General features: G+C 48.7%; 4 protein-coding genes across 6 annotated transcripts; 2 read left to right on the top strand and 2 right to left on the bottom strand.

The window, feature by feature from the left end:
• The first annotated feature begins 6,789 nt into the window (after positions 1-6,789).
• ARL10 (ADP ribosylation factor like GTPase 10) lies at positions 6,790-16,460 on the top strand. Its single transcript, XM_030327222.1, has 4 exons — positions 6,790-7,033; positions 7,713-7,914; positions 10,681-10,856; positions 12,786-16,460. Exons 1-4 carry the CDS (start codon positions 6,851-6,853, stop codon positions 12,957-12,959), a joined length of 735 nt encoding a protein of 244 aa, XP_030183082.1. The 5' UTR covers positions 6,790-6,850; the 3' UTR covers positions 12,960-16,460.
• A 1,079-nt stretch (positions 16,461-17,539) lies between these two features.
• On the bottom strand, positions 17,540-31,994 carry NOP16 (NOP16 nucleolar protein). Of its 2 annotated transcripts, none has more exons than XM_030327196.1 (6): positions 31,641-31,994; positions 31,444-31,552; positions 28,408-28,477; positions 26,510-26,616; positions 25,803-25,942; positions 17,540-17,568 (listed from the first exon to the last, which is right to left on the bottom strand). In XM_030327196.1, the coding sequence occupies exons 1-6, from the start codon at positions 31,745-31,747 to the stop codon at positions 17,553-17,555; spliced, it is 549 nt and encodes a 182-aa protein (XP_030183056.1). In that variant the 5' UTR covers positions 31,748-31,994; the 3' UTR covers positions 17,540-17,552. The 2 variants fall into 2 exon arrangements, with proteins under 2 accessions (XP_030183056.1, XP_030183051.1); XM_030327191.1 differs by lacking the exon at positions 17,540-17,568 and adding an exon at positions 20,299-24,188.
• Positions 31,989-32,945, top strand: HIGD2A (HIG1 hypoxia inducible domain family member 2A). The gene is made up of 2 exons (XM_030327208.1): positions 31,989-32,185; positions 32,543-32,945. Exons 1-2 carry the CDS (start codon positions 32,032-32,034, stop codon positions 32,707-32,709), a joined length of 321 nt encoding a protein of 106 aa, XP_030183068.1. The 5' UTR covers positions 31,989-32,031; the 3' UTR covers positions 32,710-32,945.
• Positions 32,946-34,660: 1,715 nt separating this feature from the next.
• On the bottom strand, positions 34,661-55,258 carry CLTB (clathrin light chain B). 2 transcript variants are annotated; one of them, XM_030327176.1, is made up of 6 exons: positions 54,897-55,258; positions 49,564-49,610; positions 41,104-41,221; positions 40,752-40,863; positions 38,390-38,443; positions 34,661-35,336 (listed from the first exon to the last, which is right to left on the bottom strand). In XM_030327176.1, the coding sequence occupies exons 1-6, from the start codon at positions 55,081-55,083 to the stop codon at positions 35,165-35,167; spliced, it is 690 nt and encodes a 229-aa protein (XP_030183036.1). In that variant the 5' UTR covers positions 55,084-55,258; the 3' UTR covers positions 34,661-35,164. The 2 variants fall into 2 exon arrangements, with proteins under 2 accessions (XP_030183036.1, XP_030183042.1); XM_030327182.1 differs by lacking the exon at positions 38,390-38,443 and having other exon boundaries at positions 54,897-55,252.
• Positions 55,259-55,530: the final 272 nt, after the last annotated feature.

The raw sequence follows: 55,530 nt of genomic DNA, 5'->3' as shown, positions 1-55,530 counted from the left end.
AAATACTTGAGGCAAATACAGAGTATAACATTTCTCTAGGAACCCCCTACTGTCATAATGTTAATGCATTACTAGAGGGAAAACAACCTTAGTTTGACAATAGCAAGGTCTCCAGTATTTTAAGAGTCCTCTTTAGTGTATCAAAGTCTTTCTGGAGGCCTGCCTCCCTTTTGTCTTTACCTCCCCCAACTCCATAGTATATAACCAGTCACTCTTCACAACCCCAGTGCAGCTCTTTCTGCCCATGGGTGCTGTTCCTGTGCTTTAATAAAATCACTTTTTTGTGCCAAAGATGTCTTCAAGAATTCTCTCTTGGCTGTCAGCTCTGGACCCCCCCACCACTCTAAAACCTTATCAACTCCAGTCCGCCCACTTAACTCACAGAAATCCCTCTTGAATACCTGAAACCAGAAGTTCTAATTTTCTCATCTTTTCACGTTATCTTCATTCTCTCTGTGTCTGTAGGGAACGTGAATGCTGATATCTCTCCAGCTTTACTTCTGCCAAGAGTATGGCTATTTCTCAAATGCAGTATGAAAGCCTCAAACACTTGCCCTGGCTTGGGTCAGTGCTCCCTCCCACTGCAGCCAACCATCTGTGGCCAGGAGCACGCTACATTAGAAAATGTTAGCTTCCCTAGGAATCTCATGACTGGGATGGAAGAGGCATTCCCATAGGAAAAGGGGGAGATGACAGAAAGAATAGATGTCAGCACACAGTAGATGCAATCAGCACCCACTCAACAAAGGGTTGATGAATATTGAAGGGACAGGGATTGTGCTAAGTGCTGGGTGACTCAGTCCTTGCCCTCAGGACACCTACCTTCTAATGTAGGGGACTGGTGATAAACTGATATTCATCCAAATTGCCAATTAAACAAATGGTAAAAGGATATGAACAAACACAGAAGAAAACTGGTGAATAAACATATAGAAAGTTGCTCACCCTCACTCCAATGGGAAAAACACCAATAAACAAAGAAATAGAAGCTCATTTTCATCAGATTTGCAAAAAAAATTTAAGTTTGATAATACCATATGTTGGCAAGGATATGGGGAAATAGAGACTTAATATGTTTTTGGAATGGATTAAAAATTAGGACAACCATTTGGGAGAGCAATTTGGCAGTATTAACTTTGAAGATGCACAAATTGAATGACTCAGGAATTTCGCTCCCAGGAAATACTTCACACATACGTCCCTCACAAATGTGCTCAAGGAGATGCATATAACAATCTTCATTGCATCACTGTTTGTGAGAGCAAAAACGTGTAGTCAGTCCAACCATTTCAACAACAGAAGAATAAAAAAGTAAACCATGGGGGCGCCTGGGTGGCTCAGTCCATTAAGCGGCTGACTTTGGCTCAGGTCATGATCTCAACAGTGTGTGAGTTGGAGCCCCACGTCAGGCTCTTGTGCTGGCAGCTCGGAGCCTGCTTCGGATTCTATGTGTCTCTCTCTCTGCCCCTCCCCCCTTGCCCTCTGTCTCTCTCTCTCAAAAATAAATAAACATTTTTTAAAAAAAGTAAACTGTGATATATTCATGCAAGGGAATACTACACAGCATTAGAAATGAAACTAGATCTCCATGTATGACATGGATTAATCTCAAAAACGTCAAGTTGGATAAAAAAAGATAACAGTATGTTACCTGTAGAGGACACTTTTTAGGCAACAGGCTCGAGCATTAGAAACTTGAACAAGGCAAAAGTGTCCACAGTGACCACCAAGCTGACGCAAAAAGGTTTATCAAGTGACCCACCTGGAAAGAGCCATAGGCTCTGACCAATTACAACCACGCATAGTTCTTAAGATCACCAAAAAAGGGAAAATTCCATAGGTTCCATACTTCCTCACTCTGCCCTATACCTATAGCCCTTTACCACCACCTCCTGGCAGACAGTCTCTCCTTTGCTGTCCTTCCTGCTCTTTTGCAGTGTATTCAATAAACTTTTATCTCTTTTGTTCTGCCTTGGGTGTATTCTTTCACCACCCATGCCTTGACCCCCTATCCAATCAGACCATGCCACATCACCATTTATGTATATTATTAAAATTCAAAAAAGTTTTGATACGTACATAATAAAAGTATAAAAACATAAATGGGAATGATACACATCAACTTCAGGATAATGGTTATACCTGGAGATAGGAATAGCATCCTAGTTATGTTTGAATTTTTTTTTTTTTTAGAGAGAGAGAGCATGCATGAGCGGCGGGGGGGGGGGGGGAGACAGAGAGAGAGAGAGAGAGAGAGAGAGAATGAATCCCAAGCAGGCTCCACATTCAGAACAGAGCCCAATGCAGAGCTCGATACCATGACCCTGGGATCATGACCTGAGCAGAAATCAAGAGTCAGATGTTCAACTGACTGAGTCACCCTGGTGCCCCTGAAAAATCTTTTTAATAAAAAAAGAGAATAAAGCAAAATGCTAACTCTCAAATTTTGGTCAATACATGGGTATCTGAACATGTTTGTTTGTCATATTTAATAATTTTAAAATTTAAAAACATTAAGAGTCAATTAATTAAAATGATGAACAACTCCAGAGCTCATCTATGTCTGTGAAATTGAAACATCCTAAAATCCAACTGAGGACACATATGAAAAACTTCAGAACCAATCCTTTGAGTTTCCCTTCTTTTTCAAAAGAAAAGTTGGATAAAATGAGTGGATCTAGATTCCTGGATCTATACAGGGAGAAACAAGGTATCAAAAGCATGGTTTTCAAGACACACAGACCTGGTTCAAATCATAGCTGCCTTGGTTATTCAATATATGTTCTTGGGTAAACCACTTCCTCCCTCCAAGCTTGTTTCCTCTTTGATGAGATGGAGATAAGCTGGCCAGATGGCATATAGCACAAGGCAGCCCCAGGTCAGGGATACTTGAGAGCCAAAGGGAAGCTGGCAGATCAGAGAAACCAGCCCTGTGGCCATCAGAAGAGGGCTGGGCTTGGGTGTAAACAATGGCAACCCATTACAGAAGAGGCCAGAGCTCTAAGAAGGGAATCAGGCCCTGTTGGGTTTCGGACAGATGTACCCCTTCTTCTTCCCCCCGTTGCCCTGGGGAGACCTTGGCCAGCCCTATCACCATTACTGCAGGTTGAGAAGACACTGGCTGGGTGGCTGGGTAGGCACCTGCTCTACCTCAAGAACTAACTACAGTGTAGTGAACCAGCCTGCACCTTAGCAGCCTCTCTTCCACCACTCCTCTTCCCTCTCCCTGTACCCAAGCACTAAGTTAAAGCGATCAGAGGCGGCAACTTCTAATAAGAGTCTTACCTGGGCCAAGAGAGTTATAGAGAGGTTCTCCAGGGATGCAGTTGTCTGCTCAGGATTATACCAACTAGGGGTGTAGACTATACACCAGAGAGCCTCCTTCCCAACTCACCAGGAATACTTCAAGTTACACTTGGACTATGCCACCTCCCCTAGGCATTTTAGTCTCCAGGCCTCTCCTGGCCCCAAGGAAAGACGAGCTCACAGGGACAGATAAGAGAGGTCTGAGGGGCACACACCCAACAAGAGAAAGGCAACATACAGGACTATCTTATCCAGACACACCAGAGTTAATAGACTAGGCAGGGCAACAACTGAAAATAAGCATTTTAAGTATTATTCTAAAAAAGAAAAGAGAGGACTTTGGAAATATGAAGGGGGAAACAAGAAATCATAAACAACAACCAACTACAGAACCCGATGTGAAAAATGTAGATTAAATAAAGCCCTCAAAGGCTGTGGTGAACAGCAGAGTGGATATACCCAAGGACGAAATAAGCAAGTGTGAAGATCAGGTTCAGAAAATTGCCTTAAAAGCATAACAAAGGTATAACCGAAAGGCAGAAGGTTAAGCCAGTGTTGTCTGAAGCTGGCTACTTCTGAATGATATGGTGTATGATATAATGAGTGGACCCTTTGGTCAAGGGTCCTGCCTTTCACTGTATAGTGGGTCCCCTCATTGTATGCTATGTTGTTTGTGACTACTTCCTGTGGATTGGGCAGGCATACTGTGGTTCCCCAGATAGTGATGAAAAAAAAAAAAAAAGGATGGAAGGAAAGAGGGAAGGAAGGAAGGAAGGAAGGAAGGAAGGAAGGAAGGAAGGAAGGAAGGAAGCTATAAAATGGGTGAACACAAATATACCCTGGACTTTAGGAACAAAAGTGCACAAGAATGCAAATGGCACCAGGATTCCAGCTCTACCTTCTTTCTTTGTTTTTCCTGCTCTACCTCAATCTCTTTGACCTGAAGCTTTCTTCTTTACAGGTGGGGAAAATGGCTGCCTACAGCTGATAAGTTTTACATCTTTATCCACCCAAGACAGATTGATCTCAACACTCTGCTTACCAAATTTAAGAATCTCACGAAAGGATCTTTTTCGTCCAGCTTGATCCAAGTCATTACCCTGGGACTAATTATTTGTGCCAAGAATCATATAAACATGGTAGGTTTCCAGTTAATTCAATCATTAGGGAAACAATTCTCAGGAGATGAAGACAGACAAATGTTTGCATAGCAGTACACTTTACACCAGAACAAAGCCTGATATATAGTAGGTGATCATTAAATGTCAGTTCCCTGCTGCCCTTCTTGCACCATCATCAGAGACATGTAGTACTTATCCTGGTAGAGATGGGGAGCCACTAAGGAATTTTAAGCTAAAGATGACATTGTCGGCTTTTGTTTTGTTAAGACTACTGTGTAGCAATATGGAAGTTGGACTGTGTAAGGAAAGTTGGCAGTGTTTACCTTTAGAATTTAATCTTTAGGGGCGCCTGGGTGGCTGAGTCGGTTAAACGTCCAACTTCAGCTCAGGTCATGATCTCATGTTCGTGGGTTTGAGCCCCATGTTGGGCTCTGTGCTGACAGCTTAGAGCCTGGAGCCTGCTTCAGATTCTGTGTCTCCCTCTCTCTCTCTGCCCCTTGCCGCTCATGCTCTGTCTCCCTCTGTCTCAAAAATAAACATTAAAAAAAATTTTTTTTAAGAATTTAATCTTTAATTGTAGAATATCCAGATGGGGTTATGATTGAAGAGGAATTAACATCACTCAGAGATGGATATATTGACTATTGGGACTTTGTCTTCCCTTTTTTCAGAAGGTAAAGGGTGACTATTTTTATGATGGATATTATATCATGCAAGTGGAAGCACAAAGTTTAAAATGGATATAAGAGTAAAACTGGATGCAAAGGGGTGGACTGTGCTGGTCATGTGCCTGTTTACTTATGGCTCCATCCCTCACCCTTCACCTGCCCTGCTCTGTATCTAACTCCTGACAATCCCATTTCCAAAATTTCCTTGCCAAATAGTCCAGTTAGTTTCAGCTAATGGCAGCCAATGCCAGGTAAAAGGAGATTGAAAAGGATTGGTCAGAGAGGAGGGAAAAGATCAAGAAAAAAATGTGTCATAGAAGCCAAGGGAGGAGCACATGCAATTCATTCAATTCTGCAAATATCTAAGTGTGACCTCTGGGCTTCAGTCAGACTGAGCACATCAGATCCCAAGATGACAAAGGCCTGGTCAACATCCTCAAGTGGAGTGACAGAAAAATTTTCAGGCAGAAACTGTGACAAAACAGGGTGACTGAACTCCAGCTGAGGAAAAAAAACAAAACAAAACAAAAAAAGAAACCTAAAAAAATTTTTTTTTCTGACTGCAAAGTTCTGGTTAAATTCACTGATAATAACTTTTCTCTTTGGGAACTTTGCACTCCTGTTTTACCAAGGAGGTGATCCCTCAAGCAGTGAGCTGGCACCCTGGCCAGGTTTTGAATGGCATCTCTGCTAAGACTCTATTTAACAGTGTTAAATGGTGCAAGGAGGTGGAGCAAAATAAGAGCTAAGATGTTACCAACAGATTTAATAAAGAGGGATTTGTTAGAGACCCAGGTGAGAGAAGTTTCTCTGAGTAGGCGGGGCGTGGAATAGGAAATGCATATTATCCAGAAGTAGGGCTGTAATAGAAAGGAGAGGAGGTAGCCAGTGAGGGAGGACAGTTTCCCAAATAAGAGAGATCTGAGCATACCTGTGAATGACTACAAGAGTCCCGGGTCAACTAGATGGCTTGGGGTTGCTTACAATAAAGACACCTATTCACCGTGCAGCCCCTCATGGAGTTCTTTGAAGTACCTCAGGATGTTTCTCCTGCTACACCTGGAAACCTTGGCAGTCACTGGAAGTCACAAAAGACTAGGTGATTAGGAGATCTAAACACTGCCTTCTGATCCTGCCTCCTTCATTCGCATGCCCGACCCCAAGAGAGCAGAACCGCTGGGGTCTGAGAAGCAGCCAACGGAAGGTAGAGTACCAAGCGTCTGGGATCCAGGCTGCAGTCCCGCCTCTGACACTCCATAACCTGATACCCCGTAGCCTTGTGACTTGTCTTAATTTGTTCCCCGAGGTCTTGAGGGATGCCCAGAAAACACCTTTTGGGTTTGAGTGCAGTCTCTACCAATGCACTACAATGCGACCTGGGGCCTCGGTTTTTCCTTCTAGGAAGCCCTGCTTTACAGAGTAACCGAGAACAGCGGTCAACTGACCACTAGGCATACAGTAAGTGCTCGGGAAATGCCAATATCACCGTCTCCCATTACGCCCAGGTACAGCCTCTCGCTCCACACCGCACCTTGCAGCGGGGGCGGGAGGTCCCCGCGCTCTGGTCGGCTAGCCCACTCCCGCTGCCCCGGCGCGGGCCGCCTGTCGCTGACAGCAGCGGTGCATTGTGGGCCTTGTAGTGCGGGGCTGCGGTTGGGTGGGTGGGCGCGGCCGCGGCAGTCGCAGCGGGGCCATCTTCCGCGGGCCGGCTGGTTCGGCCTGTGCACCCCGCACCCGCGCCCTTCGCCCGGCCCGATGGCTCCGCGGCCGCTGAGCCCCTTGGTGCTGGCGCTGGGCGGCGCCGCGGCCGTGCTGGGCTCAGTACTCTTCATCCTCTGGAAGGCCTACTTCGGGCGCGGACGGGAGCGGCGCTGGGACCGGAACGAGGCCTGGTGGGGCGCGGAGCCTCCTCGCCTCTCTGAGTGGGACGAGTGGGACGTGAGTGCCGGGCCGGGGTCTGTATCTCCGCACGTGCAGCTGAGGGGTGTGACGCGGCCCCGCGAGGCCGGAAGCGCCTGGGTCCGGGACTTGGCGCCACAGCCCGCTAGCCCCTCGCGAAAGGGCGCGCGGCGGGCAGCCAGGCAGTCGTGAGTCCCGGAACCGAGAGATGGGTGGGCATTTCAGGGAGTGTTTGGCACCGCCCTGTGCTGCCGCGGGACCCGGGCTTCCTCGTGGGCGCCAGAGCTCCGTGGGCGCGGCCCCGGAGTGATGTCGGGCCCGCGCCCTGTCCAGCCCGCGCTCGCCGGGCGCCTGCGCAGTACGCACAGCCCGCGGCCTGGGGCATGCTGGGAGAGGCCTCCGCCCCCTTCCCGGCCCCTGGCCTAATTGCGAGTTTTTCCCTGTCCGTGGTACCCACGATCCTGGGTCGCGGGGATTGCCAGTCTGAGGAGGCTGAGACTTCGCGAGAAGGAACTTCACCGAGGTCACTCAGGGAAAGCCAGGAGAATAGGGTTTGGGATTCAGGACTCCAAAGGCAGCGCTGGTCTCACTGCACCAGACCATGCCTGCCTGCCCGTTGACGGGTGGGGAGCGGGATGGACGCTTTGGTGTCTTCGGTCTTCTTTTAGGGAGGGTCCAGAGGGAGGGTGCCGGCCGCAACCTGACCTGTGCTCCACAGCCTGAAGACGAGGAGGACGAAGAGCCGGCGCTGGAGGAGTTGGAGCAGCGTGAGGTGCTGGTGCTGGGGCTGGATGGCTCAGGGAAGAGCACGTTCCTGCGCGTGCTGTCTGGGAAGCCACCGCTGGAAGGCCACATCCCCACCTGGGGCTTCAATTCTGTGCGGCTGCCCACCAAGGACTTCGAGGTGGACCTGCTAGAGAGTGAGCAGACACCCCCCCCGCCACCCCCCCATCTCCCCATCACCTCAGCTGGACCCAAGCGGGGGATCTTTGCCTGGGGGTGGCTCCAGCATGCATATCTAAGCAGGACACGTCCCTGTATGACATTCTTCCCCTGCCTCTCTGGGGCACAAATATAGTCCAAGCTCTGTCTTCTGAAGCGATGGGCCGTTCATGATCAGGCAACTCCAGCTTGGTCACTGCCTGTCCCTCACCCCTACTGAAGCTCACATGCCTAACACTGAGATATCAAAAGCTAAAGTTTCCTGTATGCCAAGCACTTGACAGGCATTATTATGTAATAAAATCCTCCCAACAATTCCAACAAACTGGAAACAGTCATTATCCTTGTTACATGCATGAGGAAAGGGAGGCCCAACAAGTTAAATAATTTATCCTGGCTCACCCAGCTTGCCAGTCTGCTAATGCAGACTCTGACTCTAAGCTCTCGATGTTAAGTACCATGCTACATTGCTTGTTTCTGAAGGATGCTTGCTATTTTCTTCTGCCCTTTGCACTGTTCCCTCAGTCTGGAAAGCCCTTCTTCCCTTGATAAACTGCTACACCTTCAAGACTTAGGTCAAATATGATATCCTGTGAAGCCATCTCTGACTCCCAGGCTAGGTCAAGGGCTCTTCCTTTGAGCTGGCTTTTGCCACATACCAGGCTGTGTCCGTAACTAAGCATCTGGGACACAGATGGGTCTGATCCAGTCTGGCCCCTAGGGCCCAGCCTCCAGCAGATACCTGGGAGAACTTGTTGAGTGAGTGATCAGAGGGGGTCTGGGCAGTGCCTATCCTCAGTGTTAGGCTTCTTGGGATCCCAGGAGAGGGTTGGCTGAGGGGGTATTGAGAGGACAGCAGTACTTAGCCACGTGTGTCTAGCTACAGACTTGGAGGGGAGGGACAAATGGACTTCTTGCCAGCCACAGGACTCAGGCCATAAAGATTGGGTAGGTTTAGTTAAGCGTTATGTAGTGAGATCAGACTCTGAGGGCCTACCTGTTGGCCTGAATGGGCCCAGTTCTTCTGGTCTCAGGCACTTGCTTACTGGCCTGTCCTGGCTATATCTTTCCTCCCTGATTGTGGCAAACATTGATATCCACCTGGAATTTGGTTCTTTAAACAAGATTTTCCCCATCCCTGGAAGAAGGGGTTTGGTGTTTTCATGTTACCCAAGAGTCTGACTGGTTACAATCCAGGTTTGATAGGGTCACTCCTGGATTCAAATTCAGATCTCCCATTCAAGTCCTAGAGTTTTCCCTTCCCACAACACTCACATGGCTGTGGTCTCCAATGCCTGGCCTGGAGCCCAGCCAAGGATGGGCCCTTCGTGGATCTTTGATGACTCTTTCCGTCCCCCCCACTTCGTATACCTCTTTTATTAGCTAGTTCTTTCAGCTTTATTTTCCAATAGATTCTGCATCTGTCCACTTTCCCCCACTTCCACCACTACCTGTTTGATCCAAGCCACCATCATCCCAGTACTATAATAGCCCCTGTGCTGGTCTTTCTGCTTCCACTTCTGTCCCCAATGTCAGCCAGCAGTATCTTTCAGACACCCATGTCACGCTTGCTTAAAACCCTTAAGGGGATCCCCAGCAGCCTCACTGTAGCCTTACAGCCCCTGTGTGTTCAAGCCCTGGCCAACCTTGATGGTTGTGGCTTCTTCCTCCCTCCCTCAGCCATCCTGGCTGCCTTCTGTTTCTCAAACACAGTGTTCTTGCTCTTCCTTCTGCTTGTAATGCTTTTCTCTGCCTCTTCCCTTAGCTAGCTCCTTTTCATTAGTCCAGACTCAGCTCATATGCTGCTTCCTCGGGAAGAGCTTCCCAGATGACCCAAACCAAAGCCACCCTCAGCCATTTTCACTTTTTCTGTTTGATTTCCTTCCCTTCTGAAATGTGCTTATGTGTTACTGCTGTGTCCGTCTTGGTTACAGAGGGAGCTCCTTGAGAGCAGGGCCCTGTCTGCCTTGCTCACCTCTGTATCCCCAGCACCCAGATCAGTGCTTGGCACCTAGTAAGCACTCAGTAAATACTTGTTGAGTGCCTGCTATGTGCCAGGCATTGTGCTGAGGGCTTTGGGGGGGATCCAGATGTAAACAGCTCTAACTCTCAAAGAGCATAGAGTCCACAAGTATCAGAAATAAATTCAGCAACACTAGGATGTGGTGTGACTAATGGGGACTGTGCAGAGGGACAGAGAGGAATAAGAAGGCAACCCAGGGTACTGTGTGGGCAGCCATGTGGTGGTAGGACTGAGTGTGGTGTTTGCAAGGAAAGAAAATGGGGTGACCAGACTGAACAAGAGACACTGAAGGGAGAATGGCTGTGCACAGGCTGGGCAGGGAGTCCTGGCTTCTGACCACACCATTACTGGCCAGGGAGGAAGCTAGGAATGGCAGGAAGCAGCCCAGGAAAAAGAACTAGAGAGTACTATTTAATGAGCACCTTGTATGCTAGCCCTGTGAAAGGTGCATTGCGTGTGGTACCTTGGGTTTTGCCACAACCTATTAGTAGGTAAGTTCAGTGAGGAGGAGAATGCTGCTGCTTGAAGGCAGTGACTTGCCCAGGGAGTCCTAGCTGTCAGAGCCCGAGCTAACCAGGTCTGATTGGCTCCAGAACAGGTTGTCTTTTCCTTGCCCCTGGCTGATGGAGCCTTGGGAAGCCAGAAGAGGGGTGGTCTTGAGGCTGTATGTACAGAGCTGGGGCCTGGGGAGGCTCTGAGCTGGCCCCTGGCCTCTCCTCAGTCGGTGGCAGTCAGAACCTACGCTTCTACTGGAAGGAGTTTGTGAATGAAGTAGACGTACTGGTGTTCCTGGTGGACTCGGCTGACCGGCTGCGGCTGCCTTGGGCCCGGCAGGAACTGCACAAGCTGCTGGACAAGGACCCTGACCTGCCTGTCGTCGTGGTGGCCAACAAGCAGGTGAGAGCCATGGGAGGCTGGCTTAGGCCAGTTGGGCTTGATCCACTGATCCCTGGGCAGGGGCAGGGAGCACAGGAGAGAGATTCAGGCCCAAGTCCATGACCCGGAGCACTTGGCTGAGATTCTGTCCCGTGCTTTTCATCCTGTGCTTTTTCCTCATCCCTGACCCTCGTCCTCTATCTGCCTTCCTCTTTGTCTCCCTGCCACCCACCATCCTGGAGAAATGAGAAAAATAATGATTAAGCATCCACTACATGTCAGTCAGGTATGGTTTTGAAGAGCATTTCATATTATGCTTCTAATTGACCCTACTAGGTATGGGATACTATTCCCATTTTACAAATTGGGAATCTGAAGCTTGAGGTTTTGTAATCTCCCCAAGGCTGTACACCCTGAAAGTAGTGGAACTGGGATGTCTAAATCCAAAACTTGTGCCTTTTCTGCATTGCCATATCCTTGTGACTTCCAGCTCTAGATCTGAGAGGTAAAGCTGGGAAGTAGTAAGTTGAGCCGATTGAAATGACAATATCATGAGTGCGCCTACAGTGTGCCAGGCTAACCACCTGACAATCATGACCTCACTTAAATCCTGCAAAACCTGGGGCGCCTGGGTGGCGCAGTCGGTTAAGCGTCCGACTTCAGCCAGGTCACGATCTCGCGGTCCGTGAGTTCGAGCCCCGCGTCGGGCTCTGTGCTGACAGCTCAGAGCCTGGAGCCTGTTTCGGATTCTGTGTCTCCCTCTCTCTCTCTGCCCCTCGCCCGTTCATGCTCTGTCTCTCTCTGTCCCAAAAATAAATAAACGTTGGAAAAAAAAAAAATTTAAATCCTGCAAAACCCTATGATTGGCCTTGTTATTATCCCTCAATGCCCAGAGTTACAGCTGGTATATGGCAAAGGCAGGACTTGAACTCAGATCTTCCTCAAAGATCCTTCTTAACCACACTATACCTCTTCTGGGCCTTTGGCCAGACCTAAGCTGCCCTTCTCAGTACGTACCAAGTTAAGCTTTGCCACAGTACAGAGTTCTGTCATTTTTCCTGTGGCCTGGCCCATGTCCCTGAGAACTGTGGCACATGTTCCCAACCTGTCTTGAAGAGAAGCTGTACGTCTTTGATCCCAGTTTCCCTTGCCTGTCAGGAAGTACTTGACAATCATTTATAAATATGCCCATATGTCCTGGTTTTCCTGGGATGGTCCCCATTTATGCCTGTTGTTCTGGTATAATTATTAATAGTGCCCACTTTGAGTCTCAGAAGTACCCTGGTTTGGATGATGAATTATATCATCATTCTACTCATAATTTATGGCAATATAGAACCTACAGGAGACAACACCTAAGGTCCTATGAATTCTCCAAGAATTATTTTAATTTGGGGCCAGGGCTGAAATTAAAATGTACCCTCACCAGCCGTGCTCTGCAGTGGCTTCTTTTTTCCTCAGCCAGTGTCTAGGAGTCTGGGGCAGATAAGGCCCTTGTCTGGAAATGATCCTAGTATAAGATCTCTCCACTACTGAGTTTAGGAAACTGAGCTAGGATTCCTGTAAGGGGTATAGCCTTGGTTATCAGCCCAACCTGGGTTTGAAACCTGGCTTTGTCACTGTGTCCTTAGCTAAATACTTTCACCTCCCTGAGTCCATTTCCTCAGCAGTTCAGTGCAGACTGTGAGAATCAAATAAGTCTAAGCGCCCCTTACAATGCCTGGCTTAAAGGAAGTGCCATCTCTTACCACAGTGGCTGGTGATGGTATGAAAAGAGGTTGGTACCGAGGAAAGACGGAAAAGAGTTTAGACAAAGGGGCCCAGAGGCCACTTCTGGGAACTTAGGCCCCAGTGTTCCCCGGGTAGCCAAACAGTTCTTTCCATGGATGACAGCGTGGGTGCTGGGAAACTGTCAGCTCTGTTCCAACTAGCTTCTCCATCTCCTCCCAGGACCTGAGTGAGGCCATGAGCATGGTGGAGCTGCAGCAGGAGCTGGGCCTGCAGGCTGTCGACAGCCAGCGGGAGGTGTTCCTCTTGGCAGCCAGCATCGCCCCTGCAGGACCTGGCTTTGAAGACCCCGGCACCGTGCATATCTGGAGACTGCTCTTGGAGCTTCTCTCCTAGGCTGGCCCCCACCTGCTCACGCACCCAACCCTGGAGACGCCCGTTCTGCCACTCCTGCTTCTCTATTGCCAGCCTGGGCCTGAGGCGGGAGCTGTGTGGCAACTCTTCCCTTCTCTCCTCCCACGCTCCAGAACAGGGCCTGAGCAAGGCCAAGAACCACACAGAGGCCTTCCTGGTGAGGTGGCCGTGAGGCTGAAGTGGGGAGGCAGGTGGGGCAGACAGTGGAAGAGCATAGTGTCTGGCTCACTCCAGGCTGCAAGTGGATCCAATTGTCACCAGTGAAGGCCTGCACCCTCCTTCTCTGATGTGTAAAGCAAGGTGCTCAGTGGGCTCAGTTCTCACCACTGCAGGTTGTGGTGACTGAGAACCAGTATAGTGTCAGAAGTACTCCCAATCTGAACCATTCCCTCCTGGAGACTTCACGCCCCTCTCATGCAGGCAGGTTCTGGGCAGTACACAGTGAGCTGTGGCTCCAAGGCCTACGATGTCCTACAGCCCCAGTTCTGCCCAGCTGGGTCATGGCCTTGTGCTATCTCTGCCTCTCTGGCCCTGGGGCCATCATTTTTAAAGAGAGGTGATTTCCATGAGTTTTTTTTTTTTTTTTTTTTTTTTTTTTTCTGACTTGGAAATACGTTTTCCAGCCATGAAGGTAAGAAGTGCTAGAACGAACCTGGAGATCCTAGCAAGCTTTCTGAAACCTGCTTCTGCAAGCCAAGGCCTGCCTGCCAGACTACAGGATCAAGTGGTATTCACCCCCAATCAAAAAAACTAAAGGCTTTTTCCCCCCTAATCTGGACACACAAGCTGCTGCTCTTGCACTAACTGTGCCAATGCCCATGTTTACAGAAGTCTGGGGGAGGAACCCATGTCCCTGGGGAGACAACTGTCAGCTGGAGCTGGGTGTTGGCCTCAGAACTGCGTTTTAATTATTTATTTATTTATAAAAGGAACAGGCCAAAGTTTTAGGTTCTGTTTCTAGGTGCTGTTATCAGAACCCCAGATGACTGTCATGGAAAACTTGTGTCTTTGAGGACAATAGCTGGAATTGTGAGGCAATGTGATAACCTCCACATGTCAGTGGAGACAAAGCTCTAGCTTCCCCCTATCATTTACAGCTGTATGCAGTATCATACTTCACATTAATCCACATGAACTTAAACTCCACCACCTGGCCTGATAAGTCAAAAGGACACACCTCCTTCTGTGTAGATGGTGACTCTAGGAGAGGAAATTTGAATCATGTAAATCCAGGCAAAAAGAGATGGGAATTAGCAGATCAGCCAATAGGGGGACTTTGGGTACCTCACTCAGCCTTTCTGGACCTGCTGATTCCTCAGCTAAAGCAAAGTTGGACAGAATTTCTGGGTTTTCTCCAGTGCACACTCCAGGATTCTCCTGTTTCTGGTGACCAGCCAGTTTGTCTGTATATTGACACTTCTCTTTAGTGCAGGCAAAAGAAGGAGCCTTTTGTCTGTCAGGGGCTACTGAGTAATCAGTAGCCACAAATGGACTTTTTTTTTTAGAGGTCATATCCAACTCCGTTTGCTTTTTAATTGAGAATACAGATTATGTGCCTTCATTTCATTTGACATTTACTCAGTGTGCTTCAGTTCCATGCTGTGGCCTATGTGAGAAAAGGCACAGGGAGGGAGGGTGGGGAGGGAACCCCCCAAATCCAGAAGTGTGATTATTGGAACAGTGGCCTACCATGCTCTTGGGCAGTAGGTATATCAACAGAATCACTGTTATTTGAAATCCTGATTAATGTTCGCAGAAGAAAGATTTTGTTTGCTTTTACTTAAAATATTTAAGGAATGACTTGGCTTTTAAAGAGTAGCCTTTGAAACTTTGTCAACAAATTTTCATTTTGACATTGAAAGATTATAAAACTACTTCTCTGTTCTTTGAACTCCTGGTTCTCCAGTGCTTGACATTTACCTTTGGAACCAGCAGTGTTGTAGGGGATCCTTTTCTAATTAAGATCTGCCTTTGGTCTAATGAGTATCATTATGTAATACAATTTTCAAAGTCTCCAGTGAGGGCAGTGAACTTGAATAAAGAGTTTAACTAACTATATCTACTTGAGCAACTTTTGAAGACCACTCCCAGAACAGACAGGTCCGAGTGGTACACCAGAAGAGACACCACCGGGGGGCGCTGAAGGTCCAGAGTACCACCCCTCTGATACTTGTGCAGAATATAGATGTTCTCTTGGCCTGTGAGTGTGCCTCATCACATTTGTGGCTGACAGCTGTGCTCTGGTAGGGTCGTTGGCCTATCCTCCAGGCAAAGTGCCAACAGTGCTTATCTGCTCTGGTTTCTGCCAGGATTAGACCAGATGAAGTAGAGGAGTGGGGCTCTCTTACGAACAGCTACATGCCTGGCCTGTGGTGCTCTTACTCATTTGCTCCCGAATGTGACTTTCTGATTCACAAGCCCAGATCACCTGCTCCTGGGACCCAGCCATTATCTGGAGTTCATCTCAAAGTTTTCTGAGCTAGCCTGGGTGACACTGCCCCCACCCCACTCTACCCCACTGCCCCAACACTACAGCTCCCAACCTACCTGAGCATGGGTTAGGGGTCAAATGTCAGCAGCTCTCCTAACAAAGGCAGCTGGAAGGTAGGAAGGCTCTGGGTCTGAGAGAACAGATGGGCACTCCACATCAAAGGGAAGCCTCTGCTTCTTCTTGCCTGTTGAACCTATGCCTCATCATTCACCCTGGCCCTAAGGGCTTCTGTTCTTAAGAATTACTTAATGCAATGTGGCTTCTGGTTTTCCATTCTCTGACCTGCTGCCAACCCTCAGGAGAGGCCAACTTGGCTGAAAGCTTGGTCATGTGGATGGCCTGAGCAAAATTAGGTTCCTGAGACTACTGAGACCACCACCTTGGACTGGCTGCCTATCCCAAGAAGCCTCCTCTGGTACCTCTTGGTGCCCAGATGTGGGTTGTAAGCTTGCGCTGACACACTGGCATCCAGCTGTAAGGACGGGGTGGGATGGTGAAATCAGTCCATCACAGCCCTCCCAGTCCTACAGAGAGGTGCTGATGAGAATCTGAGGACTCTTCCCCGTCTGCCTGAATGAAACACTAGATTCTCCAAAAAATGTTTCCACTTGACTTTAGAAAACATTTGTTCTTATGCTAGTTTAGTAGCAATTGCCAGCACTTTGAACTAGCTGCTGAAACTCACCGATGGTATTCATCCTCGAGCACCTGCCCACACCTCAGACCTGGGAATAGTCTTAGTCTGCCTGTCTTGTTTGTTGACTCACACATCCCCGAAGTCCTTTCTAGTAAAGAACCTCCACCTTTTCCTCTGCTGCCTCTGCGAGGTGGGCCCATGAGGTACATGGGGAGAATTGCCATCAAAGATCTGGAAGAGGCCTTGCTGTCCCAGCCCAAGCCCTATGAACCCAGACCTGCAGGGTTGCCAAGGACAATCTGCATTAAAGAGCACCGGCAGCAGTTTGAGCCACACAATAAATGCCAAAAACTCAGTTGTGGTTTCATTTGAATTCTGATTTTGAGGAGTACATGCTGGGTGCTTACAGCTCCAGTGAGGGGCAGCTATGGAGGGTGGTCCCAGAATACTACCTGTGACACAATCACTGGTCAACAGCAAGTCCCAGTCCTCTGACCCTTCAACCCACAGCTCAGTATCTTTTGGGAGGTATCCAAGCCTGGTTGACATTCCTTGGGAGTTCTAGCTGATGGGCTGGAGCCAGGGTGTGGAAACAGGAGCAAAGGATGTCTAACTGCCTCCATTCCAGAGATCAGAATGGAGCATTCCCCTAGCACCTGCCTTGGGCTGGGCTCTGGATTCCCAGGTAAGGTGTCCACACTCCAGCCCAGTCTGGAGGCAGAAGTCAAGCAGATTAAAAGGCATTTATGACTGATCTTTATTGCTACAGAAAGTCTGGGGCGTAGGGACAATAGGACACTTACACAGCCTGGGGGTGGGGCACAGTGGTAGGAAAGGCTTCCTAAAATTGGCACCTGAATTGGGTAAAGAAACAAGGGGACAGCCATCAAAGGTCTGAATATGGAATGCTGTGGAGGGCATTATGAAGCCAAACAACAAAAGTCGTCATGAGCTCTGCTGCAGACTAGATTCCAAAGGCTGTGTGAACACTGCTTACAAATGGCCAGTCACTGCTGGGATCTAAACTGGCTGGGTCCTCTAGGAGGGGTTTCTGGGAACCTCTTCAGTTTCCAGGCTGCCTTCAAATGGAAGGATAGCAAGTGAAAGCCCAGGCTTAGCTGTCGGACAGAATTGACTTCAAACTTCACACCACTCAAGCCTGTTTCCTTACCTGTAAAAGGATAAAGCCACACACCGTACAGGGTTTTACATGAAGTGATTTATATAAAAATACCAAGTCCTTTTTAAGAGCAGTAAGAACCAGATTTTAGGGGCACTTCTAGGAGAAACATTAGGAATAAGAGGGTTTTAAAATTATAATAGCTGAAGACAGGGGCACCTGGGTGGCTCAGTTCGTTGAGCATCTGACTTCGGCTCAGGTCATGATCTTGTAGTTCGTGAGTTTGAGCCTCACATCAGGCTTGCTGCTTTCTGCGCATAGCCCGCTTCAGATCTTCTGTCCCCTGTTGAAGAACAAGAAGCCCGAGGCACCATGAGAATGTCCTGAAGGAAAGGGACGGAGCAGCAAGGAACTGAAAGCCACTGGGACTGCACGTTCTCTCCAGAAGGACATCATACCGGCACCAGGCCAGGGAGAAGAATGTTTTATCTGGCGCCAGACGTACTCATGACCCAGTATGGAATACACTGCAGGTGCACGGCCTGTCAAGATGCCAAATACTATGTTGTACGTGCTTGCTGTCATCACACAAATTGCAAAAATAAGAGGCTTGAGCCAGGGGACTGGTCCTTCGGGCTCCTGGAGAGTCTTAGCCCCCTGCTTCATAATTCTCTCGTCACTGCACCTTTAGGCCCCGTCTCTCTACAGCTGGCGCCCAAACAGGGACCTGAGGGAGGAAGTGTGCAGCACTGCTGAAGAAGTGCCAAGGGAACCAAAGGGAAATTTGGAGCCAGGAAGCTCATCCTTTGGGATTTCTGCAGGTAAGTATGGGGAATGCCACCTCATCTAGTTAGGACTCATATATTCAGCTCTTGCAGACTTTATTAAAGAGCTCAGTGGTAAAAGTGAAACGTTCCACATTTGAAGATTTGTCTTATTTAGTAAAGAAACATTGTTATTGGTTTACGCTCTCTGGCAAAAAAATGCTTTGAACCAGAAACAATGGAATTTGGCTTTACATGCTTTGCCCCTCATTCATCAACAAGGGGAAGCCATGCCTTTCTCCATATGGTCTTTGTGTAATTTAACTTCCCTGACTTTACAATCCTTGCAGTCAGAATTGGGAGGAGGGGGCACTGGTCCTCACAACCTTTCACTGGCTGAATGTGATCATGAGCTTGTAGATAACGAGGAACCCGAGCCCCAACCTCCACCACTGGAGGAATGGAAACCTACGTAATCATGGGTTAATGGCCCAGAGATAGTGGCAGCTCCAGCCTCTGCACCCCTGCATCCCGCAATACCCCATGGTCCTGAGCCAGTCAATCCTTTTAAGGAAACTAACTGTTCCACTTATTCAAAAAACCCATTTTTTGATACATCCGCTCAGAGCATCACAGTTCCTGTTTCCCCCATGATGCAGATGCTTCAACAAGCTAAGCCTGGGGGGGAGGGGGCAACCGAATTAATGGCTAGTATGCCTGCAATTTATCCTGTCAACATTAGCCAAATTCCTCCTAATCAGCAATATCCTCAGGGAGGGCAACAATTTGATCATGTTCCTTTAAGTTTTAAGGTAATTAAGGATTTGAAACAGGCTTGTATGCAGTATGTGTTAATTCCCCTTGTATGTTGGGATTGGTGTCTGGTTTAGCAAATTCAGAGCGACTCATTCCGTGGGACTGGGAGGTCCTAGGTCGCACTGTCCTAAGTGCTTCTAAATTTTTGCAATTTAGAACTTGGTGGGATAAAGACACAGATACAGGCCTGGTGTGATGCCGCCGTGAATCATCCTGTGCCCATTACCATAGAACAACTTACCGGGCTGGACAAGGGTTTGGCCTACAGGTTCGGCTTCAGTACAATGATCATGCAGTGTCACAGGTCAGATTGTGCTGCCTTAATGTCTGGGAGAAAAGAGCTACCCCAGGACGGGCTACACCCTCTTGTGTTCAAGTTAAAGAGTTCTAATGAGCCCTATGTAGATTTCGTGGCTCGACTAAAGGTTGTTATTACAAAAACTGTTTCTCAGGCAGGTTTACGTGATCTCCTCTTACAGCTGCTGGCTTTTGATAATGCTAGTAAGGAATGCCAACAAGCTTTATGCCCAGTGAAGGCTCAAGGAGGTGTTAATTTAACCGATTATTTAAAGGCCTGTCAAGGGGCGCCTGGGTGGCGCAGTCGGTTAAGCGTCCGACTTCAGCCAGGTCACGATCTCGCGGTCCGGGAGTTCGAGCCCCGCGTCGGGCTCTGGGCTGATGGCTCAGAGCCTGGAGCCTGTTTCCGATTCTGTGTCTCCCTCTCTCTCTGCCCCTCCCCCGTTCATGCTCTGTCTCTCTCTGTCCCCCCAAAAATAAATAAACGTTGATAAAGGCCTGTCAAGATATTGGCCCAGAGATCTATAAAATGGGGTTACTGGCAGTGGCTATTCAAGGCACTGGAACTTACAAACAGTCCAAGTGTTTTCGCTGTGGCAAATTGGGACATTATACGAGGGATTGTCATAAAAAAAATAAATAAATAAAAGGGATTGTCGACAGCTGAGTCGTAACAATTCCCGTGATCCACCTTGGCCACCAAAACGAAATACTAATGCTCCCCCCAACCAAGCAATAAAGGCTATTACTATGCACATCGATGTAGATCTAAATTCCTTAAGAATGGAGCTCCCCTGCCACCTCAGTCGGTCAGGGAAACGGGATAACAGGCCCTCCCCAGGGCCCGAATGTAAACAACATGGGGAATCAGATTCCATGTTGTTATCCTGTGAGCAGCGGCACTCATCAAGCAAATCTGTCCATGACCTCCTCCACGCCACACGAGGGGGCGCTGCATTAGATATTCCTGCTCCAGATTCTCTGGATCTCAAGACTTCCATGGGAATTTATATGCTTAAAATGGGATTTATGGGAAACCTGGGTGGCGCAGTCGGTTAAGCGTCCGACTTCAGCCAGGTCACGATCTCGCAGTCCGTGAGTTTGAGCCCCGCGTCAGGCTCTGGGCTGATGGCTCGGAGCCTGGAGCCTGTTTCCGATTCTGTGTCTCCCTCTCTCTCTGCCCCTCCCCCGTTCATGCTCTGTCTCTCTCTGTCCCAAAAAAATAAATAAAAACGTTGAAAAAAAAATGGGATTTATGACCCTTTTCCTTCAGGGTCCGTTAGCCTTACTGGCTGAAGTAGTCTTATGTCCAAGGGAGTTCATGTCCACTTAGGAATTATAGATGCTGATTTTAAGGATGAAATTTTAGTAATGATTAGTACTTCTGTTCTTTATTGTGTCTTGGCAGGAGATCACATTGCTCAACTATTGTTGTTGCCTTACATTGCTTTGAATTCCAAGCCGATAGAACGACAGGGAGGGTTTCGATCTACCGGCAAACGGGGTACTTCGGCAAACATTTCTAAAGGACACAAGGCCTGAGCTGACCTTACAAATGAACAGAAAATAGTTTAGTGGCCTGGTAGATTCAGGAGCTGATGTCACCATCATTGCTTCTAAGTTCTGGCCTGAGAATTGGCCACTTTGACTTGTATCCGCAGTCTTCACGGGTGTAGGAAAAGCTACTGACTGATATCCAACAGAGCATTGAAATTTTTCTGTGTAAAGGGCCTGAAGGCCAGGCTGCTACTATCCAGCCTTATATTACTGATAGAGCCATTAATCTGTGGGGAAGAGACCTATTAAGTCAATGAAGAGCATATGTTAATATTCCTTATGTTTCTCCTGCTGCAACCAATATTATGTCCAAAAATGAGTTAAAATCCATTAGAAGGGCTTGGACGACAAGAAAATGGGTGTACGGAGCCAATTACTGCCAAAATGCAGCCTCCTTATATGGGACGGGGATATCCTGCACAGAATTCAAATTTAGTGTAAGGGCCACTATTTCTAAACAACGTTATGCCTTGCCATTAAAATGGTTAACAACTGTCCCAGTGTGGGTGGATCAGTGGCCCCTTCCGAAAGAGAAATTAGAGGCTTTAGAGCAATTAGTGCAAGAACAATTGGATGCAGGTCATATAGATATGTCCACCAGTCTATGGAATTCTCCTGTGTTTGTGATAAAGAAAAAATCTGGGAAATGGAGAATGTTGACTGACTTAAGGAAGGTAAACGAGTATGGGACCTTTGCAACTGGGTTCCCATCCCCTACTATGATTAGTCAGAACTGGTCATTAATTATAGATTTGAAAAATTGTTTTTTCACAATTCTACTACAGCCAAATGATAGAGAAAAATTTGCTTTTTCTGTACCTTCATACAATCATATGGCTCTTATGCAATGCTATCAATGGAAAGTGCTTCCAAAAGGTATGCTTAATAGCCCTACTATGTGTCAGCATTTTGTTAATCAGTTGCTTTCACAATTGCGTATTCAGTTCCCACAAGCATTGATTAACCATTACATGAATGATATTCGAACGCCTACACAAGTAGAAGATCTTTATCTTTATTATTAGGCCCAAATACAGCCTAATAATAGGAGAGGAAAAGGTGCAAAACCAAGATCCCTTCCTTTATCTTGGTGTAAAAATTCACAAGGTAACCATCATTCCCCAAAAAGTACAGATTCACCGAGATCATTTGAAAACTTTAAATGATTTCCAGAAGTTACTAGGTGATATAAATTGGTTGTGACCTGGGGAATCCGACTTATACCTTATCTTTTCCAAACATTAGCCGTGATCCCAACCTTAACAGCCCTACCCAAAAAGCTGAATTAGCAGCCGTTATAGAATTGTTGCATCTTGTACCTGCTTCCCTCAATGTTGTGACAGATTCACTATATGTATGGTTCATAGTCCTAAATATTGAAACTGTACATATTGTTTCACAAAATGAATTACATTATCTGTTTTTGCATTTACAAGAATTAATACAGATGGCATAGGCAACATCCTTTATATATCACTCATACTTGCAGTCATTCTAACCTTCCTGGCCCATTAGCCTTAGGAAATTCCACTGCTGATGACTTATTACAAGGCACTTTACAGATGACACAACAGGAGCATATGCTTCACCATACTAATGCTCGAGGACTCGCCCACAGACACACTATAACACATGCTGAGTCAAAAGACATCGTTAGTGCCTGTCCTTCTTGCAAGCCCCTCACTGTGGCTCCATATACTTCTCGAGTGAATCCTCATAGACTATGGGCAAATGAACTTTGGCAATCTGATGTTACCCATATTCCTGCTTTTGGTAAGCTCTCTTATGTACATGTTACTGCGGATACCTTCTCCGGATATATCTGGGCCACAGCACGTACAGGAAAAAAGGCTATACGTTAAAAGTGATAATGGCCCTGCATACATATCTCATAAGGTAGCCCGCTGCTTTGCAGCACAACAAATTACTCATCTTACTGGCATTCCCTGTAACCCTCAAGATCAAGGGATCATAGAACACACTCATCGGGTACGTAAAAACATGTTAATTAAACAAAAAGGGGGAGAAGAAGGACTTAGACTATGCCACGGGAACAATTACATCGTGCCTTATATACTTTAAATTTCTTGGACATAGAAGTACCCCATACATGTCCTGCTGCTAAGGTACACTGGCACAAGCAAAAGGTCACCCCTGTTCATCAGCCGGTATATTGGAAAGATGAGAAGGGACACTGGGAAAAGGGAGAGGTTGTTGTGTGGGGCAAAGGGTATGCTTATGTCTCTATGGATCAAGGCTACCAGTGGTTACCCAGTAGCCGGTTGAAACCCAGGAATAAGCCAATCCAAGTGACCTTGGTTAGACATAATCCCACCAGTCAAAGAGTTTCACAGAATGTCCATCGGGAAACTGATAATTTGTGCCTAATGCGCCATGCCCTCTCCTCAGGCGCACTAGGACCACTCAGCCTCCTACCTGGGGACAAGTTAAGAGGTTGACACACGATGCTGAAAAATACTGATGCAGACTCGCAGCCCGCAAACTCCTGCTCACCTTTTCCTTGTGATGCTTGCGGTTATCACTACCACAGTAAACGCTGATAACTATACTTACTGGGCTTGTATCCCTCATCCACCTCTCAATCAGGGCATAAATTGGTATGACTCCCCCGTGCCGGTATATACAAATGACACGGAATGGACACCTGGGCCATTTGACAGCAGAGGACCACATAGGCCAAATGAAGAAGGTCCTGTTATGGATAATTACACTATAGGGATCGAGTGTCCTCCTTATGTTTTGGTTACGGGCAACACTGCCTCAAGAGTAAGCCTCAAGTATGACTATCTATTATTAAAAATGGGACCCAACACAAACATTTTCTTACTATCAGCCCATTCTCTGATTGACTCCAATCTTACAATTAATGACACTCCTCCAATGCTTCTATCTTATGCTACTCGCACATTGTCAGAATGACAGATGCGTGACTTGGGACGTATATAGAAGGGAAATAGGGTGAGTTCTTTTAAATGCTTCCTATGGAAGCGTCATTCATTAAAGCCCTATGGGCTCAGCTTGCCTTAAAAATTCGTTACAAAACCTACGATGGTGTGTTCATAATCAAACTATCAGCACCACTGCTAATGGCTCAATCATTTGGCATGGTGGGGGAATTTCCACACCCAGTCATTTACAATGACTGTTACAGAAGCATATAGGGAAATTAACTCCTGTCCGTCACCCTTTACATACCTGGAAGGGCACATATTATAAAAACAGCTCCAGCAATATTTCTACTTTATCCTTCACAGTCAATAGTACCCAGTACATACAGGCTTGTGTCTGTTTGCCATACATACTACTGAAAGGACGGATAGTTTGGAATGATTCTGAGACCCTTATAACTTGTGTTAACTGCTCATTACACACCTGTCTTAACAATTCTATACCCTTTAATATGTCACCCAAAAGCCTGTATTTACTTAGAGCGTGCACTGGCCTGTGGCTGCTGATTCACATGTCTCAACCATGGCAGTATTCTCCAGAAATGTGTCTGATGGACCATCTGCAAGCAGAAATATGTGAGACTTTCAAAACAAATCTGGACATGTTATCCAGTTCTAAGATCTTAGAAAGTATATCAGAGGGATTGGGGAAATTAAACCCTAAAGAGCGTATTAGTATTTTTAATTTCTCTACTGCTATTCTGTTTGTATTAATATGCAGCGTATTTATCCTTGCATGTGCAGTCTGGTACCGGGGACAACGAGCCTGTCAATGTACCGACGGACACCTCAGGTTATACAATGTCCTCCTACAGTCCGTTGTATACAAACAAAAAGGGGGAGATGTTGGAGAACAAGAAGCTGGAGGCACCGTGAGAATGTCCTGAAGGAAAGGGACGGAGCAGCAGGAACTGAAAGCCGCCGGGACTGCACGTCCTCTCCAGAAGGGACATCATACCGGCACCAGGCCAGGGAGAAGAATGTTTTGTCTGGCGCCAGACGTACTCATGACCCAGTATGGAATACACTGCAGGTGCACGGCCTGTCAAGATGCCAAATACTATGTTGTACGTGCTTGCTGTCATCAGACAAATTGCAAAAATAAAAGAGGCTTGAGCCAGGGGACTGGTGCTTCGGGCTCCTGGAGAGTCTTAGCCCCCTGCTTCGTAATTCTCTCATCGCTGCACCTCTAGGCCCCGTCTCTCTACAGTGCCCCCTCCCTCTGTCCCTCCCCCACTTGCACTCTCTCAAAAATAAATAAAACATTAAAAAAATTATAACAGCTCAAGATAAAGTACCAAGACCAGAAAATGCCCAGTGCCCACCCCACAACATGCCTGTGATCCTGTTCTGAGTCATCACCTCATATGACCAAATTAGGCCTGCCCCAGAGACTGGCCACACAGTGTGTAGCCCAGTGCTTGGCACACAGTAGAGTGGTATTCAGCAGTCCCCCAGTCTCAGAAAGCAGATTTGGGGGCCCTGGGTTCCTTTCAGGGCAAGCAATCTGAAGATGCAGTGAAGACCAGTCACAAGGAGGCAGCAGTGCAGCTACCTGCCCTCTGGCCATCAAACCACAGGGTAGGGCCATGGACAACCAGTCTGCCAACCTCCAGCCTCGGAGTGGGGCTAGTGTTGGCAAGACAGACCCCTTCTGAGCAGTCCAGGGTTGCTGGCAGGCTTCTGTGGAAGGGTTAATGCTGTGCAGAAAACCAAGGCAGAGCAATGGAACTGAACAAGTGAGAAGAGGAGGAAGGCCACACCTAAGAGGGCGTGGCAATGTGGCACACAAAGGGCTGGACGGCCTCTGCCCTGGTTGAGTTGGTTTTCACAGGGGCAGTCCCAGGGCTTGGCTGGGAGGGGAAACACATAACCGTCAGAGAAATAAAATAGCCTTATTTTATTATGTACATATTATATGTAAACAAACCACCCACTCTGAAAACATTAGGTTCTGGCTTTTCCCGGGGCCCTAAGAAACCTCATGGAGACTGTTCCTTCCCCAGAGAGGGGAGCGTGTATGTGCGTGTGTGTGTGTGCGTGTGTGACCTTTTGATTCCATGGGGTTTGGCCAGCCTCATCTAGCCACATGCCCCTTCTTGCCTTAAACCCTGGCTTCCAGTTTCTTTGGTCCAGGAGGAGGCCTCAGCCTGGGGCAGGCATAAGCCACTCACTCAACTTCCATCTTATTCTTCTGCAAAGAATCAATGAAGGCTTGCCACTCCACTGGGTAAAAACGCTTATAGACGTTGATCTTATTCCGAATCTGTTTCGGGGTATCTTGATAGTAATTCTTCTCATCCCGGGCCATAGCCTAAGAAAGGAGAAGGGCCACTTGAGGAGGGCTGGACAGGCACAGTTCAACCCCTAGTTCTGCCTGAGTTGGGCAAGCCACCTCATATCCCCGAGGATCAGGTTCCTCACCTCAAAAACCATGGTATATGTGGGGAAATGGGTGCAAATGCCCTCGGGGACCAGGCAGGAGCTAGGGCCAGAGGAATAGCTAATGCTCCATCCACAGCCATTGATCCCACTTGGGCACCAGAGTCCAGTGCAGCCAGATTTTTCAATTTTTAAGAGAAGTCAAAAACGTGAATTTTTATTTGAAACCTCCCATAATTAAAATAGCAACTAGTTCAAGTTCTTTAAAAATACCATGCAAACAAAACAGCATATCTGTGAGTGGGATATGAATCACAGGCCAGTCAGTCTATCCCAGCTATAAGCATCTGTCAATGAGATCAATTTCCTAAAGTCTCTCTTTCCTTTCTTTGTTTCAACTCAGTCTCAGGCAAGAGTCAAGAAGATCAGACCCCAAATTGTCCAGGGTACCTTCCCAACAGACTCAAGTGGTTCTTCCCGTGGGACCCAAACCACTCACCTTATAGTCCTCGCCATGATTCTCCACCATGTAACGTACATAGTCAATGAGGTCTCGGGACAGCGTATTTCCTTTCTTTTCTGGGAGGCTGGCTTCTGCCTCCAGGTCTGGGGTGAGAGAAACCAAGAAACAGGAAAAGAGGTTTTGCCTCCTGTACTTTTTGGTTGCCCAGTCACTCTTTCACCTAATCCCAAACCATGGCCATCAGATGGCTTTGCCTCTTCATCCCCAATTCGGTACTCTTCAGCCCCTTGGATCTCAGGCTGTGCCTATGACACAACCGTCTATCAGTTTTACAACTACCTAAAAGGCAAGTCTTATCTCTTTGGGTCTAAGCTTGGTAAGAGACAGGAACCAAACTAATAATCTCTACTTAGTACCAGGTCGTGGGGACAGAAATGAAGATACATTGCCTACCAGAGGTTGGGACTCCCTTCCATCTCTAAAATTTCCTGAGAATTTCTTTTCTTTAAGTGTTACAACAATAATGTGAAATGGAAAGGTGTGAATGAGAACTAACGCCGCAGGAACCAGGGCCTGAGGCTGGGTCTCACTGGAACCTCACTGCTCTATGTAAGGTAAAAAGCCAAGCTGTGGAGGCAATTGTGGCTTCGCTTTTAAAACAGCTAAGCAGGGGGGCCTGGGTGGCTCATGTCGGTTAGGCATCCGACTTGGGCTCAAGTCATGGCCTCGTGGTTCATGAGTTCAAGCCTGGCATTGGGCTTGCTGCTGTCAGCACAGAACCCACTTCAGATCCTCTGTCCCCCATTCTCTCAGTCCCTCCCCTGCTGATTCCCTCTCCTTTCTTTCAAAATAAATTTAAAAACTTAAAAAAAAAATAAAATAAAATCGTTAGGCAAACACTCCCCATTTCTCAATTTAAAAAGTAGCTCACAGAAAGAAGGTGGTCAAATGTTATCCAAGGGTTAAATGCTAAATTGCTTATGCTCAAGAATATCTTTGACTTGGTTGCCAGGGGCAAGGTCAGGGTGGGGAGACAGGAACAAGGGGATTAGTTGTTTAATGGGTAGAGTTTCAGTTTTGAAGATGAAAAAGTTCTGGAGATCTGCTACATGACAACATAAACATACTTAACATTACTGAGCTATTTAATGAAAAATGATTAAGATAGTAAACTTTATGTAGTATGTTTTTTACCATAATTTAAAAAAATTTTTTAGAGAATGAGAAGTAAAACTTTTTAAGATTAACTCTGACTACAATAAGTACGCCTGGTTTTATTTATGCAATCCTGTGTACTAATTCTTATGAGAATCACTGATGAACTAATAATAGGAACTCAAGAATTCTCTATGTAATGTCTGGCCATTTAAAACCCTTTTACCTTAAAGGTGCCTCGTTAGCACAGTAGGTAGCGCGTCAGTCTCATAAAACCCTTTTACCTTCAGGAGAACTGTTAAAAATCTTGGACAGGTAAGAAGAAGGATGGGTGGAGAATTTCAGAGTATACCTGCTTCCCTGCAGATTTTACTCTGCTCTATTTTAATATTCAGCCTCTATAGCCTTAATATACATAAAATTGACTTGTCAATGAAAAGATTAAATGAGATGGTGGAATCTCTATAAAAATCTGTTTGTCCTTAAATTCATGACAAGCTGAACATGTACCTGAGACTTAATGGTTTCTTTTCTATTCTCTTAAGGCACCTGGCTACATCCTCCCTGAACATCTCTGACCTCACTTCACACACTGGAGTTTAGTAAGTAGACTGAAAATGTCCCAGTTAGGGACGCAGTATTAACTTTGTGAACCCTGGACCAGTTCCCTTCTTCCCTCTGAACCTCAGTTTCTCCAACTGTAAAATGAAGACATCTGAGGCTCTTTTTAGCCCTGACTGTGCAGGATAGTGACCTAGAGGAATGTGACCAGCACTCACCATTTAGCACATAGGGTTTTCGCACAAGCTCCTTAGGCCTTTCCTCTACATCAATGTCCATGGCCTTCACCTGAAGAGAACAGAAGTTGTGAGACCAGTATACAAAGGAAGGATCCCAGATGAGGGAAAATTCTAGAGGTTCCTGCCCTCCTCACACAACTGCACTACCCACAAAAATCCCTACACAAGTTCAGGCAGGAAGAAATGACAGAGAGAACCATTGCCCCAGAGGCTTTATGGTTCCCAAAAGGGATTCAAGCAAGCAATTAATCTTTCTGTGCCTATCTATAAAATCAGCATAATATCCTTTGCCTACCTCACCTCATCTGTGCTAATCAAGTGAAACAATGCATATGAAAGCTCTTCATAATTTACACTGAGGAGCAGATGACTTCTTTTTTTTTTTTTTTAGATGACTTCTTTTCTATGAAGACGAGCAACCTGACAGTGCTTAGCAATAGCCTCACATTTATTTGATCAAGAAACAGTAGTGCCATTTTACTCTGGCATGAAGGAATAAAAAGAAACCTGTCTAAAAGCAATGGGACAAAGAACCATAAAATACCTCGGAATAAACCTAACCAAAGACGTAAAAGACCTATATGCTGAAAACTAAAGAAAGCTTATGAAGGAAATTGAAGAAGACACAAAGAAATGGAAAAACATTCCATGCTCATGGATTGGAGGAATAAATATTGTTAAAATGTCAATACTACCCAAAGCAATCTACACATTCAATGCAATCCCAATCAAAATTGCACTGGCATTCTTCTCAAAGCTAGAACAAACAATCCTAAAATTTGTATGGAACCACAAAAGACCCCATACAGCCCAAGTAATATTGAAGAAAAACCAAAGCAGGAGGCATCATAATCCCAGACTTTAGCCTCTACTACAAAGCTGTAATCAAGACAGTATGGTATTGGCACAAAAACAGACACATAGACCAATGGAATAGAATAGAGAACCCAGAATTGGACCCACAAATGTATGGCCAACTAATGTTTGACAAAGCAGGAAAGAGCATCCAATGGAAAAAAGACAGTCTCTTTAGCAAATGGTGCTGGGAGAACTGGACAGCAACATGCAGAAGAATGAAACTAGACCACCTTCGTACACCATACACAAAAATAAACTCAAAATAGACCTAAATGTGAGACAGGAAAGCATCAAAACCCTGGAGGAGAAAGCAGGCCAACAACCTCTTTGACCTCCGCCGCAGCAATTTCTTACTCGACACATTTCCAAAGGCAAGGGAATTAAAAGCAAAAATGAACTATTGGGACCTCATAAGGATAAAGCGCTTCTGCACCGCAAAGGAAACAACCAACATAACTAAAAGACAACCGATGGAATGGGGAAAGATATTTGCAAATGACATCGGACAAAGGGCTAGTATCTATGAAGAACTTACCAAACTCAACACCCAAAAACCAAATAATCCAGTGAAGAAATGGGCAGAAGACATGAATAGACACTTTTCTAAAGAAGACATACAGATGGTCAACAGACACATGAAAAGATGCTCAACGTCACTCAGCATCAGGGAAATACAAATCAAAGCCACAGTGAGATACCACCTCACACCGGTCAGAGTGGCTAAAATGAACAAATCGGGAACTACAGACGCTGGCAAGGATGTGGGAAAACAGGAACCCTCTTGCACTGTTGGTGGGAATGCAAACTGGTGCAGCCGCTCTGGAAACAGTGTGGAGGTTCCTCAAAAAATTAAAAATAGAGCTAACCTATGACCCAGCATTAGCACTGCTAGGAATTTACCCAAGGGACACAGGAGTGCTGATGCATAGGGGCACATGTACCCCAATGTTTATAGCAGCACTTTCAACAATAGCCAAATTATGGAAAAAGCCTAAATGTTCATCAACTGATGAATGGATAAAGAAGATGTGGTTTATATATTCAATGGAATACTAGTTGGCAATGAGAAAGAATGAAATCGTGCCATTTGCAGCAACGTGGATGGAACTGGAAGGTATTATGCTGAGTGAAATAAATCAGTCAGAGAAGGACAGATATCTTATGTTTTCATGCATATGTGGATCTTGAGAAATTGAACAGAAGACCATGGGAGAAGGGAAGGGGAAAAAAAGTAGATACAAACAGAGGAAGGGAGACAAGCCACAAGAGACTATTAAATACAGAGAACAAACTAAGGGAATGGGGAGGTGGGGGATAGGGAAAATGGGTGATGGGCATTGAAGAGGGCACCTGTTGGGATGAGCAATGGGTGTTGTATTTGACCCAATTTGACAATTATATTCACACAAAATTTTTATATTCATAAAAAATTTAAATTCATAAAAATTTATATTCATAAAAAAATAAAAATAAAAGCAATGGGACAGATCCAATCAGCAAGCCCATTCATTAGGTTAACTATTGAGCACTAGTCACATCCTAAGAACCACTGGGGGTTTAATAGTGAACAAAACACAAAATTGTCTCCAAGGAGATTATGCTGGGGTAAAGAAAGAGGCACAGACAATAAACAAATATATAAAATATCAAGTGCTTACAAGTGCTATGAATTAAAGCAGGGAAGAAACTACTGGGTAAAAAAGTGTGCCATTTTTGAAAGGGTGGTCCAGAAAAAGACCTATTTGGGAGAAACTAATAAGGGAGCCTCAGACCAGGATGACTAGGGAAGGTGTAAGGAAGAGGAAGTAAAGATCCCCAAATCTGGGGGAGCCCTTACTAGGAAAGTTAAGGGCAGAAAAAGATAAATTCTGGAAAACACCACTGAGATGACGAGGGACCCAAACAGGTTAATTTCGGAGGGAAAAATGAATGGAGAAGAAAAGGGGGAAGCTCCAACCCTGGTCCAACGTGTGCTGAGGAGTCTGAGCGTAGCGGTAAAGAGACATTCATCCACAGTCAGTGCAGGCTGCCCGAGTTGGCTGTGGGAAGGTCGCAAACCCAGAAAAGCGTGAGCGTGGGAATAGGATGAAGTTCTGAAACCCAGCAAAGTACGGCGGGAAGCAGGGGTCAAGGGCCGAGACTCTGCCATGTGAGTACCTTTCTCTTACGAAGGGGCACAGCCTTGTTGGGGTCCATAGCCAATCCCATCTCGGCCAGGTTCTGCCGCACGGATTTAGCGTGGTCCCAGGCATGTCGGATGTGGGAGCTACGGGCAAAGAGAGAGATCACGGAACCGTCATCTCGCAGGCCGTCTCACCAGAGGTCCCCCGCCTCCTAAACCCCGGGCCCCTCACCACTCGATCCGCGGCGCTGCTTTCCGTCGAGCATTTCGGTTCAGACGCTTCCGGTTAACATTGTAACCGAACTTCTGTCTCCTGGTCTTCCCCTTGGCCTTGGGCATTGCAGTGACCACGGCACCGGCAACTACAACTGGGCTCCTCTCACTCGCAGCACCTCGTGCAGCAGACTATTTCCGGCATATGCACGCCAGGGTTGTGCAGGCTTTTTGGGAAACGTAGTTCTCCCCTTAGCGATATCGTGCAGTTTACCACGACTCCCAGAATGCAATGAGCGGTTGGCGCCTGCGTACAATGCTCAGCAAAGTCCTTTCCCCCGCCCTTTTCATGACCTCATCAGGAGGCGGGGTTTAGCGTCCCTAGTTTCTCCTACAGCTGTTGCGGGGACATGGCGGTTCCTGGCCCTGTGACTCCGGAGGCACCCTTTGAGCCATCACAGCCCCCGGTCATTGAGGGCTTTAGCCCCAGTGTCTACAGCACTCCAGAAAGCTTCAAGGAAAAATTCCTTCGCAAGACCCGCGAGAACCCGATGGTACCCATAGGTAAGCAGGTGTTGTAGGAACTGTAGACCGAGAGGATAGTGATGTCTGAGGGAATGAATTAGGGGAGGACCAGGAAAGCCAAGGGGGACCTGAGTGAGAGTGGACCAGAGTTGTGGCGAAGTGGCCGGGCGGTGAGGGGTGAATCTGATTGGAGCTGGGCGGGATTGGGGGGCGCTGAGGTGGGGCGAGCCCTATAACTAGGAGGACCCTACCTCGACCAAAGCCTCCCACTCGGCTCCACCCGCCTTCCCTCGGTCTCTCTTCTGAGCTCTCCACCCTCTGGTAGGGGATCCAAAGCGGGGAGAGGCCTACGGGGTCGAAACCTGCCACTCCGTACTTGCTTTGTCCCTTCCTCAGGCTGCCTGGGCACGGCGGCCGCCCTAACCTACGGCCTCTACTGCTTCCACCGGGGTCAGAGCCACCGCTCTCAGCTCATGATGCGCACCCGGATCGCTGCCCAGGGCTTCACGGTCGCAGCCATCTTGCTGGGTCTGGCTGCATCTGCTATGAGGTCTCGATCCTGAGCCTGAGACTTGGCCTTGAAAGTTCCGCAGAGATCATTCCCAGCCCCAGAAGCAACCACCTGTCCTGTCACCTGACTTATTCCCTCATCTTCCCTGACAAGTCGGAGGAAGTGGCCAATTGTGTGACCGACACATGTTTTTTCAGGAATCTCAGATTCGGTTCAGTTTGGGTGTTGCATACTTCTATTTGTGCCTCACTCTCTCCACCTCCTACTTAATAAATTGATCCACTTGTAGTTTGGTGAATTCATTCCCTCTAACCCTCCAAAGTTTTTGGTCTTTGGTTTTAGGACAAAATTGTCAAAGACTGCAGGGGCCCTTAGAAATCTTAATAGTTTAATCGTTCCTGAACTTTCCTGGTAACGATCACCTGAGGAACTTGCTAAAAGTAGAGATTCCTTAGAGTGATGTTATTTGAAAAAAACTGATCTTTCTGTCAATTTTCAAACTTACAACAGAAAACCTTCCTTCAGACTAGGCCAACAGCTGTGGCCCTGTCCAAGGCAGAGGGCTCTGCTCTCCACTTTACTCCTCACCCCACTCTCACCTGAGAGCACCTAGGGCTCCACTGATCTAACCATCCCGGCTTGATTCTTGATGCATCTTACAGAAAAGGAAACAGGCTCAGAGAAGTAGCCTGGTAAAGTGGTAAGAACATAGTCACAAAGCTTGTCACTGGTTTGTGTACCTACTGTTTCAGGGTTAAGGAAGAAAGTAGGCTGGGGACCTGAGCAAACTCTAGAAGAGAGGCAACCTATGAGTTTTGCATTCATGTAAAATCCCACACAAGTATTCCTGGACTGTGGTCAGATCCAACCTGTTGATTTGGACCTAAGTTCCTAACATGTATGACTTCAATTTCATCACCATCTGCAAGCTACCGGAAGGGAAAAGAGGGAGTATAGAAGACATACCCACTTTTTGAGCCCCATAACACAATCTAAATTGCAAAATGGAGGAGTGTATGACTAGGGCCTACTAAGTTTCTTGTTCCCATCATGGTCTCTCAGTTGTAAGGCAGAGATTATAAATTTAAAGCTATATGTTGTGGTGACCCTTGCCTCAAGATTCAAGGAATCAATGTGGAGTAGTGAGGACGATGGCACTTTTAAGGATGAAGGCCACTATTTTTAGTGGTTGGTGGTATTGTGTTCCCCTAAAAAAGATATGTTGAAGTCCTAACCCAGTATCTCAGAATGTGATCTTATTTGGAAATAGGGTCTTTACTGATAATTAAGTTGAACTGAGGTCATTGCAGTAGGCCTTAATCCATTCTGATTGACATTGTTATGAAAGGAGAAATTTGGACAGAAAGACAATGCATAGATGATACGAAGATGAACTCAGGGCTGTAGTGATGCACCTACAAGTCAAAGAATACCTGAGGCTGCCAGAAGCTGGGAGGGAAGCCTGCACAGATCCTTCCCTAGTGCCTTCCGATGGACCATGGCCCTGCTGACACCTTGATTTTGGACTTTGGACATCCAGAATGGTGAGACAATAAATGTGTGTTCTAAGCCCGACACTGCAGTACTTTGTAATGGCAACTCTAGGAAACTAATACAGTTGGGAGTTACTCAAATCTTTTTAAACATTGTGCAGGTCACAATGGCTTAAGCATAGCTTGTTTGCAACCTCGGCTGAAGAGGAAGAATGTATGGTCACTGATTATTTATCCCAGATCTACAGAGGGGCACAGCTGAAGGAGAGAGAGCAGTGAGCCTTCCCCATCTAGAGGGTACTGGCCAAACCCAAGAAAGGAGTCTGGCAGCAGCCACCTTCACCAGCCTCTCACCCAGGTTTAGAGGGAGCTACCACCGGGAACTTCTGGTCTTGCCTCTTCCCTCCCACTTGAAGCTTCTTACTTTCTGGGAGCCTTGGTGTCCATGGCTATATCAAGACAACAAGAGAATCCCTATCTCACAGGCTTGTTCAAGAATCAGCAAGGATCAAGGTTGCAAAAGCATTCCATTAGAGGTTGTCTTTCCTCCTGGAGAGGGAGGCAGCAGACATATACAAGTTGGGACACCCACTTCCAGCTGGGAGAGGTTCTGGGGAAATAGCCTCACCTTGTCTCAAGGCCATGAAGCTGGGAAAGTTCTAAGCACAAACTGAGCCCTGACACCAGTTATGGCTTCCGGAGAAATGAGAATGATAATAAATAAGTGTAAAAAGAGTTAACAACACACCCTTTAAGCCAAGAAAAAAAAAATACGTCAGGAGGGACAGTCACAATTTTGTGGACTGAGAGAAGGTGTGAAGGGCTGGGCCACAGGGCTAGGAGGAAATGGGGTGAGAGGGGTGAGGGTTCCCTTCCCAGCCCCGGGAGATGGGGAGGAACGGAATAGGCTGTGTGTAGCAGCTGCTGGAGGTGCTGCCCCCCCCTGGCTGAAGCAGCTGCTCCTCCTGTGCCCAGGCCCAGCCCATGCTTTGTGGCCATGCTTGTAACAGGCACCTAGCGGGACAGCGGCGTCTGCTTCAGGGACATGAGCACTGAGCGCAGGCGGGACACGTCTTTGCACTGCTTGCTGCTCTTGGGGTTGAAATCACACAGCTGAGCCACCTTCTCCCATTCTGTGCCTGGGGTCTCCTCCTTGGATTCCTTCACAAAAGCCTCCTCAGATGCCCTGCAGGTGGAGAAAAGACAGAGATTTCATTGCTGTCTGTCTTTCCCCTGAATCAGTGATGCTCTGCTCCCATTGAGTAAGCTGCTTTGCCCAGCCTACTCTTGGGTCCTCTGTCCAGAGTTAGCCCTGTGTCCTATGCCCTCAGGTCCCCAGAAACAGCCTTGGCATCAAAGGAAGCCTACTTTGGTCCTGCCTCAGGGCCTTTGTACTTGGCTGTCACCTCTTCCTGGAATGCTTTCCCCTATACCTGCTCATGGCTTGTAGCTTCTTTTCATTCAGGTCTGAGTGTAGCTTCTTTTCATTCAGGCACGTGAGTGCCTCACGTCCTCAGCAAGAGTTCCCAACTGGGGTGCCGGAGTGGCTCAGTCAGTTAAGCGTCTGACTCTTGATTTCAGCTCAGGTCATGATCTCCCGGTTCGTGAGTTGGAGCCCTGCATCAGGCTTTGTGCTGACAATGCAGAGACTGCTTGGGATTCTTTCTCTCCCTGCCTCTCTGCCTCTCCCCTACTCACTCATTCTCTCTCAAAATAAAATAAAATAATAAAATAAAATAAAATAAAATAAAATAAAATAAAATAAAATAAAATAAAATAAAATAAAAGTTGTTGGGAATCCCAACAACTAAAGAACCTTGGAGGCACTAGTGTAGTACCTCAGCTATTTTAAACATTTCCAAAACCTTGACAGAGGTAGGACATTGACTAACCACCTTACTAACTGGTTCAGCATTGCCTCTATGTTCTATGGACCCAATAAGTATTCCCCCAGAAAAGCATTCTGGTCAAATACACATAGAAAATTTAGTTAAAGAGGATCTTAAACGTGAGACTTTCAAAGCCTTGAATGTACTGATGTTTATCCTGAACCTCTAAGGTGGAGTATAAGATGCAGATAGAATCTACCACATTCCAAGCATATTTGACTACAGAGCTCTTTTTAGCCCAGAATGACTTATCTCCATGGAACCACAGCCTGGGGAATACTCCATTGGAGTCTTTGCTTTTGGTTGGAATCAAGTTAGGATGAAAACTGGTGGTTTCTTCATCAGAAGTTCTGGTGGACAGTTCTAGAAGCCACTGATTAAGGAACAGTGGAGAAACAAAGTACAGTAAATACAGTGCAGTGGACAAAACCCAAATGTGGGAATCTAAGAAAAGGACAATAACTGATCTCCAGTGGAGAGGGCTGGGTCTATGTCTTATTTGGCCAGCAAGGGTCCCTGGAAATCCCCATTCCTCTCATGGCCCCTTCTGTATCTCAAGCAGGATCAGTTCTGCACATGTCAGGCAGGGAGCTCTTAGGTGATGCCTACAGGCTGTGCCAAGAATGAGCTGGCCCTGGATTAGGTGACGTGGCCCCTCCCTAGTGATCTTCCTTTCCTTCCATGTACTCATTTCCTTACCTATAAAGTGAGAATCAGTCTCCACCTTGCTGATCTGTCTCACTGGCCTGAGAATCTAACAAAGTGGTGAGTGTGTGCAGGCTTGGAAAAAGGCTATATGAGGTTGGATGACCAGTGGGGCTGAGGCGTGCTGTCTTAGGAGCTGTCCCTTCTAGGTCAAGAGGCTCTCCTCTAACCTTGCTGTTCAAAGTGTGGTGCATGGTCCAGCAGCATTGGCATCACCATGGGGCTTGTTAGAAATGCAGAATCATGGCCTCACCTCAGTCCTACTGAATTGGAATCTCTCTCCAACAGATCCCTCAGTGATTCACAGGCACAGAAAAGTCTGAGAAACACTGATCTAGACTCTTCCTCTCTTCAGGAGCCCCCTGGGCGCTATTTCCTCAAGCGCAAAAAGAACGCTCAACCACTTGTCATATATTCCCCAGCACCCATGCCCCTGTCATCCCACTCTTCTCTTTGAAACCTGTGGATCCTGCTTTTAGGATCAAGTCCCAGCTTATACATCTGGCACAACAGGCATTTTGCAACTAGCCCCAAGCTGACCTCCCATCCTCAGCTCCCACCCATCCATCCCCACAGCCCCAGCACTCCACTCATGGAGGCTGCCCTTGTCCTCTTCTAGCACATCCCTTCCTTCTCATACTGAAGGTCCCGCATCTCTGAAGCCGCTCCCCCAGCAGACGGTGGCTCCTGGAGCTCAGTGTGCCCTTCCATACCGCCCTTATGACAATACCCTCCTGACCATGAGCAACTTGGGGGGACAGGCTGTGCCTTATTCCTGTTCGAACAGAGACTGGCACTGGGCGAGTCCCAGTAAAAACTGGCTGAAAAACAGGTTGTTTCTCAGGTGGGTCCTGTGCTCTGTGAGAGAAGTGTTAGCCCAGACAGCATCAGAGGCCTGCCGAGGGTGAACCCAGAGTGAGGAACAGCAAATACTGGCACACACGCACGTGGCAGACATCACACATTCATCACTGCTTCTCCTTCAGCTTCAACATCCCCAACACATCTTCCAGGCTGTCACTACCAATCATTTGGGGGTGACATGAGAGGAAGCCTCTGCCATCTCAGGTCTAGATTAATCACAGTCCTAACTAGACTCCAAAGGGGAACATGTGAGAGGGGCCCTGGGTGGTCTAGGCAGGGTCTTGTCGCCAAACTTGGGCCGAAGTTTTGAGGAGGAGCAGTGCACTTGGGGGCAGGAGGAGAGAATGGGAGTGTTCCTGGGAGCATCTCTTCTTTATGCTTCTGACAGTCCATGTTTGGTTCAACAGAAGACTCCACCCCACCTCCCAGCCCTAAGAGGCCTCCCAGCCCTAAGAGGCCTCTCAGAGGGAGGGAGTTTGACTGTTTGCATTTGCCCCTCCCACCATTTGCCTGTCCCCCCTGGGATGGCCCGTGCATTCTTTCTCTGCTCAGATTTAGCAAAGCTGCCTCCAGGCAGAATAGATACTCAATAAACATTTGCCGCAGGGATAGAGGAGAAGGTCTGTGCCTGCACTAGCCCTGGAGTGCCACCTGCTCTGGTCATTGCCACCCCCACCTCATTTATACCCCACAAGCAGGAGACTCAAGAAACCGTGCCAGCCCCACAAGGGGTCCCTCGCCCTCTCCCGGTCCCTGACAGAGGAGCAAAGAAGACACGTACACATAGCCGATGATATCAGCATCTGGCTGCTGGTAGAATGCTTTGTCAGCGATCCTTGAGAGAGAAGGGTTAGGTGGGGGAAGACAGATGGCAAGACAGACAGGCAGAGGGTTAAAGAGAAAGGGAGACAGCGTTAGTACCTCCAGTTGGAGCGTGTTAGGAAGCACAGTTCTGTAACGCTTGGCAACTATCCACAACCCGGAGAGGAGAGCAGGGAGAGAGGCCTGAGTGCCTCTTCTAAAACTGCGCCGATCGTATTACTTGCCTGTTCACAAATCTTCGGTGGCTCCTCACCACCCCGTCTATCCAGCCCTGTTATTGGAGGCCCTCCACCCGTGACCCCTCCTTCCTGTCTTCCCTCCTACCACTCCCTGACTCCCCGGTGCCTGAGACACAACATCCTTTCTTTCATACTATGCTGTTCCCTGATCTAGAATACCCTCCCCCAATGCTGCCCTCTTTTCCCTAATGAACTTCTAGTCATCCTCCCAAGCCCAGGTCCTCAGACACAGAGGTCTCTCCTCCACCCACAGCCCTTGCTTCCATGGCCTTCTTGCAGAGAGCTCTACTGTTGAGTTCACCTGCACATGTGTGCTTGTCTCCTCTGAGCTCTTCCAGGATACCGACAGGGTCCTCAGCTCTGTTTCCCCAGGGCCCAACCCAGAGCCTGGCATGCAGCAGCTTCTTGAACAGAAGTGCGGCAGCTTCCCAGAGCCAGCCTTTCCTTTCTGGGCAGGCCAAGTACCTTGAAGGACACAGCCTCAAAGGCAGAGCTGCTGGCCAGAGTCTCAGAAGTGGTCTGAGACCATGTCCATGCAGGTGCTCTCTGGTGGGCATCCACTGCCTGCCTGCCCAGCATCCATCCGCCCCTTCCAGGAAGGGCCCCTGATTGTCTTTTGCAGGATCAGGCTGGCCCCACTTCAGTCCCTGTGGTTTGGGTGAGACTGACCCCATGCACACTATCGCTGGACTATCAGGGTCCCTCCCCCGGCACAGTCACTGGTCCTGGAATGGGCACAGGACCTACACCAAACCAATGAGGGTCAGGTTCAGGATTTCAGCTGAGCTATTGGGAGCAAGATGCTATTTTCACTGAAGTTGCCAAGAGAATGGCAGAAGCCTGGAGCTTCTGGTGGCCATCTTTCTGCCCCATCCCAGGACAAGAGAGGAATGCCGCATGGAGAGACAGTAAAAGTGAGCACCAGTCCACTTTGTCTGAGCCCCTGAGCCTAGTGTACCTGGAGTCCCACCCCAGCCTTTTCAGTTACACAAGCCACTAACTTCCTTTTATTCTTTAGCCTCTCTGGGTTGAAGTGTTGCCATTTCTACAGGCAGTAAAATCCTCTACCCAGGTTGGTTCTTCACTCCCAGCCAGGCCTGTGCTCCCTGTGACGCTAACTGCTGGGCCCCGGACAGTCTGGCTCCCATGCCAGGGTCCTGGGACCTCTTCTGCTGACTGCAGAACTTGCTTCTCTCTGTTGTGGTAAGATGACAGTTCAACAGTGTACCACCTCTGAAGGACTCTGAACTCCACAGGCAGCTGAGGAAGCAGCCCTGAGGGGTTCTGCTTCTGCTTCCTCTATGTTCTTGCCACTAAATCGCCATCCTCAAGACAGTTCCCATCCCATAACTTGTCTCACTGTCCCCGTGGCTGGCTTCATGTCCCCACAGCCCCCCTGTCTCCATAAATCCTCTCATGTCCCCACAGCCCCCTCGTGTCCTCACAACCCCCTTGTGTCCCCACAGCCCCCTCATGTCCCCACAGTCCCCTCAGGTCCTCACAGCCCCCTCATGTCCCCATAGCACCCTCGTGTCCCCACAGTCCCCTCGTGTCCCCACAGTCCCCTCGTGTCCCCACAGCCCCCTCATGTCCCCACAGTCCCCTCAGGTCCTCACAGCCCCCTCGTGTCCTCACAGCCCCCTCGTGTCCCCACAGCCCCCTCGTGTACCCATGGTCCCCTTGTGTCCCCACGGTCCCTGCATGTCCCCACAGTCCCCTTGTGTCCCCACAGCCCCCTCGTGTACCCACGGTCCCCTCGTGTCCCCACGGTCCCCGCATGTCCCCACGGTCCCCTCGTGTCCCCACAGTCCCCTTGTGTCCCCACAGCCCCCTCATCTCCCCACAGCCCCCTCATCTCCCCACAGTCCCCTCATGTACCCATAGTCCCCTCATGTCCTCACAGACCCGTGTCCCCACAGTCCCTTCATGTCTCCACAGTCCCCTCATGTCCCCACAATCCCTTCATGTCCCCATAGTCCCCTCATGTCCCCACAGCCCCCTTATGTCCCCACAGTCCCCTCAGATCCCCACGGCCTCCTCAAATTTCTATAGCTGCCCTCATGTCCCCATAGCTCCTCTCACCGGTTGTTGATCTTGTTCTTCTCGACTTGTTCACTCTGGCGCTGGTTCCACTCCTCCAGGTCCTTTTTGGCTTTCTCCCGCCACTCCTGTTCTGTCACCTTGGAGGCAGCATCTGCGATCCCAACAGGAGAATAAGTGGCAGCTTTCTTGTAAGAATGTGAGAGCACAGCTGCCCTGGCTGCTTCTCCCCTTGGCCCTTGGCAGGCAGCCTCAGGGCCCAACCTCACCCAATACCCATATTAAGGCAGTGCAGGGGGATGGGGGTCCTCTATCCTAAGGATTCCCCACCCCCCACCGTATCCCAAACAGTCAACCCAGCTGGAGCTGCTCCGAACCTCAGCCTGGCCCTTACCCAGCTCCTGCAGCCGTTTCCTCTGCTCCTCTCTCCACTTGCGGATGCTCTCAGGTTCCTGAGTCAGTCTGTCAGCCTGGGCAATCGCCGCATAGCCGTCTGCTGGACCGTTAGCCTCCTAGGGCACAAATACACAGCAGCGTGCACAGCTCGTGCACCTGCCCCTTTGTCTCTGCTGCCTGACTGCCAAGACACCCCCTGCATCTGGATTTCCCAGCAGTCCCCAACAATCTCCCACCTGCTGCCTCTGGTGACTATGACCAGACCCTGCCTCTATACTTGCTGTGCCCTTTGCCAGCAATCTTCCCACTGGGGGACCCTGGGAAAGTTACTCAGCCTCCCTGTGCCTCACTTTCCTCATCATGAAGCAGGCTCAGTAAGACTATCCACCTTAACACTGATGTAAGGTTGAAATCAGTTTTAACATGTAAAGGATTCGGAGGAACCTAGGTGGCTCAATCGGTTGAGTGTCCAACTCTTGATTTCGGCTCAGGTCATGATCTCATGGTTCGTGAGATCAAGCCCTGCATCAGGCTCTAAGAAAACAGTGTGGAGCCTGCTTGGGATTCTCTCTCTCCCTCTCTTTTTGCCCCTCCCCTGCGTTTGCCCTCTCTTTCTCTCTCTCTCAAATCAGTAAATATTTTAAGAATATATATTAAAAAATGGAAAAGATTTTGAACACTTCTTGGCACAGTGAGTCCCTTGTGTTACTATTATTAAAGTCTCTCTCTATTACAATCTTATTCACCCACTAGCACTTACACAGTCTGAAAAAAATCTCACTTCATGTTTGCTTGTCCATTGTCTGCCTTCTCCATCAGAATGTCACCTTTGTGACAGTAGGATCCTTGCCTAGCCTGCTCATCACCCTGTCCTCTGTGCCCAGCACAGTGCCTGACACACAGAAGATACTCAATTAGCATCTGCTAAGTGAACAGGCAGCGCTGAGATAGGCAGGATGGCCATGGCTAAGACTGCACAGTGGTATAAGCCTTGCTGGGCCTGTTTTTTCATCTGAAAATGAGAATAATAATAAAACTACTTCTAAGAGCTGTTGTGAGCATTTGACGTGACAGTATTTGTAAGACATTTAGAAGAGTGCCTGGGAGCGCCTGGGTGGCTCAGTCAGTTGAGTGCCTGACTCTTGATCTCAGTTCAGGTCATGATCTCATGGTTTTGTGAGTTCGAGCCCTGCATTGGGCTCTGCGCAGTGACTGTGCCGAGCCTGCTTGGGATTCCCCCGCTCTTCTTCTCTCACTGCCCCTCCCTCACTTGCACTCTCTCTGTCTCTCTCAAAATAAATAAATAAACTTAAAAAAGAAGAAGAAGAAGAAGAAGAAGAAGAAGAAGAAGAAGAAGAAGAAGAAGAAGAAGAGTGCCTGGCATGGGGTGATGGCTCAATGAATGGTAGAATTATCATAATTATCATAATTATTCATTCTCATTTTATAGGGGAGGAAATTGAGGCCAGGAAAGATGGCATGCTGTAGTGGCAGGCATCCAGGCTTCTGACTCCCAGGCCAGAGCTCTGCCCACTTCCCTGTGCTGCCTGCCCGAGCTAGGGACTCCCAAGTGCTGGGGCTGAGAACTCAGCCCAGCAAGGATGTGGTTCCCCTCTGGTCTCGCAAAGCCAGAAACCTTTTCCAGTCCAGCCCCATCTCCTGCCTCCTCCTCTGGCACTCTGCTGGTCCTACACATTCCAGTCTTCACACACCCCACACACTCCTGCAGCCCCGCCTCTGTCTCCTGCTTTAGCTGCAATTGTCTCCCCTCCCTTCTCCAGCTGATGAAATCTTGTTCCATCCCACGACTTTCCAGCTCTGAAGTCACCAGCTCTGGGATATCCACCCCCTTGGCAGATTTCACACCCCTTCTTCTCTGTGCTCTATCACGGCCTTCACCTTCTGCACAAGAGTCTCCCCGCTGAACCAGGAGGTCCTGGTGGGCAAAGCTGGACCTTATTTATAGCCTCTGGTTCCCTGTTCCATCCTTCCATCGCTCCCTGTGCTCTTCCTTCAAGCACTCATCAAAACTGTCAGGAACTTTGGTGTTTAATGTCTTCTCCCCACAAGACAGTGTCTGGGGCGCCCTCTGTCCAGGAGTGCTCCCCACTGTCCTTGGCACACATCAGTGCTCAATAAGCAGTGGCTGCATGGATAAATATCCCTGGAGCCTGATGTGCCCAGATCAGAGGAAGTGCTGGGTAAACGCTTGCCCAAAGGGGTGTGGGCAGCCAGGGTGAAGGAGCACACAGTGGGGAACAGGAGGGCTGCAGTCTCCAGCTGTCTGGGGGGAGAGGGAAGGGCAGGCCCAGAGCAGGGTATGTAGCCTGGCACCTCCCTGGGCTCAGGCCCAGCCTTGGGTGGGACAGTTGGAACACTGCCCTATTCCTCTTTCCAGCACGGCATTACACTTCAATTTAGACAGTCTCTCACCACACCCAAGGGCCCTAATCTGGAGAACACAAGTTGATCACTAATGCTGAGTGAGCCCCACCCTGCCCCCTTTGGAACAAGACTGTCCTGAGGCCAGGCCGCCAGGCCTCCTGCCCAATCTTCTAGAATGTCCCATCTGCAGACAACTGCAGTTACTTTTGTGTATATGTGTTTATTCAGGTGCCGGGTTTCATTGTCCTCATGGCACTACTTGCTATCTGAAATGACTTGTTTGTTTACGTGTTTACAATCTGTCTCCCACCTGCCCCAATCAAGTAAGTGAGTCCCAAGCCTACCTCGGTAGAGTACCTAAAACAGGGAAGGCCCGCTGCAGGATTTCTAGAACATTCATTGAATGAATTATCATATGCTTGGGCTTGGGGACAGGGATGAATAAGACAACCCATTCCCTTAGGGAGTCTGGCATGGAGAGTCCCTCACAAATGAGGACCATGGCTGGGCTATGCACTATAACACAGGTCAGATAAAGAGAGGGGTCAAGAGAGGACACAGCCATTTTAGCCTGGGGGTATAGCAGGATGGGAAGAGACATGGAAAGGTCATTTCAGACCAGAGCCAACAGCGTTAAGGACCTTGTGGGGCCAGTGCCTTTGGGAAACTCTGGGTACATTGATGCTGCCAGGCATGGGAGGAGAAAGGGTGGGGTGTGTGGGCTGGAGAAGGGTCTCTTGAGCAGGAATTGTGTAACACTGGTGTCCTTCAGGCCCACCATCTCCATAAAACCTGCCCTAAAATTAAGATTCCCAGGTTATAGTGCTTTAAAACTTACAGAGAATCACAATTAAACAGTTCTTTACAACACTACACGACGGATTTTATGATCGGTGTTTTACAGGTAGAGAAATTCTAGCTCTAGAGTCCCAGGGTCACCCAGCTGGGAACTGGTGGAGCTGAGATTCCAACTGAATTCCTGGGTGTGAACTTACTGGCCACGTAGCAGCAGGGACCAAAGTCACTTCTGTGTCACGTGATTTGTGACACGCTTACTCGGTCTCTCAGATAAGTCTACTTGCCCAAGATTAGAGACTATGCCCACTCCTCCAAGTGACCCCCCCCCGGCCCATCCCCCATCTCTCTCACACCCACACACCTCTCTGCAGCAGGCCCAGGCTCTGGGCAAGGCCCACACAGACTGCCTCACCCTCTGTACTTTGCACACACTTTCCTATCAGCCAAGACCACCACATGCCCCCGGGCAGCCTGGAAACCCACTTCCAGCATCCCCTCCCTATTGTACTCCCTGATTCAGTGCAGCACCTGGCCTGGTTCAAGTCCCAGCTCTTCCCAGCTGTCTAACTAGAGCAAGCTATTACACCTCTCGGTGCGTCCTCCTCTTGGTCTGTAAAATGGGAATAATGACAGAACCTACATCATAGGGGTGTCGGGAGGATGAAATGAGCTTACATGTAAAGCTCTTGGGTGATGGCTGACACACTGTTAAGAACTCAAATTCCTCGCTTTTTTTTTAAATTTTTAAAAATTATTTATTTTTTGAGAGAGAGACAGAGACAGAGAGTGAGCAGGAGAGGGGCAGAGAGAGAGGGAGACACAGAATCCGAAGCGAGCTCCAGGCTCCGAGCTGTCAGCACAGAGCCTGATGGAGGCCCGAACTCAGGAACCTTGAGATCATGATCTGAACCAAAGTCAGACGCTTAACCGACTGAGCCACCCAGGTGCCCCTTGGATTCCTAGCTCTTCATACCACCCCTGTATCTGAGCCTTACCATCCTGCACTAGCATCACTCCTCTCCGGGTCTCTGTCCTTCATTACAAGCGAGCTTCTTTGAAGAGGACAATAGCTGGTTGATTTGCCTTTACAAACGTCACCCCGAAGGGCACCTGGGTGGCTCAGTCGGTTAAACATCCGACTCTCGATCTTGCCTCAGGTCATGATCTCATGGTTCACGGGTCCAAGCCCCGCATTGGGCTCTGCATTGACAGCGTGGAGGCTGTTTGGGATTCTCTCTCTCTCCTTCCTTCTCTGCCCCCCCTCTGCTCGCATGCACACACACACTCTCTCTCAAAATAAATAAACTTTCTTAAAAATATAAATAGATAATGAATGGGAGTGGCGACATCCCACTCGGAGTGTGAAGCAGGGCCCACATGGGATAACTGCCGTGGGCCCCTTGTAACCTGGAGAGGATGTGCATGTGTGGGGGCCAGCAGGGCTGTGTGGCTCACTGCTGGGGCCTAGCAGGCCCTGTGCACGCCGGCCCATGTTGCACCATGTCCAGGAAGAGCACCACAGTGCTGCCAGCACACTGAGTCCTGGGAAGTCGTTTACTGGCTCCTCTTCTCTGGCTGTTCTGTGGACTTATTTTCCCAACCCCTGCCAGTGAGCAGCAAGGTTGGGGGCCACAGCAGGGCTCCTCTTTAACCACTTGAGTGTCCCAGAGAGGAAATCGGGTCAGCTGCAGGCTGGCAGCTCAGGTGGGCTCCCCAGTGGCTGCAGGAATGCTCTGAGCACCCCCAAGCTTAACAGAGAAGGGGGCAGGAATGGCCAGGACCAAAAAGCAGGAAGCCACAGTCAGGGCCAGGCTTATCTTGGTCCAGTTGCCAGCGCCCCTCTCCTGAGAGACCTCTTTGCTGGACATCACCATGAGAGCCTCCCCGGGTCAGGCTGGCCGAGGATGTGCTGTGACTCTGGAGACAGTCAGGAGGATGAAGCATATCCGTCTTTGGGATTGTCCATCTAAAGCTAAGCTAAGCTGAGCCGTTGATTCCTCTAAGTAGCTCAAAGGGGGATGATGGCAGTGAGTGGGGGGAGAGAGAGTTTGTGCAGGAGGGGGGAGTCCTGCAGGGGCCTTCTATCCTGTCCCTGGCGGTGCTAGATGGAACTGGAATAGGTGTGGGCAGACTTATCCTTACGCCTTGAAGACCAGGTTTATAGCTGGACCCCCTTGTGGTCTGGAGGCTGCCAGGAAAGAATAAGAAATGTAGTAAGAAAGCTCTGCCAAGGACACTTGACAGTGTTGGGCATGTGCAAGCAAGGCTTCCCCCCGTCCTCCTTCCACAGCACAAACCAGACCCTGGTCTATGCTCAATCCTAAAAAAGTCTGCATGGGCTTTCTACCTAAGATTCGGGGGCTGCAGCCAGCCAGTTCCAGCACAAGGGGGTGGGACAAAGGGCACCAGATCAGGGGCAGGAGATCTAGGAGAACAGTTTTGCCACTAGGTTCCTGAGTGACTCATCTCATCCATGACCCCTCCCCTCTCCGTAATGGTTCTAGAATGGCATGGAGTGAAATGATTTACACATAAACACACCTGGATTATTAGCAGTGAGAATAAGAGTTCCCATTGAGACAGGGAAGGAGCCCCGGGGTTCCCTATGGGGAATAGAAAGTAAGTCTGGGGGGCCAGGAAAGGAGAAGACCTCAAGATCCTAACCTATAGAAAGGGAAAATTAGCTTTTTTTTTTTATTTAATTTAACTTTCTTTCAATGTTTATTTACTTTTGAGAGATAGAGCATGAGTGGGGGAGGGGCAGAGTGAGAGGGAGACACAGAATCTGAAGCAGGCTCCAGGCTCTGAGCTGTCAACACAGAGCCCAATGCAGGGCTCGAACCCACAAACTGTGAGATCATGACCTGAGCCAAAGTCAGACACTTAACTGAATGACCCACCCAGGTGCCCCTAAGCATTGGCATTTCTTTATTAAAAAAAAAAAAAAAATTAATGTTTATTTATTTTTGAAGGAGAGAGACAGACAGAGTGTGAGTGGGGGAGGGGCAGAGAGAGAGGGAGACACAGAATCCGAAGCAGGCTCCAGGCTCTGAGCTGTCAGCACAGAGCCTGTCGCGGGGCTCGAACTCATGGACCGCAAGATCATGACCTGAGCCAAAGTCAGACGCTTAACCGACTGAGCCACCCAGGCACCCCGAAAGGGAAAATTATCTTGCTCATAGTGTTCTAAGTATTTCTGTGGTCCTAAGTATATCTCCAGCTCCAGGTCCACTTTAGGACACAGACCTTTTGGGTCAAGTGAAGTCCTTTTGAGTGTGCCCAGGACAGGGGCCGCCTGAACTCTATGACCTACCAAACTGTACAGGAATAAATGCTGCTTACTTGGAGCTCTCAGGCCGGAAGGGACACAAAGTTCCTAAAGTCCTAGAGCCTGACTTTTCTAGCTTGCCGATAGTTGAGTAATTTTCCAGAAATGGGACTTGGCTAGGTTCCTTGTGTAAGGTACCAGCCCATCCCTCTTACATAAGAAAGTATTGTTTATTCCCCACTGAGGATTTGGGAGGCCAGCTCTTCAATAGGGTGGGGCTCAGGAGATCCTGAAGCTGCAGCCCCAGGGGTCAAGGCTCTTTGACCCAGCCAGTGAGAATTAAGCCTCATCCAGCAAAGACTTTACCTCAACTAAGCATGGGTGGGGAGGGACTGTTGAAACTGTGGGGGTCCTGGGGATGCCATTTGTGGTCCAAGTTCTCCCAGTCTACTGACTCTTAAACCGATTTGTGTACAAATGAGGGGAGGCAGTAGGCAAGTACAGAGGGCAGTCTAACCAGAAAAAGGTGGTGTGTGTGTGTGTGTGTGTGTTATAAGACTACTATGAGGAATTTTAAAACAATCCAGTGAAAGTGAAAGCCTTTTTCTTATCTCACGCCCAACCTTGGGGCTAACCACTGTTAAGCATTGTTAACAGTTGGTACACATCCTTTCAGATATTCTGTGCAAACAGATTTCTACAATAAAAACCTGGACCATACTGTGCATATTATTCTGCAATGGGCTTTTCTACTTAATATATTGTGGGCCTCTTTTCATGTCAATACAGAAAGCTCTGATTGCTCTTTTAAACAACAGCACGGTTTTCCAGTTTACCTACTCAGTCCTTTGATGCTGGACACTTAGGTTGTTTCCAGTTTGTTTTTTTGTTTTTTTGTTTTTTTTTAACTTTTTATTTGAGTGTAGTTGACATACAATGCTACATTAGTTTCAGGTGTACAATTTAGGAATTCAACTTATGTATATGTTATGCTATGCTCACCATATAGTCTGTCTGCTCTTATAAACAGTCCTGCAGGGGCGCCTGGGTAGCTCAGTCAGTTAAGCATCCGACTTTGGCTCAGGTCATGATCTCACAGTTCGTGGGTTCAAACCCCATGTCGGGCTCTGTGTTGGATTCTGTGTCTTCCTCCTTCTCTGCCCCTCCCTCGCTCATGCTCTGTCTCTGTCTCTGTTCTCTGTCTTTCTCTCTCAAAAAATAAATAAACATTAAAAAAATAAATAATCGTGCAAACATCTGGGAGTATGGGAGTCCTTGTCCAATTCTTTCCTTAGGGAAATTTTTTTTTAATTTTTTTAATGTTTATTTATTTTTTGAGAGAGAGAGAGGCAGAGTGTGAGCAGGAGAGGGGCAGAGAGACAGGGAGACACAGAATCTGAAACAGGCTCCAGGGTCTGAGCCGTCAGCACAGAGCCCGACATGGGGCTCGAACCCACAGACCATGAGATCATGACCTGAGCCGAAGTCAGATGCTTAACTGACTGAGCCACCCAGGCACCCCTCCTTAGGGAAAATTCTAAGAAGTAGAATCAGTGGATCAAAGATCTGCCCACTTAAAATGCTCAGACATGTTAGAGATGGTCAGTTCAGCCTCCCATCCATGGTACACATGTGTGCAGGGCCCAGTGTGCATCTGTGCCACTGTGGGCCACTATATCTCTCTCTCCCTGATGGACATCACCATGGGCAACCTGAGGCCATGCACCATCAATCCCTGTCTCTAGTGGTTCTTATTCTTCACTCCCTTCCCCTACACAATGGGAAGGGGGAAAGGGAGGAAGGGAGGGAGGAAGGAAGGAAGGGAGGAAGGAAGGGAGAAAGAAAGAAAGAAAACATGTCAAAACCCTCATCTATATTCCCCATCCCAATGCATCAGACATAATGACCAGAATAACTTGCAGCCTTAATCCTTCTGATGATGGGGCCATAAGTTTTTGAGACCCAGGCTGTTGGTCCCTACCACGACTGACACAGAATCTTGCTTACCTGAAACACATCTCCATTGATGGTGGTCCCCATGTCCTCAGAACCAGCTAGAAAGAGAACAAAGAAATGGCATTATTCATAGCTCAGCTTAAAGCAAGCACAGAATGGTTCTACGTTAGCTCCCTGAGCCATCCTCTGCCTATGCCCATGTGTGTATTAACACCCCCTCCCCACGTAGACATACTGGATGCATAAATAAGTTGGGCTCTATCCATGACTGTTCACAAATCCTTCTCACAGCCGTTATCACATTTGATTGTCACCACAACTTTGTGATGATGTTATCAACCCATTTTACAGATACTCAAACTGAGGCCCAGAGAGGCTTATGATTGCCAAGAGCCACTCAGCCAGTAATAGCCCCTCACCTACCTGAGATTACTTCACCCTCGGCCATGGCTAGGAATGGCCTGATTGTCTGTGGAGCCTGTGCCTGGTGAGGAGATAGAGGTGCTGTAGGCTCAGGGCGGTGTCTGTGAGAGCTAAGGAAGAGGGGCCCAGCGCGTCCCTGCCTGTCCCTGCGATGCCTTGAGCAACTGCTCCACCTGGAAGAGCAGGAACTGCAGCCCCCACCAGGCAGCACCTGGCCTATTTTTCCTCCTTCCGCTCCTCCCAAAAGGATTTTCTTTTGCCCTCAACAATGACTCCTCCTGGTCCCTTTCCCTGACAGCTGATTAGTCACAAATTCCTGTGGCTTTTGCTGCAACAGTGACCTTCAAATTTGCCCTCTGCCCTCTGCCCCCTGTCTGCTCTATCTGCCCTGTTAGTGGCAAACACCTAGAGGGCCATACTTGTGTCCTTTCTCCTCCCCACTGTCTTCTCCAGAGGTGGGCACAGTAAGAGTTCAGAGACGTGTGTTAAATAAACACAAATAAAACATATCAGAAAAAGAATGGATGGCTTTTGTCCACTCACAGGCCTCCCTGACTCCAGTGTCACACTCTCCCAACCCTCTTTCAAACCATCTGCCAGGGTTGATGTTTTGTAAAGCATACACTTACCTATGTCACTCTTCTGATTAAAAATATAATAAAAACAAACCAGAAAAATATCCACCTCTCATGAACTGCAGTGGCCCGTAGGGCCTGCTCCTGCCTTTGGGACTGTTCCCTCTGCCTGGAAGGGCTTCCTACCCATAGCCACACAGGCTGTTCCCTTACTCTCTCTTCAGCCTCTGCCCAAATGTTGTCTTATTAGAGGCCCTCCCTGACCACCCCGGACATTTACCCCTCTGGCACCGCTCCCTCCTGCCCCTGCAGTATTTCTCTACTTACCCCTCGGCCCGATAGGCTTTTTTGTGCATGTGCCTATTATGCACCTTCTCCACTTGAATGGACCCTCGTGAGGGCAGGGACTTTGTTTTGTCCACTGCTGGGGCCCAGCATCTAACACAGTGCGTGGCGGGGCGCCTGGGTGACTCGGTCGGTTAAGCGTCCAACTTCGGCTCAGGTCATGATCTCACGGGTTTGTGAGTTCAAGCCCCGCATCGGACTCTGTACTGACAGCTCGGAGTCTGAAGCTTGCTTCAGAATCTACGTCTCCCTCTCTCTCTGCCCCTCCCCTGCTCAGGTTCTGTCTCTGTCTCAAAAATAAATAAACACTAAAAAAAATAATAAATAAAAATAAATAAAATAAAATAAAACCGTGCCTGGCACATACTAGAGGCTCAATAAATATTTGTTGAATGAGTACGTCAAACCTCAGACCATAGTACGTGAGAACCTCTACACTCTGGCCCTGCCCACTTACTTCCCTGCCTCACTTCCCACCAGTCCCTCTCACAAAACCTATTCTGGTTTCCTCCTTCTCCAAACACAGCAGTCTGCACCCCATGACTTTCTTCCTGCTTCTCTCTCTAAAGAATGCTCTCTGGAGCCATTCTCCAAGGCCCAGCTCACAGGTCACCTCCTTTGGGAAGCCCTCTATCACTTCCCCTACTTCCCTAGACACTGATGGAAGGTTCCAGCTCTGGGATATCGCAGAATATTGTATAGCATCCCCCACACTCTTATGCAGTTATTTGTGACCTTCCAAGGGTCATGCACTCCCTTCTCAAGGCAGTCTCTGTATCGTGTTCAGCTCCTAAGGGTTCACTGCACAGAATGGGTGAACAGTTGAGCAGCGAGTGCCGGCTAAATGGAAGGTGAATTGCTCTTTTGGGCCCACTGCTACCTGCAAGGTCTGCCTAAGGCATCTCAGAAACTGTGATGCCTCCTGCCAAAGAGCCACAGGAGGCCACACCAGCTTCCCACAGACAGACAAGTACCCCTTTACCAGCCAGATAGAGCTGTAAGCAGGAACCACAGTGATTTCAGCCTGGGGACTGAAAGGAGGGATACTTAATCTTATGGAAAAAATCCCTGGTTGATATACATTATAATTGACTATTTTCAAACAGTGATTGCTTCCGACCAACTATGTCAGCTGTCATTCCTACCTATTCAGCTAGGGCTTCTCCTATATAGGTGGCCTCATCCCTCAGTCAGCAGGGAGCTGATGGAGTTTTAGTGGCAGCACCTTCTGTGAAGGGGCTTCTCCTGGGACATCTCCTCTACCAGGGCCTAATGCTATCAGGGTACATTCATGATTATGTCAGTCTGTACACTTGGCCTTTCTGGAGGCCGCACCCCACTCTGGCCACACCAGTCTCAGGTCCCTGGTCCACAGTCCTTGTGCCTACCTTGGCCTTTCAAAAGTCTCTGCCTCAGTTTCTCAGTCCCCTGACTGCTCCTCTGGAGATGAAATTTCAGGCTCTTCGAGAATCCACACACACCCACACACAGAATTGAGTATCTGTTCCCACAATGCTTTCTGATTATTGCACATTTATAATCATACGTCCATAGTCAGAGGCCTGCAGACTAGAAGCGCAGCAGATATGAGTCCCACAGATAACCCTGTGGGTGTTGCTTCCCTCAGATTCCTGACCCCTTTTGGAACAAGGGCAGACAGGGTCCAGAACATTCCTGGGAGCTTACTGAGGCCCAGCAGGGGAAACAGGCTTGCCAGGAACTGACTGGGCAAGTCAGGGGCAGAGCCAGGCCAGGGCTCAGAAATCTGGGTGTGAAAATGTAAACCTTCTGGGGCCCTACCCAAGGCTGATGAATGGAAACAAAGTGTCCATTGCTCAGGCTGGCCACAGATCCAGCCCCAGAGGAGAGGCTCAATGTGGCTGAGGCACAGGCCTATATCGGATACCTCTTTCCCCAGGGGTAACAGGGAGTCCAACGGCAGGGCAGTCAGCACAGTGGCAACATCTAAGAGAACAGCCACAGAAGTGTTGATTGGTGGCAGCTCCGGAAGCCAGCTTCCTCCAGCTCCCAACAGGCCAAGGCACTTTTTCTCCATCCTATCCTGGCTTCTGGCACTATCGCTGGTTAGGAAAGATTACTTGCTCAGCACCATCTAGGCCTAGGAAGGTCAGATCAACTCCATGCTGTCTGGCCACCTACTGAGCCATCATCCCATATTACCTCCCTGATCTTCAGGTCCCACTTAGGAGGGCAGGTGAACATTTGCAGCTTCAGCAAGTATGAGTCTGGAAGGCCTTCAGAGGGCCATGTCTCTGCTTTTCTCCCTGCTACCTCCAGTCTGGGGTCAATCTGTACCCCACTCCTGCCACAAAGGGAACCTCTCATCCAGGCTGTAAGCCCCTGGAGCCCCACTGTCCTGGGATAGGCCACAACCTGCTCAACTCCCAGACGCCTCTGGCTGTCCTTAGCCTAGTTTCTACCTGCCCTTCTCTCTCAGAGGGTTCTGATAACAGCTCTTCTCAGCAGGGCCTCCCGCAGGCCAAGCCAGATTGAAAAAACTGGTGGTTTCAAGGAGGAGGTGTGGACTAATGAATACTGGTGCATGACTATAGGCAGGCATTTCCTAGGAGTTCCCTGGAATGTGTGAGCATCCATAATGAGGTGCTAGGAGCTGCTGTTTGAGAAGACTCCACTCTTGGCCTGGTTGGGTCACAAAGCCACCCCTCCATCCCATTACCTCCTAGGGTGACGGCCACATCATTTGAAAGAGTGTGGGGCCCAAAGTTGGGAGGGTTAGGATCAAGTCTCAGATCTGTCACTCATGGCTGTGAGACTTTGGGCAAGACACTCAGGCTCTCTGGGCCTCCAGTTTCTTAGATGTTACAAAAGGCTTGTTTCATTTCTTTTATCAATGGGGTACTGAGATGCTTCAAGCTCCTACAGCCACAGAAACTGTCCTATTCATTTCTATATCCCCAGTGGTCCTGGCACACAGTAGGCACTCCGTAAAGGTTGAATAAAAACAAATATGATGATAAGGAACATTTTTTTTAAATTATGTAAGCTACCACTAATTCCAACAGGCCCATAAACCCCAACCAAAATGAAAACATTAACAAGAAGCACAGGCTGTTTTGGAGGCACCCATGAAGGTATCTACTTTTTAGCTAAATATTTTAAGAAACTGTTCTTTCCAGCCAGAACCAGAACAGGAGTATCATTGATAAACACGCTATCAAAGGGACCAGATCCTGGACCCTGATTCTAAAGCTAACCACAGTAGCCCTGGACCACCATGGAAAACCATTAATAGACAGTTAGAAACCCCCAGGAGGATAGCACCACATCTGACTGAAGCCCTTTGTGCCTCTACCCCCACCTTGGTGTCTAACTCAGAGCCAGGCATATGGAAAACAGTGTGGTCAGGTGGAGGGGGCTTAGAGTCTGACAGAAACAGGTTTAAATCCTCACTGCCACTTACTAGTTGTTTCAGTAGTGTACCTTTTGAGCCTCAGTTTTGCCATCTCTGAAATGGGTTTAATAATGCATAGGAAAAGACTAAATGTAAGTAAAGTGGCTAACCCAGTGGCTGCAGGATGGCAGGTGGTCCCCAGGAGAGGTTTGTGAGTTCTTGGTGCACTGAGCGTCCTCTGCTTTTGCCAGCTGTAGGCAAGAGCTAGGACTGAGGAGCTGGGAGGTCTGTGGTTCTGCCCACACCTGCAGGGCTTAGCTGGGAGTCTGGGACAACCAGCCAAGGGGGGAGGTTCAGAAGGGACTCTCAGGGCCAGGTTATGTTGGATTCCAGAGCCAGGCAGTGGTGGAGCTGGCCCTGGGATGAAATGTCATGACAAATTCCTGTCCGTGGAGCCACCAGGTCCACAGACGCCAGGCAGGGCCTCAGAATCCAACAAGATTCCTCCCCATATCTACCAGGTCCCTCTCAGCCCTAGGCCTGCTCCTGGCTGGCCACAGCAGGCCCTTTTCTCTCCACCGCAGGGCCCCGAGGCCGGGTCTACGCGGCCAGGTATCCGGGTGCGAGCCCCAGGCGCCCCCAGTTCCCAGGCCCCTGTACTGACTCACCCCCACTCGCAGGTCCCAGCTGGGAGAGGGCCGCATGGCTGCCGGCAGGTGCCCCGAAGCCCTCGTCATTCTCTATGCCCGCGATCTCACTCTCCTGCTGGGCCAGGAAGGCAGCCGCCGGGTCCTCCTCCGCCGCCTCGGGCGCCCCGCTCTCCGACGACGAGAAGAAGCCAAAGTCATCAGCCATTTTCCCCGCGTCTCTGCTGAAGCGTCCGCCTGGCGCTCGGCTCTGCCCGGCGCGTGCCCGGCGCTGCGCCCGGCGGCCGCGACACTGTTACCCGAGCCGCCCGGGAGCCGGCCTCGGCTGGGACTGGCTCGGCGCGGCGCGGCGGCCCCGCACTTCCTCTCCGCCACCGGGCCCGGCTCGCCTGTCACTGCAGCTGCAGGCGGGAGGAGCCGGGACGGGAATGCGGTGATGTCACCGGCCGTGGGAGGGGGCCCGCAGCGCGGCCGGAGGTCGCCTCGCAGCGGCCACAGGAGGGCGGCAGCAGGACGGTGGCGCAGCCCCAGGGGCCAGGAGGCCCCGGCAGCGCTCCCGCTCCCGGCTGGCATTGCTCTTTGCGGGGACACCAAGACGAGGCACAGCGCCCGGCCGGTCTAGAGGCAAGCGGACCGGGCAAAGCGGCCGGGGTAT

This window comes from Lynx canadensis, chromosome A1 (genome assembly GCF_007474595.2).
Source record: "Lynx canadensis isolate LIC74 chromosome A1, mLynCan4.pri.v2, whole genome shotgun sequence".
In the NCBI taxonomy this organism is placed as follows: Eukaryota; Metazoa; Chordata; class Mammalia; order Carnivora; family Felidae; genus Lynx; species Lynx canadensis.
The sequence above is the reverse complement of the archived record's forward strand: the minus strand, read 5'-3'. Positions and strand labels throughout refer to the sequence as shown.

Excerpts from the sequence above, each read along its gene's own strand:
- ARL10 (XM_030327222.1), top strand. The coding sequence starts at position 6,851 with ATGGCTCCGCGGCCGCTGAGCCCCTTGGTGCTGGCGCTGGGCGGCGCC. Across the intron at positions 7,034-7,712 it reads CTGAGTGGGACGAGTGGGAC|CCTGAAGACGAGGAGGACGA; the intron begins GTGAGTGCCGGG and ends TGTGCTCCACAG. Across the intron at positions 10,857-12,785 it reads TCGTGGTGGCCAACAAGCAG|GACCTGAGTGAGGCCATGAG; the intron begins GTGAGAGCCATG and ends ATCTCCTCCCAG.
- NOP16 (XM_030327191.1), bottom strand. The coding sequence starts at position 31,747 with ATGCCCAAGGCCAAGGGGAAGACCAGGAGACAGAAGTTCGGTTACAAT. Across the intron at positions 28,478-31,443 it reads TGCCCCTTCGTAAGAGAAAG|GTGAAGGCCATGGACATTGA; the intron begins GTACTCACATGG and ends TGTTCTCTTCAG. Across the intron at positions 26,617-28,407 it reads AAAACCCTATGTGCTAAATG|ACCTGGAGGCAGAAGCCAGC; the intron begins GTGAGTGCTGGT and ends CTCTCACCCCAG.
- HIGD2A (XM_030327208.1), top strand. The coding sequence starts at position 32,032 with ATGGCGGTTCCTGGCCCTGTGACTCCGGAGGCACCCTTTGAGCCATCA. Across the intron at positions 32,186-32,542 it reads GAACCCGATGGTACCCATAG|GCTGCCTGGGCACGGCGGCC; the intron begins GTAAGCAGGTGT and ends TCCCTTCCTCAG.
- CLTB (XM_030327176.1), bottom strand. The coding sequence starts at position 55,083 with ATGGCTGATGACTTTGGCTTCTTCTCGTCGTCGGAGAGCGGGGCGCCC. Across the intron at positions 49,611-54,896 it reads GCTGGGACCTGCGAGTGGGG|CTGGTTCTGAGGACATGGGG; the intron begins GTGAGTCAGTAC and ends TTCTCTTTCTAG. Across the intron at positions 35,337-38,389 it reads GCTGATATCATCGGCTATGT|GGCATCTGAGGAGGCTTTTG; the intron begins GTACGTGTCTTC and ends CTCCACCTGCAG.